General features: G+C 35.4%; 2 protein-coding genes across 2 annotated transcripts; both read right to left on the minus strand.

Annotated features, from left to right (window-relative positions):
- Window positions 1–25,919: 25,919 nt before the first annotated feature.
- On the minus strand, window positions 25,920–40,434 carry LOC141392710 (circadian clock-controlled protein daywake-like). The gene is made up of 5 exons (XM_073965594.1): window positions 40,200–40,434; window positions 27,695–27,787; window positions 27,477–27,630; window positions 26,562–26,695; window positions 25,920–26,387 (listed from the first exon to the last, which is right to left on the minus strand). The coding sequence occupies exons 1-5, from the start codon at window positions 40,294–40,296 to the stop codon at window positions 26,083–26,085; spliced, it is 783 nt and encodes a 260-aa protein (XP_073821695.1). The 5' UTR covers window positions 40,297–40,434; the 3' UTR covers window positions 25,920–26,082.
- Window positions 40,435–50,692: 10,258 nt separating this feature from the next.
- Window positions 50,693–59,472, minus strand: LOC141392711 (protein takeout-like). The gene is made up of 5 exons (XM_073965595.1): window positions 59,286–59,472; window positions 58,764–58,856; window positions 58,546–58,699; window positions 58,347–58,480; window positions 50,693–51,094 (listed from the first exon to the last, which is right to left on the minus strand). Exons 1-5 carry the CDS (start codon window positions 59,365–59,367, stop codon window positions 50,781–50,783), a joined length of 777 nt encoding a protein of 258 aa, XP_073821696.1. The 5' UTR covers window positions 59,368–59,472; the 3' UTR covers window positions 50,693–50,780.
- Window positions 59,473–72,089: the final 12,617 nt, after the last annotated feature.

Raw genomic sequence — 72,089 nt, forward strand, 5'->3', positions numbered from 1 at the left:
TATTGGGTGCTTGAAAAATATTCTAAAAAATTCCACAAATTTTGGGAATGCTCGAAAAAATATTCTAAAAAATTCCACAAATTTTGGGAATGCTCGAAAAAATATTGTTAAAAAATCCACCCCTTATGGGGATGCGTAAAAAAATTGTTTAAAAAAATCAAAGCCTCTGGGGACGCTTGAAAAAAAAATTAAAAAATCTACGCTTCTTGGGGATGCTTAAAAATATATTTTAAAAAATCCACGCTTCTTGGGGGTGCTTAAAAATATGTTTTAAAAAATCCACGACTTTCGTAGTTGCTTGAAAAAATATATTGTTAAAAAAATCCACGACTCTTGGGAATGCTCGAAAAAATATTGTTTAAAATCCACCCCTTATGGGGATGCTTAAAAAAATCCACGCCTCTTTGGGATGCTTAAAAAAAATTTTGTTAAAAAATCTACGCCTCTTGAGGATACTTGAAAAAATATTGTTAAAAAATCCACGCCTCATGGGGATACTTAAAAATATTGCTAAAAATCCACAACTCTTGGGGAGGCTTAAAAAATGTTGTCGCCAAAAATCCACGCATTTGTTAGTTGCTTGAAAAAATGTTGTTGAAAAAATCCACGCCTTTGTTGCTTGCTTGAAAAAATATGTTTTAAAGATCCAAAAAAAATCGTATTTTTAATATTTATAATTATATCTTTTTTTGTAAATTTAAACATCTAAACATTTTTAGACTTCAATGGTGTAACAATGCAAATTAGACTGCCCTTGAAATATTTTCTCAAATTAAACATTTATCATAACAAACAGTTTTTGGGGATTTATTTATATACACAAATATTTCACAACCAAAAAGACCACATTCAACAAAATTGACTAAAATAGATTCGAATTACTAAATATTGTAGCCGCAGAGTCACTTTGACTCTATTTCATGGAACATAAATTTAAATAAACAAACAAAAGAACTAAGCAAAAGAATTTAATTTGTTTTTGTAGAACAAATGGTGTTGCAGTACAATGAGGAGAGTACATTTTACAGCCAGCCATGAAGGCGGACAGACAAATAAACAGAAATAAATAGACCAGCTGACATTTAATTACATGACCCTGGCTACTGAACATAATAATGTACACTTCTTTTCCTTCAATTGTACAAGTGACTAGACTATCCCACTAGTCAGCCGGGTAGCCAGCCATTCAACCGGCCAACCGGCTTTTATGGGGTGCTGTGTTCGTGCCACTGAATGGGATGCTAGAGTATGCTGGGATGCTAGAATACTAGACACCAAATGAAAATTGTATTCAGGGTCAAAAAGAGCAGATTAATGTAAACACTAACAGTCCATCCAGCAGCTAAAATGTATCCGGCAAGTTGTTTATGCGTATGTAAATGCCACTAATGCATGGTGGTGGTGCGGCGGTAAAACTATGAGTTTATTTGTTTAATACAAAATAAAGATCATGAAAATAATTTATTTTCATGTTTTCACATTTTCTTTAGTCTCATGGGGAGTTCTCACTATTTTCTATTCTGTCCTTCTGTTTTCCACATGACGCTGTTTTCTCGAATTAATAAAAATAGAAATTAAAAACATTGACACTGGGAAATAGAAGGGAAATCGTCGTTGTCATAGCCAGGAAAAAGTCACTTTGGAATTAAATGTTGAAGTAAATTACGCAGTGTAGGATGTAAATGACTCTGGTACTGGTTATACGGGGCTTTTTCTTGCGAAGCATTAGTTGTAACAGATGTTGTTGGAAAATGCACAAGAAATTTATGTCCATTACATGGTACAATTGCTGGGAGAATGGAATTATAGTGGTGTTAATGTAAATATTGTTGTCAGGGTTTATGTTAATTTGTTGAATAACGCATTATCTTTATCCACTCTTGGTATTTTATTACTGAAAAAATTATCAAACTGCTAACAGAGACGCGGATTTTTTAAAGAATATTTTTCGAAGATGGCTTGGTTTTTTTTTAAAAATATTTTTTTCAAGCATTTTTTTTTAAGAATATTTTTTCAAACATAACCTAGAGGCGTGGATTTTTTAAAAATATTTTTTCAAACATCCCCAAGAGGCGTGGATTTTTTAACAATATTTTTTCAAACATCCCCAAGAGGCGTGGATTTTTTTAACAATATTTTTTCAAACATCCCCAAGAGGCGTGGATTTTTTACCAATATTTTTTCAAAAATCCCCAAGAGGCGTGGATTTTTTTACCAATATTTTTTCAAACATCCCCAAGAGGCGTGGATTTTTTAACAATATTTTTTCAAACATCCCCAACAGGCTTGGATTTTTTAAGATTTTTTTTTCAAGAATACCAAAGAGGCGTGTATTTTTTTAAAGTATTTTTTCAAAACATCCCCAAGAAGAGTGGATTGTTTAAAAATATTCTTTGCAAACATCCCCAAGAGGCGTGGATTTTTTAAAAGTATTATTTTTATACATCCCCAAGAGGCGTGGATTTTTTATTAATATTTTTCCTACATCCATCAAAGGCGTGGATTTTTTAATAATATTTTTTCCTACCTCCATCAAAGGCGTGGATTTTTTAATAATATTTTTTCCTACATCCATCAAAGGCGTGGATTTTTTAAAAATATTCTTTTCAAACATCCCCAAAAGGCGTGGATTTTTTAATAATATTTTTTCCTACATCCATCAAAGGCGTGGATTTTTTAATAATATTTTTTCCTACATCCATCAAAGGCGTGGATTTTTTAATAATATTTTTTCCTACATCCATCAAAGGCGTGGATTTTTTAATAATATTTTTTCCTACATCCATCAAAGGCGTGGATTTTTTAAAAATATTCTTTTCAAACATCCCCAAAAGGCGTGGATTTTTTAATAATATTTTTTCCTACATCCATCAAAGGCGTGGATTTTTTAATAATATTTTTTCCTACATCCATCAAAGGCGTGGATTTTTTAAAAATATTCTTTTCAAACATCCCCAAAAGGCGTGGATTTTTTAATAATATTTTTTCCTACATCCATCAAAGGCGTAGATTTTTTTTCAAACATCCCCAAAAGGCGTGGATTTTTTAATAATATTTTTTCCTACATCCATCAAAGGCGTGGATTTTTTAATAATATTTTTTCCTACATCCATCAAAGGCGTGGATTTTTTAATAATATTTTTTCCTACATCCATTAAAGGCGTGGATTTTTTAATAATATTTTTTCCTACATCCATCAAAGGCGTGGATTTTTTAATAATATTTTTTCCTACATCCATCAAAGGCGTGGATTTTTTAAAAATATTCTTTTCAAACATCCCCAAAAGGCGTGGATTTTTTAATAATATTTTTTCCTACATCCATCAAAGGCGTGGATTTTTTAAAAATATTCTTTTCAAACATCCCCAAAAGGCGTGGATTTTTTAATAATATTTTTTCCTACATCCATCAAAGGCGTGGATTTTTTAAAAATATTCTTTTCAAACATCCCCAAAAGGCGTGGATTTTTTAATAATATTTTTTCCTACATCCATCAAAGGCGTGGATTTTTTAAAAATATTCTTTTCAAACATCCCCAAAAGGCGTGGATTTTTTAATAATATTTTTTCCTACATCCATCAAAGGCGTGGATTTTTTAATAATATTTTTTCCTACATCCATTAAAGGCGTGGATTTTTTAATAATATTTTTTCCTACATCCATCAAAGGCGTGGATTTTTTAAAAATATTCTTTTCAAACATCCCCAAAAGGCGTGGATTTTTTAATAATATTTTTTCCTACATCCATCAAAGGCGTGGATTTTTTAATAATATTTTTTCCTACATCCATTAAAGGCGTGGATTTTTTAATAATATTTTTTCCTACATCCATCAAAGGCGTGGATTTTTTAAAAATATTCTTTTCAAACATCCCCAAAAGGCGTGGATTTTTTAATAATATTTTTTCCTACATCCATCAAAGGCGTGGATTTTTTAATAATATTTTTTCCTACATCCATCAAAGGCGTGGATTTTTTAATAATATTTTTTCCTACATCCATCAAAGGCGTGGATTTTTTAATAATATTTTTTCCTACATCCATCAAAGGCGTGGATTTTTTAATAATATTTTTTCCTACATCCATCAAAGGCGTGGATTTTTTAATAATATTTTTTCCTACATCCATCAAAGGCGTGGATTTTTTAATAATATTTTTTCCTACATCCATCAAAGGCGTGGATTTTTTAATAATATTTTTTCCTACATCCATCAAAGGCGTGGATTTTTTAATAATATTTTTTCCTACATCCATCAAAGGCGTGGATTTTTTAATAATATTTTTTCCTACATCCATCAAAGGCGTGGATTTTTTAATAATATTTTTTCCTACATCCATCAAAGGCGTGGATTTTTTAATAATATTTTTTCCTACATCCATCAAAGGCGTGGATTTTTTAATAATATTTTTTCCTACATCCATCAAAGGCGTGGATTTTTTAATAATATTTTTTCCTACATCCATTAAAGGCGTGGATTTTTTAATAATATTTTTTCCTACATCCATCAAAGGCGTGGATTTTTTAATAATATTTTTTCCTACATCCATCAAAGGCGTGGATTTTTTAATAATATTTTTTCCTACATCCATCAAAGGCGTAGATTTTTTTTTCAAACATCCCCAAAAGGCGTGGATTTTTTAATAATATTTTTTCCTACATCCATCAAAGGCGTGGATTTTTTAATAATATTTTTTCCTACATCCATCAAAGGCGTGGATTTTTTAATAATATTTTTTCCTACATCCATTAAAGGCGTGGATTTTTATACCCTCCACCATAGGATGGGGGTATATTAAGTTTGTCACTACGTTTGTAACTACTCGAAATAATCATCGTAGACCCCACAAAGTATATATATTCTTGATCAGCGTGCAATTCTACATCGATATAGCCATGTCCGTCCGTCTGTCCGTCTGTCCGTCTGTCCGTCTGTCCGTCTGTCCGTCTGTGGAAATCACTCTAGCGTCCGAACGGATTGACGTAGGTTGATGAAATTTTGGGAAAATATGTTATATTTACGTAGGACTTTTGGTATTGAAAGCGGGCTATGTAGGTCCACGCTTTCGTATAGCCCCCATACAAAATGACGCGTGACGCGTCGTCGTTTTAAGGCATTTTTAAGATATTTGGCCCATTTTACCACCGAATTGGTTGTAATTTGGTACTTTGTGTCTCCAGAGGCCAACAAATATTCCTACCAAAGTTGGGTTATATAGGTCCACGTTTTGGTATAGCCCCCATATAAGGCCCCATATAAAGTACGCGTCATTTTAATATATTTTGAATGTATTAGACCCATTTGACCACAGAATTGGTTGTAATTTGGTATTTTGTGTCTTCAGAGGCCAAAAAACATTCCTACCAAAGTTGGGTTATATAGGTCCACGTTTCGGTATAGCCCCCATATAACGCCCCATATAAAGTACGCGTCATTTTAATATATTTTGAATGTATTAGACCCATTTGACCAAAGAATCGGTTGTAACTTTGTATTTTGTGTTTCCAGAGGCTAAGAAACATTTCTACCATAAAATGTTTATATAGGTCCACGTGTTGATATAGCCCCCATAATACAATATCTCCCGATTTTCGATATTTTGAACGTTTTAGCCTCATTATCACACCGAGATGGCTGAAATTTGGTATTTAGTCTTCTTTAGGCGTATAAAACTTTCCCCCAGAATTTTGTAGATATAGCTCCACGGCATCATATAGCCCCCATAGAACGGTACCTTCCGAATTTCGGTATTTTGAAGGTTGTGGCCACATTAATCCACCGAAATGGCTGACATTTGTGGTGGAGGGTATAAAAAGTTCGGCCCGACCGAACTTAACGCTTTTCTTACTTGTTTAATAATATTTTTTCCTACATCCATCAAAGGCGTGGATTTTTTAATAATATTTTTTCCTACATCCATCAAAGGCGTGGATTTTTTAAAAATATTCTTTTCAAACATCCCCAAAAGGCGTGGATTTTTTAATAATATTTTTTCCTACATCCATCAAAGGCGTGGATTTTTTAAAAATATTCTTTTCAAACATCCCCAAAAGGCGTGGATTTTTTAATAATATTTTTTCCTACATCCATCAAAGGCGTGGATTTTTTAAAAATATTCTTTTCAAACATCCCCAAAAGGCGTGGATTTTTTAATAATATTTTTTCCTACATCCATCAAAGGCGTGGATTTTTTAAAAATATTCTTTTCAAACATCCCCAAAAGGCGTGGATTTTTTAATAATATTTTTTCCTACATCCATCAAAGGCGTGGATTTTTTAATAATATTTTTTCCTACATCCATTAAAGGCGTGGATTTTTTAATAATATTTTTTCCTACATCCATCAAAGGCGTGGATTTTTTAAAAATATTCTTTTCAAACATCCCCAAAAGGCGTGGATTTTTTAATAATATTTTTTCCTACATCCATCAAAGGCGTGGATTTTTTAATAATATTTTTTCCTACATCCATTAAAGGCGTGGATTTTTTAATAATATTTTTTCCTACATCCATCAAAGGCGTGGATTTTTTAAAAATATTCTTTTCAAACATCCCCAAAAGGCGTGGATTTTTTAATAATATTTTTTCCTACATCCATCAAAGGCGTGGATTTTTTAATAATATTTTTTCCTACATCCATCAAAGGCGTGGATTTTTTAATAATATTTTTTCCTACATCCATCAAAGGCGTGGATTTTTTAATAATATTTTTTCCTACATCCATCAAAGGCGTGGATTTTTTAATAATATTTTTTCCTACATCCATCAAAGGCGTGGATTTTTTAATAATATTTTTTCCTACATCCATCAAAGGCGTGGATTTTTTAATAATATTTTTTCCTACATCCATCAAAGGCGTGGATTTTTTAATAATATTTTTTCCTACATCCATCAAAGGCGTGGATTTTTTAATAATATTTTTTCCTACATCCATCAAAGGCGTGGATTTTTTAATAATATTTTTTCCTACATCCATCAAAGGCGTGGATTTTTTAATAATATTTTTTCCTACATCCATCAAAGGCGTGGATTTTTTAATAATATTTTTTCCTACATCCATCAAAGGCGTGGATTTTTTAATAATATTTTTTCCTACATCCATCAAAGGCGTGGATTTTTTAATAATATTTTTTCCTACATCCATCAAAGGCGTGGATTTTTTAATAATATTTTTTCCTACATCCATCAAAGGCGTGGATTTTTTAATAATATTTTTTCCTACATCCATCAAAGGCGTGGATTTTTTAATAATATTTTTTCCTACATCCATCAAAGGCGTGGATTTTTTAATAATATTTTTTCCTACATCCATCAAAGGCGTGGATTTTTTAATAATATTTTTTCCTACATCCATCAAAGGCGTGGATTTTTTAATAATATTTTTTCCTACATCCATCAAAGGCGTGGATTTTTTAATAATATTTTTTCCTACATCCATCAAAGGCGTGGATTTTTTAATAATATTTTTTCCTACATCCATCAAAGGTGTGGATTTTTTAATAATATTTTTTCCTACATCCATCAAAGGCGTGGATTTTTTAATAATATTTTTTCGTACTTCCATCAAAGGCGTGGATTTTTTAAGAATATTTTTTCGTACTTCCATCAAAGGCGTGGATTTTTTAAGAATATTTTTTCGTACTTCCATCAAAGGCGTGGATTTTTTAAGAATATTTTTTCGTACTTCCATCAAAGGCGTGGATTTTTTAATAATATTTTTTCCTACATCCATCAAAGGCGTGGATTTTTTAATAATATTTTTTCCTACACCATCAAAGGCGTGGATTTTTTAATAATATTTTTTCCTACATCCATCAAAGGCGTGGATTTTTTAATAATATTTTTTCCTACATCCATCAAAGGCGTGGATTTTTTAATAATATTTTTTCCTACATCCATCAAAGGCGTGGATTTTTTAATAATATTTTTTCCTACATCCATCAAAGGCGTGGATTTTTTAATAATATTTTTTCCTACATCCATCAAAGGCGTGGATTTTTTAATAATATTTTTTCCTACATCCATCAAAGGTGTGGATTTTTTAATAATATTTTTTCCTACATCCATCAAAGGTGTGGATTTTTTAATAATATTTTTTCCTACATCCATCAAAGGCGTGGATTTTTTAATAATATTTTTTCCTACATCCATCAAAGGCGTGGATTTTTTAATAATATTTTTTCCTACATCCATCAAAGGCGTGGATTTTTTAATAATATTTTTTCCTACATCCATCAAAGGCGTGGATTTTTTAATAATATTTTTTCCTACATCCATCAAAGGCGTGGATTTTTTAATAATATTTTTTCCTACATTCATCAAAGGCGTGGATTTTTTAATAATATTTCTTCCTACATCCATCAAAGGCATGGATTTTTTAATAATATTTTTTCCTACATCCATCAAAGGCGTGGATTTTTTAATAATATTTTTTCCTACATCCATCAAAGGCGTGGATTTTTTAATAATATTTTTTCCTACATCCATCAAAGGCGTGGATTTTTTAATAATTTTTTTTCCTACCTCCATCAAAGGCGTGGATTTTTTAATAATACTTTTTCCTACATCCATCAAAGGCGTGGATTTTTTAAAAATATTCTTTTCAAACATCCCCAAAAGGCGTGGATTTTTTAATAATATTTTTTCCTACATCCATCAAAAGCGTGGATTTTTTAATAATATTTTTTCCTACACCATCAAAGGCGTGGATTTTTTAATAATATTTTTTCCTACATCCATCAAAGGCGTGGATTTTTTAATAATATTTTTTCCTACATCCATCAAAGGCGTGGATTTTTTAATAATATTTTTTCCTACATCCATCAAAGGCGTGAATTTTTTTAAGAATATTTTTTCTTACATCCATCAAAGGCGTGGATTTTTTAAGAATATTTTTTTTACATCCATCAAAGGCGTGGATTTTTTTAAGAATATTGTTATGTACATTCATCAATGGCGTGGATTTTTTTAAGAATATTTTTTCTTACATCCATCAAAGGCGTAGATTTTTTTAAGAATATTTTTTCTTACATCCATCAAAGGCGTGGATTTTTTAAGAATATTTTTTCTTACATCCATCAAAGGCGTGGATTTTTTTAAGAATATTGTTATGTACATTCATCAATGGCGTGGATTTTTTTAAGAATATTTTTTCTTACATCCATCAAAGGCGTAGATTTTTTTGGAAATATTTTTTCTTACATCCATCAAAGGCGTGGATTTTTTTAAGAATATTTTTTTCTTACATCCATCAAAGGCGTGGATTTTTTAAGAATATTTTTTCTTACATCCATCAAAGGCTTGGATTTTTTAAGAATATTGTTATGTACATTCATCAATGGCGTGGATTTTTTTAAGAATATTTTTTCTTACATCCATCAAAGGCGTGGATTTTTTTAAGAATATTGTTATGTACATTCATCAATGGCGTGGATTTTTTTAAGAATATTGTTATGTACATTCATCAATGGCGTGGATTTTTTTAAGATTTTTTTTCGTACTTTCTTCGAAGACGTGGATTTTTTTAAGAATATTTTTTCGTACATCCATCAAAGGCGTGGATTTTTTAATAATAATTTTTCTTACATCCATCAAAGGCGTGGATTTTTTAATAATATTTTTTCCTACATCCATCAAAGGCGTGGATTTTTTAATAATATTTTTTCCTACATCCATCAAAGGCGTGGATTTTTTAATAATATTTTTTCCTACACCATCAAAGGCGTGGATTTTTTAATAATATTTTTTCCTACATCCATCAAAGGCGTGGATTTTTTAAGAATATTTTTTCCTACATCCATCAAAGGCGTGGATTTTTTAATAATATTTTTTCCTACATCCATCAAAGGCGTGGATTTTTTAAGAATATTTTTTCCTACATCCATCAAAGGCGTGGATTTTTTAATAATATTTTTTCCTACATCCATCAAAGGCGTGGATTTTTTAATAATATTTTTTCCTACATCCATCAAAGGCGTGGATTTTTTAATAATATTTTTTCCTACATCCATCAAAGGCGTGGATTTTTTAATAATATTTTTTCCTACATCCATCAAAGGAGTGGATTTTTTAATAATATTTTTTCCTACATCCATCAAAGGCGTGGATTTTTTAATAATATTTTTTCCTACATCCATCAAAGGCGTGGATTTTTTAATAATATTTATTCCTACATCCATCGAAGGCGTGGATTTTTTAATAATATTTTTTCCTACACCATCAAAGGCGTGGATTTTTTAATAATATTTTTTCCTACATCCATCAAAGGCGTGGATTTTTTAATAATATTTTTTCCTACATCCATCAAAGGCGTGGATTTTTTAATAATATTTTTTCCTACATCCATCAAAGGCGTGGATTTTTTAATAATATTTTTTCCTACATCCATCAAAGGCGTGGATTTTTTAATAATATTTTTTCCTACATCCATCAAAGGCGTGGATTTTTTAATAATATTTTTTCCTACATCCATCAAAGGCGTGGATTTTTTAATAATATTTTTTCCTACATCCATCAAAGGCGTGGATTTTTTAATAATATTTTTTCCTACATCCATCAAAGGCGTGGATTTTTTAATAATATTTTTTCCTACATCCATCAAAGGCGTGGATTTTTTAATAATATTTTTTCCTACATCCATCAAAGGCGTGGATTTTTTAATAATATTTTTTCCTACATCCATCAAAGGCGTGGATTTTTTAATAATATTTTTTCCTACATCCATCAAAGGCGTGGATTTTTTAAGAATATTTTTTCCTACATCCATCAAAGGCGTGGATTTTTTAAGAATATTTTTTCCTACATCCATCAAAGGCGTGGATTTTTTAAGAATATTTTTTCCTACATCCATCAAAGGCGTGGATTTTTTAAGAATATTTTTTCCTACATCCATCAAAGGCGTGGATTTTTTAAGAATATTTTTTCTTACATCCATCAAAGGCGTGAATTTTTTTAAGAATATTTTTTCTTACATCCATCAAAGGCGTGGATTTTTTAATAATATTTTTTCCTACATCCATCAAAGGCGTGGATTTTTTAATAATATGTTTTCCTACATCCATCAAAGGCGTGGATTTTTTAATAATATTTTTTCCTACATCCATCAAAGGCGTGGATTTTTTAATAATATTTTTTCCTACATCCATCAAAGGCGTGGATTTTTTAATAATATTTTTTCCTACATCCATCAAAGGCGTGGATTTTTTAATAATATTTTTTCCTACATCCATCAAAGGCGTGGATTTTTTAATAATATTTTTTCCTACATCCATCAAAGGCGTGGATTTTTTAATAATATTTTTTCCTACATCCATCAAAGGCGTGGATTTTTTAATAATATTTTTTCCTACATCCATCAAAGGCGTGGATTTTTTAATAATATTTTTTCCTACATCCATCAAAGGCGTGGATTTTTTAATAATATTTTTTCCTACATCCATCAAAGGCGTGGATTTTTTAATAATATTTTTTCCTACATCCATCAAAGGCGTGGATTTTTTAATAATATTTTTTCCTACATCCATCAAAGGCGTGGATTTTTTAATAATATTTTTTCCTACATCCATCAAAGGCGTGGATTTTTTAATAATATTTTTTCCTACATCCATCAAAGGCGTGGATTTTTTAATAATATTTTTTCCTACATCCATCAAAGGCGTGGATTTTTTAATAATATTTTTTCCTACATCCATCAAAGGCGTGGATTTTTTAATAATATTTTTTCCTACATCCATCAAAGGCGTGGATTTTTTAATAATATTTTTTCCTACATCCATCAAAGGCGTGGATTTTTTAATAATATTTTTTCCTACATCCATCAAACGCGTTTTTCTCGTACTATTTTTAATAAAGTTACCTATATTCGCTCCTAAAATTATTATTAAACTAAAAATATGTAAATATTTTAAATTTACGATTATTTAGGCCATTTATTAATAAACATACATTCACACTTATCCATATGACGATTGTGATGAGACAAATGATGTGTACGTGTCCCTAGTGAACAATTTGTTTAAATGCAGCATATTTATGAGCGGGGAATATAGATTATGGGCAATTTCCAGACCGACAGATAGACAGACAGACGATGACGATAATGCATAAAAATAATAATAATTCAGACTTCCAGAAATTTATTTATGCTAAGTCAAAGGCCTTTTTATTAAATCGAATAAAAAAGAAAAAAACTCAAAGTCAAGTTGAACCAAGAACGGTGTCGGCAGTTTGGGTATTGTGTGCGTCCGTGTGTGTTTAGTTACATGGATTTTCCATTTGCATATGTGGTGTCTTTGGTGGATAGTAGTTATGAATAGTGATACCAGTTTACAGATTTTATTTAAGGTAGGATATTTTAGATTCAAAAGTTATCAAAATAAAACAATAAAATATTACAATGAGGGTCCCAATAGGGTGTGACCTAAAGAAACCCTACAATAATTTTTAGCGTGGAAAAAAATAGAATTGAACAAAAATTCAACATCACTATGAAACCTCCATATAGGTTATTGAAACCCATCATGAATGCTGACCCACCTAAATTAAAAAAAAAAAAAATAATCTCAAATCGGCAACCCTGTTTTTAGTTGTAATTTTCGTGATGAATTTTTCATTATCGCCTGTCAAGTTTATGTATGTGTGTGTTACCTTTTTATTTGTTTTAAATGTCTCGTTTGTTTTTTTTATTAATTTTTGTGAAGTTTTCTTCGCCACTTAGGTATGGGCGTTAAAGTGATTTAGAATTCTTATGAATTGTTAAGAAAATAAATTTATTTAGGCACAATTATACCTACGCGCATGCCTCAACGCTTATGCATTAGCAGCACAAAACACACAAAGGTGGCACACTCTTCATTCTCCGTATCATGGCTTTCAATCAGGCCTGCTAACAGCTTACAACCACTCCACAGTCATTGCTACTGTTTTCTATCTGGTATTAAATAAAGATTTTTGACAGTTTGTTAGATACGCTTGGTTGGCTAGGTCTACATGGCTACATGGGTTATTTGAGGTTGTAATTTACATAAGTTGTAACAAGAGGCAGTAGGAAGATAAATGGGGTATCCATGCCCCCCTTACCTAATAATTCTTTGTGAATCTTTCATCTATTGAAGAACTTATATATAGGGAGAAGATACGGAAATCTTTAGTCTGCAGTACTTGGGATCTATATCTAGATCTCTTGGCATTGGTCCAACTAAAAATAAGACCCATTGAGATATTTATAAATGAAAAACACCATACATTTTCGATGAATCTATAAATAGATGACCTCATAAGTCTTCCTTTAATGGAAGACTCTTGAAGGGATTACAATTTATTGAAGATTGCCTTTAATGAACAGCGCCTAAAATCCTTCCCCTTAGCAACCCTCTTTGATACTATATAACGCTCTTCAATCTATTATCTTAACCAAAAACACTTTACCTTTTCTTTCCAATAGAAAAAAAATAATCTCCAATCATAATAATGAATATTTCTATGGTCTTAACAAATATTTTCATAGTCATTATGGTCTAAAAGAGATTTGTGATTTTACCTAAATTAACTCTTTTTTCGCCACAACGTTTTGGTCATAAAAATTTTTGTTTTTCTTTGATGGAACTATTCATTGCTTTGTTTGTTTAAGGCAGCATCTGTTGGAAATAGACGCTTGGTGTTTACCAAAAAACGAAAGAGAAAAGTAAAGATGAACAACATAAATGTTTCAACAACACGTGCCGTGGTGTTGCTCGTGGCATACACAAAACAAAACATTTTTGTTTTCTTTTAGCAGATTTGCGGACTAATCTTCGAACAGAGAAACGATGTTATTTAATGAATGAACAAATAAGGATAAATCGGGATGGTGGAAAGAAATATTCATTCGCACCAAGCATCCAGATTTTCGATTGGGAATGCTTGAAAAATATTGTTAAAAAATCCACGCCTCTTGGGGATGCTTGAAAAAGTATTGTAAAAAAATCTACGCCTCTTGGGGATGCTTGAAAAAATATTGTTAAAAAATCCACGCCTCTTGGGGATGTTTAAAAAAATATTGTTAAAAAATCCACGCCTCTTGGGGATGCTTGAAAAAATATTGTTAAAAAATCTACGCCTCTTGGGGATGCTTGAAAAAATATTGTTAAAAAATCCACGCCTCTTGGGGATGTTTAAAAAAATATTGTTAAAAAATCCACGCCTCTTGGGGATGCTTGAAAAAATATTGTTAAAAAATCCACGCCTCTTGGGGATGCTTGAAAAAATATTGTTAAAAAATCCACGCCTCTTGGGGATGCTTGAAAAAATATTGTTAAAAAATCCACGCCTCTTGGGGATGCTTGAAAAAATATTGTTAAAAAATCCACGCCTCTTGGGGATGCTTGAAAAAATATTGTTAAAAAATCCACGCCTCTTGGGGATGCTTGAAAAAATATTGTAAAAAAATCTACGCCTCTTGGGGATGCTTGAAAAAATATTGTTAAAAAATCCACGCCTCTTGGGGATGTTTAAAAAAATATTGTTAAAAAATCCACGCCTCTTGGGGATGCTTGAAAAAATATTGTTAAAAAATCCACGCCTCTTGGGGATGCTTGAAAAAATATTGTTAAAAAATCTACGCCTCTTGGGGATGCTTGAAAAAATATTGTTAAAAAATCCACGCCTCTTGGTGATGCTTGAAAAAATATTGTTAAAAAATCCACGCCTCTTGGGGATGCTTGAAAAAATATTGTTAAAAAATCCACGCCTCTTGGGGATGTTTGAAAAAATATTCTTAAAAAATCCACGCCTCTTGGGGATGTTTGAAAAAATATTCTTAAAAAATCCACGCCTCTTGGGGATGCTTGAAAAAATATTGTAAAAAAATCTACGCCTCTTGGGGATGCTTGAAAAAATATTGTTAAAAAATCCACGCCTCTTGGGGATGCTTGAAAAAATATTGTTAAAAAATCCACGCCTCTTGGGGATGCTTGAAAAAATATTGTTAAAAAATCCACGCCTCTTGGGGATGCTTGAAAAAATATTGTTAAAAAATCCACGCCTCTTGGGGATGCTTGAAAAAATATTGTAAAAAAATCTACGCCTCTTGGGGATGCTTGAAAAAATATTGTTAAAAAATCCACGCCTCTTGGGGATGCTTGAAAAAATATTGTTAAAAAATCCACGCCTCTTGGGGATGCTTGAAAAAATATTGTTAAAAAATCCACGCCTCTTGGGGATGTTTGAAAAAATATTCTTAAAAAATCCACGCCTCTTGGGGATGTTTGAAAAAATATTGTTAAAAAATCCACGCCTCTTGGGGATGCTTGAAAAAATATTGTTAAAAAATCCACGCCTCTTGGGGATGCTTGAAAAAATATTGTTAAAAAATCCACGCCTCTTGGGGATGCTTGAAAAAATATTCTTAAAAAATCCACGCCTCTTGGGGATGTTTGAAAAATATTCTTAAAAAATCCACGCCTCTTGGGGATGTTTGAAAAAATATTCTTAAAAAATCCACGCCTCTTGGGGATGTTTGAAAAAATATTCTTAAAAAATCCACGCCTCTTGGGGATGTTTGAAAAAATATTCTTAAAAAATCCACGCCTCTTGGGGATGCTTGAAAAAATATTCTTAAAAAATCCACGCCTCTTGGGGATGTTTGAAAAAATATTCTTAAAAAATCCACGCCTCTTGGGGATGTTTGAAAAAATATTCTTAAAAAATCCACGCCTCTTGGGGATGCTTGAAAAAATATTCTTAAAAAATCCACGCCTCTTGGGGATGTTTGAAAAATTATTCTAAAAAAATCCACGCCTCTTGGGGATGTTTGAAAAAATATTCTTAAAAAATCCACGCCTTTGATGGATGCAGGAAAAAATATTCTTAAAAAATCCACGCCTCTTGGGGATGTTTGAAAAAATATTCTTAAAAAATCCACGCCTTTGATGGATGTAGGAACAAATATTCTTAAAAAATCCACGCCTTTGATGGATGTAGGAAAAAATATTCTTAAAAAATCCACGCCTTTGATGGATGTAGGAAAAAATATTCTTAAAAAAATCCACGCGTTTGATGGATGTGAGAAAAAATATTCTTAAAAAAATCCACGCCTTTAATGAATGTTTGAAAAAATATTCTTAAAAAATCCACGCCTTTAGTGGATGTAGGAAAAAATATTCTTAAAAAATTCACGCCTTTAGTGGATGTAGGAAAAATATTCTTAAAAAATCCACGGCTCATAGGGATGCTTGAAAAAATATTCTTAAAAATCCACGCCTCATGGGGATGCTTGAAAAAATATTCTTAAAAAATCCACGCCTTTGATGGATGTAGGAAAAAATATTCTTAAAAAATCCACGCCTCTTGGGGATGTTTGAAAAAATATTCTTAAAAAATCCACGCCTCTTGGGGATGTTTGAAAAAATATTCTTAAAAAATCCACGCCTCTTGGGGATGCTTGAAAAAATATTCTTAAAAAATCCACGCCTCTTGGGGATGTTTGAAAAAATATTCTTAAAAAATCCACGCCTCTTGGGGATGTTTGAAAAAATATTCTTAAAAAATCCACGCCTTTGATGGATGTAGGAACAAATATTCTTAAAAAATCCACGCCTTTGATGGATGTAGGAAAAAATATTCTTAAAAAATCCACGCCTTTGATGGACGTAGGAAAAAATATTCTTAAAAAAATCCACGCCTTTGATGGATGTAGGAAAAAATATTCTTAAAAAAATCCACGCCTTTAATGAATGTTTGAAAAAATATTCTTAAAAAATCCACGCCTTTAGTGGATGTAGGAAAAAATATTCTTAAAAAATTCACGCCTTTAGTGGATGTAGGATAAATATTCTTAAAAAATCCACGCCTTTAGTGGATGTAGGAAAAAATATTCTTAAAAAATTCACGCCTTTAGTGGATGTAGGAAAAATATTCTTAAAAAATCCACGCCTTTAGTGGATGTGGGAAAAAATATTCTTAAAAAATCCACGCCTTTAATGAATGTGGGAAAAAATATTCTTAAAAAATCCACGCCTTTAATGAATGTAGGAAAAGTTATTCTTAAAAAATCCACGGCTCATAGGGATGCTTGAAAAAATATTCTTAAAAATCCACGCCTCATGGGGATGCTTGAAAAAATATTCTTAAAAAAAATCCACGCCTCATAGGGATGCTTGAAAAAATATTCTTAAAAAAAAATCCACGCCTCATAGGGATGCTTGAAAAAATATTCTTAAAAATCCACGCCTCATGGGGATGCTTGAAAAAATATTCTTAAAAAAAATCCACGCCTCATAGGGATGCTTGAAAAAATATTCTTAAAAATCCACGCCTCATGGGGGGGCTTGAAAAAATATTCTTAAAAAAAATCCACGCCTCATAGGGATGCTTGAAAAAATATTCTTAAAAATCCACGCCTCATGGGGATGCTTGAAAAAATATTCTTAAAAATCCACGCCTCATGGGAATGCTTGAAAAAATATTCTTAAAAAATCCACGCCTCATGGAGATGCTTGAACAATATTCTTATAAAAATCCACGCCTCGTGGGGATGCTTGAAAAATATTCTTATAAAAATCCACGCCTCATGGAGATGCTTGGAAAAAGATTCTTAAAAATCCACGCCTCATGGAGATGCTTGGAAAAATATTCTTATAAAAATCCACGCCTCATGGGGATGCTTGAAAAATATTCTTATAAAAATCCACGCCTCATGGGGATGCTTGAAAAATATTCTTATAAAAATCCACTCATCATGGGGATGCTTGAAAAATATTCTTATAAAAATCCACGCCTCATGGAGATGCTTGGAAAAAGATTCTTAAAAATCCACGCCTCATGGAGATGCTTGGAAAAATATTCTTAAAAAAATCCACGCCTTTGATGGGTGTATGAAAAAATATTCTTAAAAAAATCCACGCCTTTGATGGATGTAGGAAAAAATATTCTTAAAAAAATCCACGCCTTTGATGGGTGTATAAAAAAATATTCTTAAAAAAATCCACGCCTTTGATGGATGTAGGAAAAAATATTCTTAAAAAAATCCACGCCTTTGATGGATGTAAGAAAAAATATTCTTAAAAAATCCACGCCTTTGATGGATGTAGGAAAAAATATTCTTAAAAAATCCAAGCCTTTTATGGATGTAGGAAAAAATATTCTTAAAAAATCCAAGCCTTTTATGGATGTAGGAAAAATATTCTTAAAAAATCCACGCCTTTGATGGATGTAGGAAAAAATATTCTTAAAAAATCCAAGCCTTTTATGGATGTAGGAAAAAAATATTCTTAAAAAAATCCACGCCTTTGATGGATGTAGGAAAAAATATTCTTAAAAAAATCCACGCCGTTGATGGATGTAGGAAAAAATATTCTTAAAAAATCCACGCTTTTGATGGATGTAGGAAAAAATATTCTTAAAAAAATCCACGCCTTTGATGGATGTAGGAAAAAATATTCTTAAAAAATCCACGCCTTTAATGAATGTAGGAAAAATTATTCTTAAAAAATCCACGGCTCATAGGGATGCTTGAAAAAATATTCTTAAAAAATCCACGCCTTTAATGAATGTAGGAAAAATTATTCTTAAAAAATCCACGGCTCATAGGGATGCTTGAAAAAATATTCTTAAAAATCCACGCCTCATGGGGATGCTTGAAAAAATATTCTTAAAAAAAATCCACGCCTCATAGGGATGCTTGAAAAAATATTCTTAAAAAAAAATCCACGCCTCATAGGGATGCTTGAAAAAATATTCTTAAAAATCCACGCCTCATGGGGATGCTTGAAAAAATATTCTTAAAAAAAATCCACGCCTCATAGGGATGCTTGAAAAAATATTCTTAAAAATCCACGCCTCATGGGGGGGCTTGAAAAAATATTCTTAAAAAAAATCCACGCCTCATAGGGATGCTTGAAAAAATATTCTTAAAAATCCACGCCTCATGGGGATGCTTGAAAAAATATTCTTAAAAATCCACGCCTCATGGGAATGCTTGAAAAAATATTCTTAAAAAATCCACGCCTCATGGAGATGCTTGAACAATATTCTTATAAAAATCCACGCCTCATGGGGATGCTTGAAAAATATTCTTATAAAAATCCACGCCTCATGGAGATGCTTGGAAAAAGATTCTTAAAAATCCACGCCTCATGGAGATGCTTGGAAAAATATTCTTATAAAAATCCACGCCTCATGGGGATGCTTGAAAAATATTCTTATAAAAATCCACGCCTCATGGGGATGCTTGAAAAATATTCTTATAAAAATCCACTCATCATGGGGATGCTTGAAAAATATTCTTATAAAAATCCACGCCTCATGGAGATGCTTGGAAAAAGATTCTTAAAAATCCACGCCTCATGGAGATGCTTGGAAAAATATTCTTAAAAAAATCCACGCCTTTGATGGGTGTATGAAAAAATATTCTTAAAAATCCACGCCTCATGGAGATGCTTGGAAAAATATTCTTAAAAAAATCCACGCCTTTGATGGGTGTATGAAAAAATATTCTTAAAAAAATCCACGCCTTTGATGGATGTAGGAAAAAATATTCTTAAAAAAATCCACGCCTTTGATGGGTGTATAAAAAAATATTCTTAAAAAAATCCACGCCTTTGATGGATGTAGGAAAAAATATTCTTAAAAAAATCCACGCCTTTGATGGATGTAAGAAAAAATATTCTTAAAAAATCCACGCCTTTGATGGATGTAGGAAAAAATATTCTTAAAAAATCCAAGCCTTTTATGGATGTAGGAAAAAATATTCTTAAAAAATCCAAGCCTTTTATGGATGTAGGAAAAATATTCTTAAAAAATCCACGCCTTTGATGGATGTAGGAAAAAATATTCTTAAAAAATCCAAGCCTTTTATGGATGTAGGAAAAAAATATTCTTAAAAAAATCCACGCCTTTGATGGATGTAGGAAAAAATATTCTTAAAAAAATCCACGCCGTTGATGGATGTAGGAAAAAATATTCTTAAAAAATCCACGCTTTTGATGGATGTAGGAAAAAATATTCTTAAAAAAATCCACGCCTTTGATGGATGTAGGAAAAAATATTCTTAAAAAATCCACGCCTTTGATGGATGTATAAAAAAATATTCTTAAAAAAATCCACGCCTTTGATGGATGTAGGAAAAAATATTCTTAAAAAAATCCACGCCTTTGATGGATGTAGGAAAAAATATTCTTAAAAAAATCCACGCCGTTGATGGATGTAGGAAAAAATATTCTTAAAAAAATCCACGCTTTTGATGGATGTAGGAAAAAATATTCTTAAAAAAATCCACGCCTTTGATGGATGTAGGAAAAAATATTCTTAAAAAAATCCACGCCTTTGATGGATGTAGGAAAAAATATTCTTAAAAAAATCCACGCCTTTGATGGATGTAGGAAAAAATATTCTTAAAAAAATCCACGCCTTTGATGGATGTAGGAAAAAATATTCTTAAAAAAATCCACGCCTTTGATGGATGTAGGAAAAAATATTCTTAAAAAAATCCACGCCGTTGATGGATGTAGGAAAAAATATTCTTAAAAAAATCCACGCTTTTGATGGATGTAGGAAAAAATATTCTTAAAAAAATCCACGCCTTTGATGGATGTAGGAAAAAATATTCTTAAAAAAATCCACGCCTTTGATGGATGTAGGAAAAAATATTCTTAAAAAAATCCACGCCTTTGATGGATGTTGGAAAAAATATTCTTAAAAAAATCCACGCCTTTGATGGATGTAGGAAAAAATATTCTTAAAAAAATCCACGCCGTTGATGGATGTAGGAAAAAATATTCTTAAAAAAATCCACGCCGTTGATGGATGTAGGAAAAAATATTCTTAAAAAAATCCACGCTTTTGATGGATGTAGGAAAAAATATTCTTAAAAAAATCCACGCTTTTGATGGATGTAGGAAAAAATATTCTTAAAAAAATCCACGCCTTTGATGGATGTAGGAAAAAATATTCTTAAAAAAATCCACGCCTTTGATGGATGTAGGAAAAAATATTCTTAAAAAAATCCACGCCTTTGATGGATGTTGGAAAAAATATTCTTAAAAAAATCCACGCCTTTGATGGATGTAGGAAAAAATAGTCTTAAAAAAATCCTCGCCGTTGATGGATGTAGGAAAAAATATTCTTAAAAAAATCCACGCTTTTGATGGATGTAGGAAAAAATATTCTTAAAAAAATCCACGCCTTTGATGGATGTAGGAAAAAATATTCTTAAAAAAATCCACGCCTTTGATGGATGTAGGAAAAAATATTCTTAAAAAAATCCACGCTTTTGATGGATGTTGGAAAAAATATTCTTAAAAAAATCCACGCCTTTGATGGATGTAGGAAAAAATAGTCTTAAAAAAATCCACGCCTTTGATGGATGTAGGAAAAAATATTCTTAAAAAAATCCACGCCTTTGATGGATGTTGGAAAAAATATTCTTAAAAAAATCCACGCCGTTGATGGATGTAGGAAAAAATATTCTTAAAAAAATCCTCGCCGTTGATGGATGTAGGAAAAAATATTCTTAAAAAAATCCACGCCGTTGATGGATGTAGGAAAAAATATTCTTAAAAAAATCCTCGCCGTTGATGGATGTAGGAAAAAATATTCTTAAAAAAATCCACGCTTTTGATGGATGTAGGAAAAAATATTCTTAAAAAAATCCACGCCTTTGATGGATGTAGGAAAAAATATTCTTAAAAAAATCCACGCCTTTGATGGATGTAGGAAAAAATATTCTTAAAAAAATCCACGCTTTTGATGGATGTTGGAAAAAATATTCTTAAAAAAATCCACGCCTTTGATGGATGTAGGAAAAAATAGTCTTAAAAAAATCCACGCCTTTGATGGATGTAGGAAAAAATATTCTTAAAAAAATCCACGCCTTTGATGGATGTAGGAAAAAATATTCTTAAAAAAATCCACGCCGTTGATGGATGTAGGAAAAAATATTCTTAAAAAAATCCACGCTTTTGATGGATGTAGGAAAAAATATTCTTAAAAAAATCCACGCCTTTGATGGATGTAGGAAAAAATATTCTTAAAAAAATCCACGCCTTTGATGGATGTAGGAAAAATATTCTTAAAAAAATCCACGCCTTTGATGGATGTTGGAAAAAATATTCTTAAAAAAATCCACGCCTTTGATGGATGTAGGAAAAAATAGTCTTAAAAAAATCCACGCCTTTGATGGATGTAGGAAAAAATATTCTTAAAAAAATCCACGCCTTTGATGGATGTAGGAAAAAATATTCTTAAAAAACCCCACGCCTTTGATGGATGTAGGAAAAACTATTCCTAAAAAAATCCACGCCTTTGATGGATGTAGGAAAAAATATTCTTAAAAAAATCCACGCCTTTGATGGATGTAGGAAAAAACATTCTTAAAAAAATTCGCGCCTTTGATGGACGTAGGAAAAAATATTCTTAAAAAAATCCACGCCTTTGATGGATGTAGGAAAAAACATTCTTAAAAAAAATCGCGCCTTTGATGGACGTAGGAAAAAATATTCTTAAAAAAATTCGCGCCTTTGATGGATTTAGGAAAAAATATTCTTTAAAAGTCCACGCCTTACGAAAAATATTCTTTAAAAATCCTTCAATAAATGTTGGAAAAAATATTCTTAAAAAAATCCACGCCTTCAATAAATGTTGGAAAAAATATTCTTAAAAAAATCCACGCCTTCAATAAATGTTGGAAAAAATATTCTTAACAAATCCACGCCTTCAATAAATGTAGGAAAAAATATTCTTAAAAAATCCACGCCTTCAATAAATGTAGGGAAAAACTATTCTTAAAAAATCCACGCCTTCAATAAATGTAGGAAAAAATATTCTTAAAAAATCCACGCCTTCAATAAATGTAGGGAAAAACTATTCTTAAAAAACCCACGCCATCAATAAATGTAGGGAAACACTATTCTTAAAAAATCCACGCCTTCAATAAATGTAGGAAAAACTATTCTTAAAAAATCCACGCCTTCAATAAATGTAGGGAAAAATATTCTTAAAAAATCCACGCCTTCAATAAATGTAGGAAAAAATAATCTTAAAAAATCCACGCCTTCAATAAATGTAGGAAAAAATATTCTTAAAAAATCCACGCCTTCAATAAATGTAGAAAAAAATATTCTTAAAAATCCACGCCTTCAATAAATGTAGGAAAAAATATTCTTAAAAAATCCACGCCTTCAATAAATGTAGGAAAAAAATATTCTTAAAAAATCCACGCCTTCAATAAATGTAGGAAAAAATATTCTTAAAAAATCCACGCCTTCAATAAATGTAGGGAAAAACTATTCTTAAAAAATCCACGCCTTCAATAAATGTAGGGAAAAACTATTCTTAAAAAATCCACGCCTTCAATAAATGTAGGGAAAAACTATTCTTAAAAAATCCACGCCTTCAATAAATGTAGGAAAAAATATTCTTAAAAAATCCACGCCTTCAATAAATGTAGGGAAAAACTATTCTTAAAAAATCCACGCCTTCAATAAATGTTGGGAAAAACTATTCTTAAAAAATCCACGCCTTCAATAAATGTAGGAAAAACTATTCTTAAAAAATCCACGCCTTCAATAAATGTAGGGAAAAATATTCTTAAAAAATCCACGCCTTCAATAAATGTAGGAAAAAATATTCTTAAAAAATCCACGCCTTCAATAAATGTAGGAAAAATATTCTTAAAAAATCCACGCCTTCAATAAATGTAGGAAAAATATTCTTAAAAAATCCACGCCTTTAATAAATGTAGGAAAAAATATTCTTAAAAAATCCACGCCTTCAATAAATGTTGGAAAAAATATTCTTAAAAAAATCCACGCCTTCAATAAATGTTGGAAAAAATATTCTTAACAAATCCACGCCTTCAATAAATGTAGGGAAAAATATTCTTAGAAAATCCACGCCTTCAATAAATGTAGGAAAAAATATTCTTAAAAAATCCACGCCTTCAATAAATGTTGGAAAAAATATTCTTAAAAAAATCCACGCCTTCAATAAATGTTGGAAAAAATATTCCTAACAAATCCACGCCTTCAATAAATGTAGGGAAAAATATTCTTAAAAAATCCACGCCTTCGATAAATGTAAAAAAAATATATTCTTAAAAAATCCACGCCTTTAATGGATATATGAAAAATTATTCTAAAAAAATCCAGGCCTTTAATGGATGTAGGAAAAAATATTCTTAAAAAATCGACGCTTTAATGGATGTAGGAAAAAATATTCTTAAAAAATACACGCCATTAATGGATGTAGGAAAAAAAATTCTTAAAAAATCCACGCCTTTAATGGATGTAGGAAAAAATATTCTTAAAAAATCCACGCCTTCAATAAATGTAGGGAAAAATATTCTGAAAAAATCCACGCCTTCAATAAATGTAGGGAAAAATATTCTTAAAAATCCAAGCCTTCGATAAATGTAGGAAAAAAATTCTTAAAAAATCCACGCCTTTAATAGATATATGAAAAATTATTCTAAAAAAATCCACGCCTTTAATAGATATATGAAAAATTATTCTAAAAAAATCCACGCCTTTGATGGATGTAGGAAAAAATATTCTTAAAAAATCCACGCCTATGATGGATGTAGGAAAAAATATTCTTAAAAAATCCACGCCTTTAATGAATGTAGGAAAAAAAATTCTTAAAAATCCACGCCTTTAATGAATGTAGGAAAAAATATTCTTAAAAAATCCACGCCTTTAATGAATGTAGGAAAAAATATTCTTAAAAAATCCACGCCTTTAATGAATGTAGGAAAAAATATTCTTAAAAAATCCACGCCTTTAATGAATGTAGGAAAAAATATTCTTAAAAAATCCACGCCTTTAATGAATGTAGGAAAAAATATTCTTAAAAAATCCACGCCTTTAATGAATGTAGGCAAAAATATTCTTAAAAAATCCACGACTTTATGAATGTAGGAAAAAATATTCTTAAAAAATCCACGACTTTAATGAATGTAGGAAAAAATATTCTTAAAAAACCCACGCCTTTAATGAATGTAGGAAAAAATATTCTTAAAAAAATCCAAGCCTTTGATGGATGTAGGAAAAAATATTCTTAAAAAAATCCACGCCTTTGATGGATGTAGGAAAAAATATTCTTAAAAAATCCAAGCCTTTGATGGATGTAGGAAAAAATATTCTTAAAAAAATCCACGCCTTTGATGGATGTAGGAAAAAATATTCTTAAAAAAATCCACGCCTTCTTAAAAAATCCAACCTTTGATGGATGTAGGAAAAATATTCTTAAAAAATCCACGCCATTGATGGATGTAGGAAAAAATATTCTTAAAAAATCCACGCCTTTGATGGATGTAGAAAAAATATTCTTAAAAAATCCACGCCTTTGATGGATGTAGGAAAAAATATTCTTAAAAAATCCACGGCTTTGATGGATGTAGGAAAAATATTCTTAAAAAATCCACGCCTTTGATGGATGTAGGAAAAAATATTCTTAAAAAGCCACCCATTTATGAATGTAGGAAAAAATATTCTTAAAAAATCCACGCCTTTGATGGATGTAGGAAAAAATATTCTTAAAAAATCCACCACCTTGATGAATGTAGGAAAAAATATTCTTAACAAATATCCACGCCTTTGATGAATGTAACAAAATAGGTTTTTTTTTTTTTTGTTCAATTGACAATTATCAAATTGTTTTTATTGTTGGTGTTTAAGATAAATGCCCTAAAGTATGCAACACATTTCGGAATTTGTAGTATACTTTTACTACAGTCAACTCTGCAATACAGAAATGCAGAAAACTGTTTAAATTTTTTCCATTTATCCGATTTTTTCGCTTTAGTGAGTTGTTAGGGTGATTCCAAAGAAAAATTTAACTAGGGTGATTTTAAAGGAAAGTTTGATCCCAAAATCCATTCCAGTTTTCATTTATTTGAAGATTCATTTATGCGAATATTGACCTCTAACCTCACACACTGTTTTCCAAACCCTTTTAAATGAGAAATATACATATAGCTTTTATTAAAAAATATTTACAGTCTATATAACAGTTGACTCAGGCACCAATATAATAAAACATATCTCTTAATACAATAAATTCTTAACGATATCTATGTATGTAAAAATATCCGTTTTCGCTCTCTCTCTCTCTTCTTAAGCCTTAACAGGTGGCAAATCCGAAAACACAAAATCAGCTGGAACATAATTGAAAATTTTTGTCCAACGATCTTTGAAAAGTTTACTCAACACCTCATTGAGGGTTGGGCGTAAAATCTCAAATATCGCATCACCATATGAGTTCAATATGGCATTTTCTTGGCTAGCATCAGCACCATCTAGATTCAGATAAACTCCACGAACTTCCTGCAAATCCAAACGTAAATCATCAACCGTGGTGAAAGTATAACCGCTATTCTCACGCAACTTAAAGAGTATGCCAACGCGGGCAATGGCACTGGCTGGAAGACACAAAAGGAAAAAAAATTGAAATCAGGCTTTGATTTTGAACATTTTTAACAGAAACATTACACAAATTTAGTAAAGAGTACTTCAATTCAAATCTTTAGTGGCATCAAGCTTCGCCGATATTATTTATTTGGATTGGATATTCTCTGTTATTTTTCCCTACTTACCAACTGAAATTGTTGCTTTGCCTTTTCCACCTACGGGTAGGGTAAAAATGTGCCCACTTATATCATAGCCACCATTTACAGCTAAATTTGTTAAAGCCATCTTCACCATAACACCCAGTGGTTTGGTTTCGAACCTGGAAAAGAAGAAAAAGTAGATATTTATTACAATTTCACATACAGAGGGCATCATCTGAAAACGAAAAGCTATTCAAATTAGGATCATATCCTAATACAACGGTCCCGTCTTTGGGATCCTACACTAGAAAAATATTAAATTCGGGAAAAATTCATACGGATTCTCCAAGGAAAATCATTAATACCGAGAAGAACATAAAATTACGTTGTTAATGAAGGAACGCCATCTACTTGACAAAGTTACATCGGTAAAGATAGCAAAGACGTCAACCAACGATCATCTTAAAGATAAGGACCCAAAGATGACAATAAATGTGGATTTCTTAAAGGTATTTTGGAGGATCCAGAAACGACAATAAACGTGGATTAATTAAAGATATTTTGGAGGATCCAAAGGTGACAATAAACGTGGATTCCTTAAAGACATTTTGCAAGATCCAAAGATGACAATAAACGTGGATTCCTTAAAGATATTTTGGAGGACCCCAAGATGACAATAAACGAGGATTTCTTAAAGATATTTTGGAGGATATTAAGATGACGATAAACGTGGATTTCTTAAAGATATTTTGGAGGATCCAAAGATGACAATAAACGTGGATTCTTTAAAGATATTTTGGAGGATCCAAAGATGACTATAAACGTGGATTCTTTAAAGATATTTTGGAGGATCCAAAGATGACAATAAACATGGATTTCTTAAAGATATTTTACAGAATCCAAAGATGACAATAAACATGGATATCTTAAAGATACTTTGGAGGATACAAAGCAACTTACCTCGATTCCCTGGCTTTAACATCACTCAAACCGCTCAAGGTCACATTATTTAAGTTCAAATTAATTGAGATGGGATTACTCAAATCCTGATTGATCCCAATGCGCTTCACAAACATGGGATCTATGGAACTAACAGATTTCAAGCCCGGGACACCTAAAAATATATTTGTTTTAAGATTAGCGAAAACAACATAAATATCGGCGATAAATTGCATTACCATTTCGCCATATGGTGTGAATATTTTCCACAGTTTTACCAAAGCAACTGCTAAAACTTCGATCCGTTATACTGCAGGGATTTAAAAAGTCGGCTATAAAGAAAAAGAGGTATTATGAAGAAGTTTTATATAATATTAGAAATAAGTTGGAAGTAAATGTAGGAGTCTTTGAATTGCAAGGGTTAATGAGAGTTCGGGGATTTAGGCACTTTTGGAGCCAGAATGCTCACCACTTCCGCAGGGGAAGCACTGAAATACTCAACGTTATTCTAAAGTTTACGTAAATAATATATGTTACCCAGCAGCTTTCAAGAATAGAATAAGTGGGGCAGTACTAAATATAAACCAGACTGAGAGGGTCACAAGAATGTACTTTTCCAAATTTCTATATAGACAAATGGAGTCCACACAGGAAACCCAAGGGAACAGATTAGGAAAAATTCAAAGCCCACGTGGCTTCAGAACGTTGGTCGTCTATACACAGATGAAGTAGTCGAGAAATATGTGGATATCCTTACCAAAAATCTCTTGACATGTGGGAGCAGCAGCAAAATGTCGCAAGATACTATCTTAGGATCCCAAACCCGCAGATAGCATTAAACAGAGCGGTGCGTGGATTAACCCTGCACTAAAGGCTTTTCGAGTTCAGTGGAACCGATTTTTGTTCGTTTAATCTGGCTTTGGGTCTATCTCCAGTTCTAGGAATGTGGCTGCTTCGATGGGATGTAACCACAGATCTATCGGAGTTAGATTCTGAGTAGATTTGGCTGGGCAGTTGAGAAGAGGCAGTGCATCGTGCGGGCCTGTGTCGCATGCTGGGCAACTGTTTTGCACGGTGTCATCAATACTTGCCGTATAGGAATTCGGATGGTTGCATCATTCCTAATGTATCGCTCCTAAGCTGCGATAGATGGGTTATGTAATCCGAGGACCGCATTCAGACGATAGTTGTTTATGGCATCTGCGACTGCATCCGTGCGAATGATATTTGAACCTGCTGGATAAGCTTGTTGATGTAGGGGTTCTCTCTTGTAACATTGGACCACTCTTTCTACATCATGAAGATCCCTCCTGAAAGAATCTTTACCTCCTCATGTAGATGTTCCACTGACCTTGCACTTTGTTTCAACTCTCAGGTCGGCATTCTGGCTGGTTTGAATATTTTCCACGACGTTGAACTTATATTCGCGGACAATGGTCGCCGTATAGCTTACCAAGGAGCGACCTATCGCGTTATATGTGGTCAACAGGGTTTATTTATTCGTACCCCAAGTGCTGCGGGCTAGGGACTTGATGACCTTGTCCTACATCGCAGCTTGTCGCAGATAGCTGTGGTATGAGCGGACGACATGAACATACTGTTGAGGTTGAAGCCTAGAATTTTGAGGGTATTTTGTGGTCGGAACTCTGCAACCATCGAACATGACATTCAACTTTGTTCTCAGCTCTGAATCCATTTGGTGAACAGAGTGGTCGTAGATTTAGGAGCATATATTTGCATATTCCTCGTGTGGGAAAAGGTGGTAAGATCAGTCAAATAGGTGTTCATCCTTTCACAAATGACATCAGTAGTGGAATTCTGTAACTCATTTTTCGAGTTACCGACAAATATCGGTGAAATTAAAATGATTATAATTTCGGTAATTAACTAAAATTTTCGGTAAGTTAACAACCAAAATAAATCTGTTGCTAAATCCTACCGATAGCGATAGTGCTGTCAATTTTTATTGATACTTTTTATTCATAATTTTGTGTTTTAATGGTACCGATTTTTGTCGGTAACTCAAAAAATGAGTTACAGAATTCAACTACAGGGAAGGTACCTGACACCAAGATCGTATAATCATACCTAACGATTACAATAACGTCTGGAGGGTTCGGAATACAGCAGAGGAAGAGGGAACTCTATGTTCCACTCTACGAAGCTTGGACTTCTTGTTCCCGAATTTCACGTATGACATATAATTAATTAACCAACGTGTCACAGCGCTGTTTTCTTTCTGTGCAGCTTACGAAACCCATCCTTCTTTCCAGTGTTCGAGAGTGAGTTAACTGTTGCCAACAATATTGCAATTCTTCAGATTAATTAACCACTGGTTCCGCTTATGCTCACCGACCAGCGGTGTCAGCGGTTAAATCACTCTCGAACACTGGAAAGAAGGAAGACACGTTTGTTGACGTTACGCTGACTGAGCCAAAGATGTGCGCAATTTAGAAAGGCACAGCATCGCATTAGATCTCCTCCTGCCGAGGAGGAACCACCCCAATTCACATTGAATGATATTGCGAATGTCATAAGGTTGGGCCCTGATGGAAACTTCATGGTAACAGCTGGCTGTGACAAGAATCGAGTATCTCAACAAAGTTCTTAACCTGCCGCTAGCCACCCACATCGTTCCGGATGTCTGGAAAATGAGCCACATGGTCTCGCTCCTGAAGCAAGGCAAGGAGACCGATTCCGTTTTTGTCGCCCGTAGCAAAGACCCTTAAGACTGTCTCTGGGGTCACTGGGGTTGGCACGACGAAGCTCATCTCGCTCATTTTCTAATCCCGTCACCTCTGCTGGGAAATTTGTTTTTACTTTGGGTATTCTTGATAATGTCTCGGAACGTCATTTCTGCTTCCCGAACATCAGAAGGATTAAGCAGATCTCTGAAGCGGTGATTAGTGAACTCTCTGAAACTAGGTCAATTAGCTTTCCCATAATTAATGAAAGTGCGGTTTACAGAGGTGATGAAATCGAGCGGTCTGCTGATGGAGACGTTTTTGGGGGGATCGTCTGTTCCAAGAGAAACGGCGGGAGTGCCGTCATTTGTCACACCAAGTGACACGATGGTTATGTCTGGGGAAGTGTGAAATTTAGTGGTCGTGTTTTATCATGTGGTGCCATGTCAATTAGCCGTCTACATTAGAAAATCGGGCTGAACTCTTCAATTTAAAAGAAGTGTCCCCTTGTGCCCCCTCCGAGATGTACGTGAGAAATAGTGCGTCTATCAAGAGAAACTACTTGCGTATGCATTAGGGTTATGTTTTTTTGATATTTTTTCTCAAAAATGAATTCCTGTAGTGAGAATGAATGAACTTTGCCCTATTAATGCCTAAAATAACATTCATTCCATTTTATGAAATGAAAAAAGGTTCCGCACAAACCACTTTGAAATTTTTATACCCTACACCACCTTGTGGTAAGGGGTATTATGTCTTTGTGCATTAGTTTGTAACATGCAAAAGGAAACGAGATAGACCCACAGTTCCTTTTAGGGATATACATAGAATCACATTCTGAGTCGATTTACGCACGTCCGTCTGTCTGTCCATGTATTTTTGTAAACAAAGTACAGGTCGCATTAATTGTCCGATTCGCATGAAAATTGGGGAAGATAGTTTTTTTGACCAAAGGACGGACGAATGCTATTTATTTTGGTAAAAATCGGTTCAGATTTGGATATAGCCCCCATATATATTTTCGCCAGATTTAAGGCATTTGGTGCACGAAACACGCTATATATGTCCGATTTCAATTAAATTTGGAATGTGCGACGATATTTAGTCTAGAAATAAGTGTGCCAAATTATATAGAAATCGGTTTAAATTTGGATATAGCTCCCATATATATTCTCGGCCGATTTTAGGTATTTGATGCACGAAACGCGCTATATATCTCCGATTTCAATAAAATTTGGAATGTTTGCCGGGATTTCACCTAGAAATAAGTGTGCCAAATTATATCGAAATCGGTTCAGATTTGGATATAGCTCTCATATATATTTTAGGCAGTTTTGAGGTATTTGATGCACGAAACACGCGGTGGTTAGTCTAGAAATAACTGTGCCAAATCATATCGAAATCGGTTCTGATTTGGATATAGCTCCCATATATATTTTCGACCGATTTGAGGTATTTGATGCACGAAACACGCTATATATGTCCAATTTTGATGAAATTTGGACTATGTGACAGAATTTGGCCTACAAATAAATGTGAAAAAGATATCGAAATCTGTTCTGCTTTGGATTTCGCTCCCATATATATTTTACATATTCACAGTGTTGTAGGGTATTATATAGTCGGCGCCGCCCGACTTTGATCCTTTCCTTACTGGTTATACCCTCAGCATTTATGCTAATGAGGGTATATAAACTTTCATATGGGCAAAATGTGCCTCATCGAAAATGGTTTTAGATCCCAAGTATGTTTGGACGAAATGTGTTTCAGACAATTTGGAGACGATTGAGCAATGTCCGTCCGTCTGTCTGTCTGTCTGCTGGCTGGAGCGCACGATAACTCTCGAACGGATGAAGCGATTCGGTTCAAATTTTGGCTTTCGTAATATTTTGCCCAAACTTAGTTTAAGCTCGAAGATGGGCTATATCGGTCCAATCCCTCCGGTACCTCCCCCACAAAAGTTCGATAATGTTCGGAAAATTTGTGCGCACGATAACTCTTGAAGGGAGTAACCGATTTGGTCCATACTTTGCACATCGTGAAATGTGTACCAGACTTAGATAAGGTTTCAATATGGACTCAATCGGTAGACTCCTTCGGGTACCTCCCACACAAAATTTCGGAAAAGTTAAGTTTCGGGCCATCTCTCCAATCGCTTTAATTTTTATACCCTCAGCCTTTAGGCTAAGGAGGGTATATACACTTTGATACGATGAAAATGTGCCTCATCGAAATAATGGTTTTAGACCCCAAGTATGTTTGGACGAAATGTGTTTCAGACAATTTGGAGTCGATCTAGCCATGTCCGTCCGTCTGTCTGTCTGTCTGTCCCGCTGGCTGGAGCGCACGATAACTCTCGAACGGATGAACCGATTCGGTTCAAATTTTGGCTTTCGTAATATTTTGCCCAAACTTAGTTTAAGTTCGAAGATGAGCTACATCGGTCCACTCCTTCCTGTACCTCCCCCACAAAAGTTCAAAAATGTTCGGAAAGCTTGTGCGCACGATAACTCTTGAAGGGAGTTACTGATTTGGTCCATACTTTGTCTAGCGTAAATTTTCTACCAGAGTAATATGAGGTTCCAATATGGTCTCAATCGGTCAACTCCTTCGGGTACCTCCCACACAAAATTTCGGAAAAGTTCAGTTTAGGGCCATCTCTCGAATCGCTTTGATTTTTGTTTTAGGAAGTTGTATTCACTGCCCTCCATACGAAGGTACAAGTTTCATCAGGGGCAAGTCCATACTTCCTGAGAAAATAGCATGAAAGTTGCAAAAAAACCCCTATGACACCCTGTGAGGTGGTTGGAGCGCAAGATAACTCTCGAACGGATCTGCCGATTCGGTCCAAAATATGGCCTTAGTAATAGTTTGTTCAAACATAGTTTAAGTTTGAAGATATGCAATATCGGTCCACTCCTTCAGGTACCTCCACCACAAAAGTTCCAAAATGTTCGGAAAAATTGTTCGTACGGTAACTCTTGAAGGGAGTGGCCGAAGGGTTCAAATATGGACTATGCTTGTCCACTCTATCCGGTACCTCCCACACAAAATTTCGGATAAGTTCACTGTAAGACCTAATATCGACTAACTTTAATTTTTGTTGAAGCAACTTGCATTCGCTGCCTCAATTACGATATTAAAAGTTTTTTAGGGGCAAGTCCATACTTCTTGAGCAAACAGCCCGAAGAGTGTAAAAACCCCCTATGACACCATATGTTGTGGATGGAGATCCACTTCCATAACGGTCAATGTCGATCCATTCCTTTTAGTATCTCCTCCGCAAAACTTTTGATCTTTAATCCTAATCAACATTTTTGTCGGTTCAAACGCCCAAATTTTTTAAAACCCCCTAAGCACATACGTATTTTGGGAAAAAATTGTTTCAATATACACATGCTGAGGGTATACCTCTGTCGGCAAAGCCGACTGATACTTTTTTACTTGTTACTTTAGCAACTTGTATTCACTGCCCACCATACGACGGCATAAGTTTCATCAGGGGCAAGTCCATACTTCCGGAGAAAATAGCCTGAAAGTTGCAAAAACCCCCTATGACACCGTGTGAGGTGGTTGGAGCGCAAGATAACTCTCGAACGGGTCTGCCTATTCTGTCCAAAATTTGGACTTAGTAATATTTTGTCCAAACACTCCTTCAGGTGCCTTCCCCGCAGAAGTTCAAAATGTTCGGTAAATTGTTCGTACGGTAACTCTTTAAGGGAGTGGCCGAATTGGTCCATACTTTACACATTCTAATATATCTTCCAGATATAGATCAGGTTCAAATATGGACTATATTTTTCCACTCCATCCGGTACCTCCCAAACACAATTTCGGATAAGATCACTTTAAGACCTGATAAGGAATCACTTTGATTTTTGTTGAAGCAACTTGCATTCGCTGCCTCAATTGCGATGGTAAAAGTTTTTCCAGGGACAAGTCCATACTTCTTGAGCAAACAGCCCGAAGGGTGTTAAAACCCCCTATGGTACCATATGTAGTGGCTGGAGATCCATTCTTTTTAGTATCTCCTCCGCAAAACTTTTGATCTTTAATCCTAATCAACATTTTTGTCGGTTCAAACGCCCAAAATGTTTAAAACCCCCTAAATACATGCGTTTTTTGGAAAAAATGTTTCAATATACACAGGCTGAGGGTATATCTCTGTCTGCAAAGCCGACTGATACTTTTTTACTTGTTTTTTTGTTGAAAAAATTCTATGAAATGAAAAAAAACTCTCAACAAATTATTTCGGGTTGAACGAATGAATGGCCTTTTGCCTATTAATGACTAAAATAAACTTTATTCCATTTAAATTTTAAAAAAGGTTTCGCACAAACCACTTTTAGTTTTTATGATATATGAGTATTTTTTATCGAATCACTTTATAATTAAGATTTTATGCAATCTTAGGTAAGAACTCATCAAAATATCAAACAGGGATACGAGAATACGTAACCCTAGTATGAATGCTAAGCTCCACCCAAAAATGAAAACTCTCTAATGTACGTAATTAAGTTTAAACAGGTAAAAAAATAACAGCTTTGCCGACAGAGATATACCCTCAGCCTGTGTGGATTGAAATACTTTTTCCCAAAAAAACGTATGTATTTAGTGGGTTTTCAAAATGTTGGGCGTATGAACCGACAAAAGTAGGGATAGGATAAAGCTCAAAAATTTGCGGGGATAACGATAGATAGGGCTTTTTTATCACACTAGGCTACGAATAACATAATATCGCTGTAAACAGGGCCACTAGGAAAACATTCGGTAAAAATGGTCAAATGTGTGGTTAACCACACAAAAATGTTGAACATTTGTGTGTGTGGTACCACAAGGATTGGAAAGATAGGGCCCAAAATTTGAACATAAACTAAGTTTCGACAATATTTAGAGATCCAAAGTTTGGACCAAATCGGTTGCCACGTCTATTGGAAATCGCGCGTACCATTTTAGCGAATATTTTCGAACTTTTGTGGGTGCGGTACCGGATGGAGTGAATCTATAAGCACCACCTTTGAATTTCATATAATATTCGAAGAAATATTACAATATCCAAAGTGTGGACGAACGCAGTATTTGGTTCGAGCTCTCCGGTCAATACATATGGTGCCATAGGGGTTTTTAACAACTTTCGGGCTGGTTTCTCAAGAAGTATGGACTTGCCCCTGAAAAAACTTTTACTGTCGTAATTGAGACAGCGAATGCAAGTACCTTCAACAAAAATCAAAGTGATTCGACAGCAGGTCTTAAAATGAATTTATCCTAAATTTTGTATTGGAGGTACCCGAAGGAGTAGACAAATATAGTCCATATTCGAACCTGATCTTTATCTGGTAGATATATTAGGATGTGTAAAGTATGGATCAAATCGGTCACTCCCTTCAAGAGTTATCGTGCGCACAAATTTTTCGAACATTTTCGAACTTTTGTGGGGGAGGTACCTGAAAGAGTGGGCCGACATGGCTTATCGTCGATCTTAAACGTAGTTTGGACAAAACATTACGAAGGCCACATTTTGGACCCAATCGGCAGATCCGTTCGAGAGTTATCTTGCGCTCCAACCACTACACACTGTGTCAGAGGGGTTTTTTTTTGTACATTTCAGGCTATTTTCTCCGGAAGTATGGACTTGCGCCTGATGAAACTTATAGCGTTGTATGGGGGCAGTGAATACAAGTTCTTACAACAAAAATCAAAGCGATTCGAGAGCAGGTCCTAAACTGAACTTTTCTGAAATTTTTTGTGGGAGGTACCCGAAAGGGTGGGCCGATTGAATCAATATTTGAACCTCATCTAAGTCTGTTAGAAATTTTATGATGTGCAAAGTATGGACCAAATCGGTTAATTCCTTCAAGAGTTATCGTGCGCACAAATTTTCTGAACATTTCCGAACTTTTGTGGGGGAGGTACCGGAAGGAGTGGACTCATATAAGCCATTTTCGAACTTAAACTAAGTTTGGACAAAATATTACGAAGGCCACATTTTGGACCGAATCGGTTCATCCGTTCAAGAGTTATAAAATATATTTATATATATTTTTATACCCTCAGCATTAATGTTAACGAGGATTAACCGATTTGGTCCAAAATTTGGCTTTCGTAATATTTTGTCCAAACTTAGTTTAAGTTCAAAGTTTTAAAATGTTCGGAAAATTGTGCGCACGATAACTCTTGAAGGGAGTAAACGATTTGGTCCATACATTGCACATCGTGAAATTTCTACCAGACTTATATGAGGTTCCAATATGGACGCATTCGCTCTACTCTTTCGGGTACCTCCCACACAAAATTTGGAAAAAGTTCAGTTTAGGACCTGCTCTCGAATCGCTTTGACTTTTTTTGCAAAAACTTGTATTCACTTCCCCCCATACGACGGTACAAGTTTCATCAGGGGCAAGTCCATACTTTCGGAGAAAATGGCCGGAAAGGTGCAAAAAGCCCCTATGACACCTTGTGTAGTGGTTGAAGCGCAAGATAGCCCTCGAACGGATCTGTCGATTCGGTCCAAAATTTGGCCTTCGCAATATTTTATCAAAACATAGCTTAAGTTCGAAGATAAGCCATATCGGCCCACTCCTTCAGGTGACTTCCCCACAGAAGTTCAAAATATTCGGAAAAATTTTGCACACGATAACTCTTAAAGGGAGTGACCGATGTAATCTATACTTTGCCCATCCTAATATATCTACCAGATATAGATCACGTTCGAATATGGACTATATTTGTCTACTCCTTCTGGTACCTCTCACACAAAATTTCGGATAAGTTCAGTTTAGGACCTGCTCTCGAATCACTTTGATTTTTGTTAAAGCGATTTGCATTCGCTACCTCCATTACGACGGTAAAAGTTTTTTCCAGGGGCAAGTCCATATTTCTTGGAAAAACAGCCCGAAAGGTGTAAAAACCCCTATGTCACCATATGTGGCGGTCTGAGAGGACGATAACTCTCGAACTGTTCAACCGATTTGGTCCAACATTTGGTCTTCGTCATATTATATCCAAACTTAGTTTCATGGTCAATACCGGTCCACAACTTTCGGTACTTATCCCCAATATTTAAAAAATGTCACTAAAATGCTAGGACGAGGGAAGTTTTTAGACTCAAAGAAGACTAAATACAAAATTTCCGATATTTCGGTACGATAATGTGGCTAAAACCTAAAAAATACCGAAATTCAATCGGTACACCTCAATGGAGGATATAGGAACACGCGGACCTATACTGATAATTCTTTTCTGGAACGTTTTATGATCCAATGAAAGACTTAATAACAAACTTCAGTCATTTCGGTGGGATATTGACGTCACAACCTTCAGAATTACGAAAATCGCGAGGTACCGTTCTATGGGGCTATATCGAAAAGTGGACCTATACCAACGAATTTCAGTAGGTAAGGCTTTTACATCCAACGTAGACTAAATACCAAATTTTAGCTATATCGATGGGTTATTGTGGCCACAACCTTTAAAATACCGTAAATCGGTAGGTACCGTTCTATGGGGGCTATATGAAGACGTGAACCTGAACGGACAAATTTCTGGGGGGAAAGTTGTATACACCAAAGAACACTAAATACCAAATTACAGCCATATTGAAGTCACTAATTTCAAAATACCGAAAATCTAGAGGAACCGTTCTATGGGGGGCTATATGAAGGCGTGGACGTGTACCGACAAAATTCTAGGGGAAAGTTTTATACCCCCAACTATAACTTAGTCCCAAATTTCAGCCATTTCGGTTTGAACATGAACCTAAAACCTTCAAAATACTGAAAATCGGGTGGTACCGTTCTATGGGGCTATATGAAGGCGTGGACCCATACCGACAAAAACCTAGGAGAATGTTTTGTAGCCCCAACAATGACTAAGACCCAAATTTCATCCATTTTGGTGTGATAATGAAGCTATATGAAGGCGTAAACCTATATTGACAAAATTCTGGGGGAAAGATTATACCCCAAGCGATGACTAAGTACCAAATTTCAGCCATTTCAGTGTGATAATGAAGCTAAAACCTTCAAAATATATAAAATGGGGTGGTACCGTTATATGGGGGCTATATGAAGGCGTAAATCTATACCGACAAAATTCTGGGGGAAAGTTTATACCCCAAACGATGACTAAGTACAAAATTTCAGCCATTTCAGTGTGATAATGAACCTAAAAACTTCAAAATACCGAAAATCGGCAGGTATCGTTCAATTGAGGCTATATGAAGGCGTGGAACTACATACATATATCCACTAATTTCTGGGGGAAAGTTGTAGGCACCCAACGAAGACTAAGTACCAAGTTCCAGCCGTTTCGGTGTGACAATGTGGCCGAAACCTTCAAAATACCAAAAATCGGGTGGTACCGTTCTATGGGGGCTGTATAAAAACGTGAACCGATGTAACCCATTTGCAATACCAAACATCCTAGGAGTAATAGAAACTTCTATACCAAATTTCAAAGCTCTATCTTAAAAATGGCGAGCTATATTTTGGTTTCAACCGACGGACGGACAGACGGATATGCTTATATCGACCTAGAATTTTACCCTGATCAAGAATATATACTTTATAGGGTATCTGATGAATATTTCGATGTGTTACAAATGGAATGACAAATATAGTTATATTATGGTGGAGGGTATAAAAATATATATTTTTATCTTATAACTTATTTCTCAACTTCTAGTGGCCATAGAATAACTAGTTATTCTAGTGGTTACAGCATAACTAGTTAATCAGTGCGACATGCTCTTGTTAAAAAAAGGGGTTAGTGGAGGGGGGGGGGGGGGGGGTTGTAAGTAGTTACGGCTGCCAAAAATCCCTTACAAAACCCATTATTGTGGGAGGATTATTTTTGCTGGGTATATATTGAAAAACGTTAATAGTTGACTTTTTCAAACTCAATCAGCTCGCCTCTTACATTGTTCACTTTACAAATGTCAAATTATAAAGGAATGCCAGAGCCTCTTTGCATTACCGCCGCCGATCTCCTTTATAATTTAGCTTCAAAAAGCTAAAGATTGTTGAGTTTTGATCTTTAGAGTTCTCTGTGGACAGGAAATCTTCTTCAAAATATTGTTGGTATGGTTTAATGTACCATAGTTGCTTCCAAAATGTGGATCATCGGAGATGTGGTATTGCGCGAAGGCACAATATTAAACAGGTCCCATATAAAACAGGACTGTACTCATCGATTTGAGAGAAGTGTCCCTTTGTGTCTCTTCAGACATTTTCGCGGGAAATATTGGATCTATCAATAGAAACTACACGGTGCTCTTGAAACAAATTTAAATGGAAGGAGCTTACACCTGGGAAGTTTTTGCGGATTCTGAAACTACAATGTTCATAGATGAGAAAAATCAAAAAATTAAAAAAATTGACATTTTTTAGATTTTCATGATTTTGCTTAGAAACCGCAAGTCCTATCGAAATGGGACTAAAGAAAATGTTGCAGCTATGAAAATTCTCTACAAGATTGACTTTTTCGATATCTTCGTAGTTCTTACCGTATTTTGAGATATAGAAGTTCAAATTAGGACAATGGATTGACTGAATGGCCTCCTTATAAAACAATGTCATGACTGCAATTTCCCAACTTAAACTTATATATCTAAAAAATGGTACAACATAGGAAAAAATTCTAAGCAAAATCCTAAAAACCTAAAAACCCTTAAAAATGTCAATTTGAATCGCGATTTATTTAAAAAGCGCTCTAAAAAACGACATCGAATATTTTATTGCGTTTTTGTATGATGCAATTGGCAATATTTGCACTCATTTGACACCAATTCATAAAAAAGGGTAGAGATTACAGGCAAACGCGGCTATAACGAATTCGAACACAAATAAAAGTTATATTCCATATAGATGTCATAAACATTTGTATGAAAGTTAGTTACAAACTCAAATCATATTGAAACTGATCACTTTTGATCTCTCTTAATTTCTTATAACCAAAGTCCACTTTAACAAAATCCAATTATATTTCGTTTTTATTGTGTTAATTAAATGCACATTTATAATCACTTCGATATCGAATGTGTAAACAAAAAGATTACACATACGTTTCTCGGTAAGAATTTTTCGACCCCTTGCCAATACAATCATCGACAAGGTTAGTAAACTGTAAATCTGCATTCGTTGATGACGGTGGTGATTCATGGCGATTTCTTGGTCAACTCCCGTATTTTTAGCACATTCAAAGCCAGAAAAAAACTAACAACTTTTGGACAACAAACAACTTAACAACCGTCAACTTTGAAAATTAACAAAACACTAAACGTATGTTTATAAATATGCCGAGCAGCAGCAATAGCAGCGGATGCATGTTTAAAGCGTTTATATTATGAAAATCACAAAACTGGTTTTCAGTTTTATGCCGGCAATGTTGTTGTCAAATAGTTAGCCAGCCAGTCAAGCGACCCGCCAGCCCCCCCACTATTGAGAAATATTTACTATGGCCAATAGCGTTAACAATAACAATAATACTATAACAAAATCAGGTTGACAACAAAAAAGTAGGGGGTTTTCGACGATTTTCGAATACCCTAAATTTTGGACATGTTTTTTTTTTTTTTTGTAAAGCCATACCAAGCCAATTAAAAAACAAAACAAACAAGTGAACTTTTATAACCTTCACCAATATGACTGTCACTGACAAATTTCTGGGTGAAAGTTTTGTAGCCCCAGTGACGACCATATACGAAATTTCAGCCATTTCGATGGGATAATGATGATAACATTTTTAAAATACCAAAAATCGGGTGGTACCATTCTATGGGGGCTATATGAAGGCGTGGACCTATACCGACAAAATTGTCGGAGAAAGTTTTATATCCCCTACGAAGACTAAGTACCAAATTTCAGCCATTTTGGTGTAATAATGAAGCTAAAACCTTCAAAATACCGAAAATCGGGTGGTGCCGTTCTGTGGGGGCTATATCAAAACGTGAACCGATATAGCCAATTTGCAATACGAAACATCCTAAGATTAATGGAAACTTCTATACCAAATTACGAAGCTCTATCTTAAAAATTGCGAGCTGTATCTTGATTTCAACAGACGGACGGAAGGATGGACAGGCGAACATGGTTATATCGACTTAGAATTTTACCCTGATCAAGAATATACATACTTCATAGGGTCTCCTAAGAATATTTCGATATGTTACAAACGGAATGACAAATTTAATTATACCCTCCATACTATGTAAGGTGGATCTGTCTCCTACGGACAGATCGAATGTATTTAAGGTCTCCTCAGAATTTGTTGGCCCTTTTTGGACATTTGAACTTGCCGACAAAAATGTGGATTAGGAATTAACTGCACTATGACATAAATGTTGAACTCTTGTGTGGGAGTTACCCTTAGGGAGGATCAATAGGAGCCATTTTAAATTTTGACAAAATATTAGGAGATCCAAAGTTTGGACCAAATTGGTTGCGCCATTCAAGTGATATCGTCCTAGCATTTTAGTGATATCTTTTAAATATTGGGGAGAAGTACCAGAAGCTGTGAACCGTTATTGCCCCATGAAACTAAGTTTGGATATAATATGACGAAGACCAAATGTTTGACCAAATCGGTTGAACAGTTCGAGAGTTATCGTGCTCTCCGACCGCCACGTATGGTGACATAGGGGGTTTTTACATATTTCGGGCTGTTTTCCAAAGAAATATGGACTTGCCCCTGAAAAAACATTTACCGTCGTAATGGAGGTAGCGAATGCAAATCGAACCGAAATTTTGTGTGAGAGGTACCAGAAGTAGTACACAAATATAGTCCATATTAAAACCTGATCTATATCTGGTAGATATATTACCATGTGCAAAGTATGAATTACATCGGTCACTGCCTTCAAGAGTTATCGCGCGCACAATTTTTCCTTATATTTTTGAACTTTTGTGGGGGAGGTACCTGAAGGTGTGGACCTATATGGCTTATCTTCCAATGTGAACTATGTTTGGGCAAAATATTATATTATATATATTATATATATATATATATATATATATATATATATATATATATATATATATATATATATATATATACTAGAGTTATCTTGCGCTCCAACCACAACACACGGTGTCATAGGGGTTTTTTTGCACCTTTCAGGCTATTTTCTCAGGAAGTATGGACTTGCCCCTGATGAAACTTGTTTCGTAGTATGGGGGACAGTGAATACAAGTTGTTACAACAAAAATCAAAGCGATTCGAGAGCTGGTCCTAATCTGAACTTATCCGAAATTTTGTGTGGGAGGTACCCGAAGGAGTGAACCGATTGAGTCCATGTTGAAACCTCATCTAAGTCTAATAGAAATTTCACGATGTTCAAAGTATGGATCAAATCGGTTACTTCCTTCAAAAGTTATCGTGCGCACAAATTTTCCGAACATTTTCGAACATTTGTGGGGGAGGTACCGGGAGGATTGGACCGATATAACCCATCTTCGAACTTAAGCTAAGTTTGGGCAAAATATTACGAAAGCCAAATTTTGGACCGAATCGGTTAATCCATTCGAGAGTTATCGTGCGCACCAGCCAGACAGACAGACGGACGGACATTGCTCAATCGACTCCAAATTGTCTGAAACACATTTCGTCCAAACATACTTGGGGTCTAAAACCATTATTTCGATGAGGCACATTTTGCCCGTATGAAAGTGTATATAATCCCCTTGTTAGCATAAATGCTGAGGGTATAATAAAAGGTAGTTTTAAGGGACAAAAAGTTTGGGTGGTGATGGTTGGAAGAAAATTGGAAATGCGGTTCACGTGTTCAGGTTGCGCTGTCCCAACCACTTCAGATTTCTGATGATGTTGTAGATTATAGCAGGCTCTATAGTTAAATAGAAGGTTAAACATGGTGAAAAGTGAACACCAACTAATCTATGCCGCCTGCGAGCCAGAGCTGGACATCGACACAGTAGGTGCTCGATCGTCGCCGTCTCCTCCTCATCCTCACAGAGTCTGCAATAGTCAGTAACGTCATCGTCCCATTTGATTGTAAAGGCCCTGATATAGCAGTTTCTAGTGATAACTCCCGTCATTACTCTAACTTCAGGTTCAACAGAGAATTTTCTTTTGACTGACAGAGTTGGCCTGATGGATCTTGACACAATGCACCTAGGTTCATTATGCTCTTTTGTCAGAGAGCGTCTCAATACTTTGGAGAAAATGACAAATGGGTGGCTGGATGGAATCAGCGATTGCTAGATATGTAGACTACGATCCTCGTCTAGTTAATTCGTCTGCTTTTTTATACCCTCAGCCTTTAGGCTAAAGAGGGTATTTACACATTGATACGACCAAAAATGTGCCTCATCGAAATAATGGTTTTAGACCCCAAGTATGTTTGTACGATATCCGCTTCAGACAATTTTGAGTAGATCTAGCAATGTCCGTCCGTCTGTCTGGCAGGCTGGTGCGCACGATAACTCTCGAACGGATCAATCGATTCGGTTCAAATTTTGGGTATCGAAATATTTTGTCCAGATTCGATTTAAGTTCGAAGATGGGTACCACTCCTTGAGGTACCTCCCCCACAAATGTTCAAAAATTGTCGCAAAACTTGTGCGCACGATAACTCTTGTAGGGAATAACGGATTTGGTCCATACTTTGCACATCGTGTAATTTCTACCAAACTTAGATGAGGTTCCAATATGGACTCAATCGGTCCACTCCTTCGGGTACCTCCCACACAAAATTTCGGAAAAGTTCAGTTTAGGACCTGGTCTCGAATCGCTTTGATTTTTATTTACGCAAGTTGTATTCGCTGTCCTCTATACGACGCTGTAAGTTTCATTAGGGGCAAGTCCATACTTCCTGAGAAAATAGCCTGAAAGTTACAAAAAACCCTATGACACCGTGTGTAGTGGTTGGAGAGCAAGATAACTCTCGAACGGATGTGCCAATTCGGTCCAAAATTTGGCTTTCGTAATATTTTATCCAAACTTAGTTCAAGTTCAAAGATGGATTATATCGGTCCACTCCTTCCGGTCCTCCCCCACAAAAGTTCGAAAATGTTCGGAAAATTTGTGCGTACGATAACTCTTGAAGGGAGTAACCGATTTGGTCCATACTTTGCACATTATGAAATTTCTACCAGACTTAGATGATGTTCCAATATGGACTTAAACGGCCCACTCCTTCGGGTACCTTCCACACAAAATTTCGGAAAAGTTCAGTTTAGGACCTGCTTTCAGATGGCTTTGATTTTTGTTGTAGCAGCTTGTATTCACTTCCCTCCATACGACGGTACCAGTTTCATCAGGGGCAAGTCCATACTTCCTGAGAAAATAGCCTGAAAGGTACAAAAAAAAGCCCTATGACACCGTGTGTTGTGGTTGGAGCGCAAGATAACTCTCGAACGAATCTGCCGATTCAGTCCAAAATGTGACCTTCGTAATATTTTGTGCAAACTTAGTTTAAGTTTGAAGATAAGCCCTACCGGTCCACGCCTTCAGGTACCTCCCCCACAAAAGTTCAAAAATGTTCGGAAAAATTGTTCGCACTATAACTCATGAGGTGAGTGACCGATTTGGCCCATACTTTACACATCCTAATATATCTACCAGATATAGATCAGGTTCGAATATGGACTATATTTGTTCACTCTTTCGGGTACCACCCACACAAAATGTTGGATAAATTCACTTTAAGACCAGTTCTACTTTGATTTTTGTTGAAGCAACTTGCATTCACTGCCTCACTTACGACAGTAAATGTTTTTTTCAGTGACAAGTCTATACTTCTTGAGAAAACAGCCTGAAAGTTGTAAAAAACCTCTATGGCACAATAGGTAGTGGCTGGAGAGCTCGAATACTACGTTCGCCTACACTTTGGATATCGTAATATTTCTGGAATATTATATGGAATTCGAAGGTGGTGCTTGTAGGTTGATATCCCCGCAAATTTTTTTAGCTTTAAACCCATCCATATTTTTGTCGGTTCATACGCCCAAAATTTTGGAAACCCCCCAAAATACATAAGTTTTTTTTCGGCAAAAACGCTATTTCAATCCACACAGGCTGAGGGTATATCTCTGTCTGCAAAGCCGACTTACTTGTTATTACCCATAATGTCGCAGTGTCCTGGTACGCAGCATAGTCGATATCTGTCAATTAGCGTTCCCAAGGCTGTTCTACACTTAAGGACGACATCAGACTTGATGCTATAGGAATCGATGGCTTTAAGAGCCGCTTGACTATCCACAAAGATAGTCACCGGTTCAAAGATTTCTGCATCCAGACTTTTCTTATCAATTCCGCTGCCTTCCAAATCGCTAAGTTTTCAGCCTGGAAAACACTACAGTTGCTATCTAACCTGTAAGTGTACTCAAGACCTAGCCTTTCACAGTAGACGCCAGCCCCAGTACATTTTTCCATATTGAAAACGTCTGTATAAAAAGCCAGACCGTTCAAAAGGGGGTTACTGCCGTTCCAGTCGTCTCTACTAGGGATAACGACATCTATATCTTCAAATCTCAGGACTGTTTATATATAGTCGCTTAGTTTTCCACGTTGGTTCACATTGATTCCTGATTTATTCAGGATACATCCATGCCCATAGGCACAATCGCGCCAGAGATTCTGTTCATGCAGCCTTAGGGCACTACGAATTCCTGATACTTTATTCTGAGGCTTAGAAGCCGTAAGTTCAGCATTGGGTTTAGAGCAGCTTGGGGTGTGCTCCTGGTGGCTCCAGTTATAAGAATCGAAGTAGTTCTTTGCACCTTGTCTATTTTGCTGGATGTCGATTTTTGGAGCAGGGAGTGCCACCAAACAAGTGATCCATAGGATAAGATGGGTCTCACCACAGTGTTATTCAACCAGTGTGTAATCGATGGGTTTAGACCCCAACTTTTCCCAATAGAATTCTTGAATGAATAATGTGCAATTAATCCTTTCTTAGCACGCTCCTCAGCATTCCTATTACATTGTAATTGACAGTCCAGGATTGTACCAAGGTATTTTGCTTCGGGCGAAAGCTGAAGCTGCACTCCATCCACACTACAGTTGCTATCTAACCTGTAAGTGTACTCAAGACCTAGCCTTTCACAGTAGATGCAAGACCCAGTACCTTCTTCCATCTTGGAACCGTCTGCATAAAAAGCCAGACCGTTCAGAGGGGGTTACTGCGGTTCCAGTCGTCTCTACTAGGGGTAACGACATCTATATCGTCAAATCACAGGACTGGTGATGTATTGTCGCTTAGTTTTCCACGTTGGTTCACATTGATACCTGATTTATTTAGGATACATCCATGCCCATTGGCACAATCGCACCAGAGATTCTGTTCATGCAGCCTTAGGGCACTACGAGTTGCCTGACACTTAATGCTGAGGCTCAGAGGCCTTAAGTTCAGCATTGCGTTTAGAGCAGTTTGGGGTGTGCTCCTGGTGGCTCCAGTTATAAGAATCGAGGCAGCTCTTTGCACCTTGTCTATTTTGCTGGATGTGGATTTTTGGCTCAGGCAGTGCCACCAAACAAGTGATCCATTGGATAAGATGGGCCTCACCACAGTGTTATACAACCAGTGTATAATCGATGGGTTTAGACCCCAACTTTTCCCAATAGAATTCTTGCACGAATAAAGTGCAATTAATCCATTCATCGCACGCTCCTCAGCATTCCTATTTCATCGTAATTGACAGTAGAGGATTGTACCAAAGTATTTTGCTTCGGGCGATAGCTAAAGCTGCACTCCATCTAGTGTTGGTTGATCAAAGACGCCGAGTTTACGCTTCCTAGTGAACATTGCCAGTTCTGTCTTAGTTGGATTTACTCCAAGATAAGGCTCCTTGCATAAACTCCGAAATGGTGGACAGGAACTTACCGGAAATCAATAGCACTACCTCGTCCGCATAAGCAACAAATTTGATACCTTGATTATCCAGCTCCATCAAAAGATTATGTATTATGTGGTGAAAGATGCTGCGTTTTGTTTTTTTGATTGTGGGGGTACCTCTTATTTTGACGACGACGAAGTTGGAGACACGCTGGGAGATGTTCTGGTGTAGCAAGCATCAACATCTCAGTAGTCCTGGAGGTGGTTAAGGCTAGGACAGTTTCGAAAGTGCACCCATTCCCTACTGATCAAAAAAGCTCGGGATATATTGACGCGCCCAAGGTTTAAAATATACGAACACAAGTACATAATTCTTGAGGCGCCGGCTCCTGGTCGAATATTCCCCTAAGTCAGATCGGTGCATAGAATCCGCGGCGGGGTTTTTGGTTTACATAATAGTTATCTTCGTCATGTTTCCTGTTCCACCGGCTTTGTAAGTCTGGGATTAACTTTCATCATATGTACGATGAGGGTCCTGTGCTTTAGCACTTTCCTTTCCTCCATAGTACTAGTTTTTGTGTATATCGAATGTAGCACATCAGCGCTGTTTTTTGCTATTGCTTAATAACATCGGTTGAGATAATGCCGGGAACGGTTGTTTTTTAGTTTTAAGGCTGATTGATGATATGCTTTCGAAATAATGTATTTACAATATTATCCATTACGCCCTCATCCATATGGCCAGCCATGTTTTTGATCAACGTTTTCGCATGACGACCTTGTAGCCAAGTCCCCATTGTTCTTCGTTAATGACTACTCTCACTTCTTCCAACTAATTATTCTTGCTTCTCTCGATGGAGTTTTGCAGCTGTTTTATAGCATTTTTGTGTGCAGCATATTGCAGCATATTGCAGCGTCAAAACGGAATAGGCCCAGAAATAGCCCAGAAAAACGAAGTTAAAATAAAATACGTTTTTAAATTATTTTTAATAATCGTAAGTAAGTATTGGTTATAATATTTCTTTTATGTCAAATCGGTATGTAAGATCGGTTTATATATTGGGAGACATTATAATAATTCTTATTATACCCTACACCACACAGTGGTAAGGGGTATTATGTCTTTGTGCATTTGTATGTAACATACAAAAGGAAACGAAATAGACCCACAGTTCCTTTTGGGGATATACATATAATCACTTTCTGAGTCGATTTATGCGTGTCCGTCCGTCTGTCTGTCTGTCCGTCTGTCCATTTATTTTTGTTCGCAACATACAGGTCGCATTTTTTGTCCGATTCAGCTGAAAATTTGGGACTACAACTTTTTTTAGCCATAGGAAGAACGCTATTGCTTTTGGTGAAAATCGGTTCAGATTTGGATATAGCTCCCATATATATTTTCGCCCGATTTCACGTATTTGCTGCACCAAACACGATATATACGTCCAATTTTGATGAAATTTTGAATGTGTGACTGAATTTTGTATACAAATAAGTGTGCAAAATTATATTGAAATCGGTCCGAATTTGGATATAGCTCCCATATATATTTTCGGCCGATTTCACGTATTTCCTGTACCACACACGTTATATATATTCGATTTCGATGAAATTTGGAATGTGTGACTGAATTCAGTCTAGAAATAAATGTGCCAAATTATATCGAAATCGGTTCAGATTTGGATATAGCACCCATATATATTTTCGGCCTATTTCACGTATTTTCTGTACCAAACACGCTATATATATTCGATTTCGATGAAATTTGGAATGTGCCACTGAATTCAGTCTAGAAATAAATGTGCCAAATTATATCTAAATCGGTTCAGATTTGGATATAGCACCCATATATATTTTCGGCCGATTTCGTGTATTTTCTGCTCCAAACACGCTATATACGTCCGATTTCGATGAAATTTGGAATGTGTGACTGAATTCAGTCTAGAAATAAATGAACCAAATTATATCGAAATCGGTTCAGATTTGGATATAGCTCCCATATATATGTTCGCCCGATTTCACGTATTTGCTGCACCAAACACGCTATATACGTCCGATTTTAATGAAATTTGAAATGTTTGACTGAATTCCGTCTAGAAATAAGTGTGCCAAATTATATCGAAATCGGTTCCGATTTGGATATAGCTCCCATATATATTTTCGGCCGATTTCACGTATCAAACACGCTATATATTTCCGATTTCGATGAAATTTGGAATGTGTGACCGAATTCAGTCTAGAAATAAATGTGCCAAACTATATAGAAATCGGTTCAGATTTGGATATAGCTCCCATATATATTTTCGGCCGATTTCACGTATTTTCTGTACCAAACACGCTATATATATTCGATTTCGATGAAATTTGGAATGTGTGACTGAATTCAGTCTAGAAATAAATGTGTCAAATTATATCGAAATCGGTTCAGATTTGGATATAGCACCCATATATATTTTCGGCCGATTTCGTGTATTTTCTGCTCCAAACACGATATATAAGTCCGATTTCAATGATATTTGGAATGTGTGACTGAATTCGGTGTGGAAATAAATGTGCCAAATTATATCAAAATCGGTTAAGATCTGGATATAGCTCCGATTTATATTTTACATATTCACAGTGGTGTAGGGTATCATATAGTCGGCCCCGCCCGACTTTGATCCTTTCCTTACTGTTTTTTTTTTTTTTAATTATTATAGTTATTATAAATATTATTATATAATTTATTATTATAATTTTTTTATTACTATTAATTATTTTATTACTATTATTTGCTTGCCTTTCGTTTCATTCAATCCAATATCTTTGTGTAGGGTACCCAAAACAATGATCGTAAGCCTCATTGCACTATAAACAATACAACGTCTTTCATAAATGTTGTAAACAAATACATAAATATGTTTATATGTGTGTACTTGAAAATGAAAGTAGCTCACACATTTACTATATGAACATTTGTACATACATATCGCTCATTTACTCAAAGAGTGACATAACTCAAAAAAATGGGTTTTCTGAGTTAGCAATTTCTATTTTTTCTACAACTTCTACTTTATCTTGTGTCAAATTTTCATGCCGATATCTCTAAAACTCGACAAGTTACAGCTCATTTACTACGAGTTTCGCATAATTCAACACAAAAGTTTTTTGAGTTTATGAAGCACTAAAACACTTCAAATCATGCTTGATCATGCACTGAAATGTATCACTGATATCTGGCTATCTGGTTGCAAAATATAGTCCAAGTAGTTATTTTAGTTTTAGTGTAAAAATCTTTTTATGTTGGAAAGTCAAATTTCAATCGCCAACTTAAAACGCGTTTTTCTCGGAACTTGATTTTTCGAGATGTGTCACTCTTTGAGTAAATGAGCGATATGTAGTATGTGATTTTTGAACCGTCATATTACCAAACAATGAAGTGAGCCAAATATTAAATAATTCAATTGTGAAGAGGTTAACAACTGAGGGACTTTCTTTTATTTGTTAATCGTTAAGGTGGTCGCTTACAATGACTTATCTTCTACACTTTACTACACGGTTTGTTGTATTTTCTATTCTATTTCTATTTTCTCTGCTGGGCATTGTCAGACGAATTGAAATCACCTGTTATTTCAAGCACTATTAGATTGGGGCATTGTGGCCAGCATTCGAATCAAACGATAACACTATCAAAAGAAATATTGTAAAAAACGTTACTACAAAGCGTTGTTCTTATTTTTTCCAAAAATATTTTCTTTATTTTTTATAGAAATAAAATCACTATATCTAAATTTGTATACATATTTACAACATAAAAATAAAAATAATAAATTAAATTTTTTTCGCATATGGCAAAATTTACAAAACTTATCCTCAATATCTTCTGCTTGCAACTGGTATACCTTCAAAAATATAATTTGCCGGTACATAGGCAAATATTTTCGATAAGTGATCTTTTATTATCCTACCAAAGGCACCATTCAAACTTGGTCGCAAAATTTCAAATATACCCGGTTCATTCTGATTTAATATTTCGTTGGCTTTGCTCTCAGCGGCTTTATTGTCCAAACGTAAGTGGAGACCATTAATATCGCGCACATTCAAGTGCAAACGTTCGATATCGGTAAAAATCACATTCCGTTCTTCACGCACCAAAAAACGTTTATTCATGTCGACCAATATTTGTTCTGCAAGGTAAGAAGGAAAAATGTATTATTATTTTTTTTTAATTAATTATGCTACAAATTAATTAATTAATTTAAAGAAGAAATTATTTCAATTTAAAGTCTTTTTAACACAATTGCTTTTTCGCATATAGCGAAGACCACGCAGAACATTATCGTAAATAAACTAGGTAGCGCACCCTTCCTATCACCTTTTAAACAATGTATTAGCAAAAACATCCACCTGCATCTGGGCTTAATTTTAAAGGGATTAATAGGCATTGGGTATTTCATCCATTAAAAACATCTCTACCTGTGGTAGACCCGCCGTTCGGACTCCGCTATAAACTTCATGTGAAATTCTTCTCGCCATTTCTCTGATGAATAACTTATCCAAATTTTTACAGACAGCAGGATTCGAAAAGAAAACAAACAACTAAGAAAGGCGTTAAGTTCGGCTAGGCCGAACTTGTTATACCCTCCACCACGAGTTGTAGTGAAGTAAAATGGACCAATTATTTTAATTTCGCTTATGAAGAAGACTAAATACCAAATTTCAGCACGTTCGGTAAAAAAAATGTGGCTAACCTTCAAAATACCGAAATTCGGGAGGCACTGATCCATGGGGGCTATATCAAAACTAGGGATAGGTAATGGAAAGCAATAATCGATTTTTTCATTTGTCGATTTTGGTCTAAAACTAAAACTACGACTTTTTTGTTTAGCTATTATTTTAGTTGTCTTAAAACAAGACTTTCGACCGCAGAAAATCGATTTTAATCGACTATTCGTCGATTTCCGAGTTTTCTTTTGAAACTGTAAAACCGCCATGTCAACAATCTATGGGCAAACTTGAAAATCGATCACAAGATAATCGATTATGCGATTGTCCCTCCAGACAAAAATCGACTACGATTTTTAGACTTTTGACTGCAAAAAGTCGATTAATCGAAAGTCGACTTACCTATCCCTAATCAAAACGTCGATCTATACCTAGAAATTTCTGGCGGAAAGTTTTTAGACTCAGAAAAGACTGAATACCAAAATTTTGATATTTCGGTAAAACCTTCAAAATACCGAAAATCAAGAGATACGCTTCTGTGGGGGATATAGAATATTTTATAACTCCATGGAAGACTAAATAACAGTCTTTTGGGTGGGATATTGACGTCACAAGCTTCAGAATTACGAAAATCGGGAGGTACCGTTCTATGGGGACTATACGGAAAACGTGGACCTATACCGGCAAATTTCCGTCAGAAAGGCTTTAACCTCCAACAAAGGTTGTGCGGAAAACGTGGACCTATACCGATGAATTTCCGTCAGAAAGGCTTTTACCTCCAACAAAGACTAAATACCAAATTATAGTCATTTCGGTGGGTTGCTGTGGCCACAACCTTCAAAATACCGAAAATCGGGAGGTACCGTTTTATGGGGGCTATACGAAGGCGTATACCTATACCAACAAATTTCTGAGAGAAAGTTTCATACCCCCATCAAAGACTAAGTACCAAATTTCAGCCATTTCGGTGTGATAATGAGGCTAAAACCTTCAAACTACCGAAAATCGGGAGGTACCGTTCAATAGGGGCTATATATGAAGGCGTGGACCTATACCGACAAATTTCATATGGAACGTTTAATACCCCAAATGAAGATTAAATACCAAATTTCAGCCATTTCGGTGGAATAGTGAGGCCACAACGTTCAAAATACCGAAAATCGGAAAGTACCGTTCTATGGGGGCTACATGAAGGCGTGGACCTATACCGACAAATATCATATGGAACGTTAAATACGCCAAATTAAGATCAAATACCAAATTTCAGCCATTTCGGTGGAAAAATGAGGCCACAACTTTCAAAATACCGGAAATAGGGAAGTACCGTTCTATGGGGGCTGTACTAAGGCGTGGAACTGTACCGACAAGTTTCTGGGTTTTATACCCCCAACGAAGACTATATACCAAACTTCAGCCATTTCTGAGGAATATTGTGGCCACAACCTTCAAAATACCGAAAATCGGGAGGTGCCGTTCAATGGGGGGCTATATGAAGGCGTGGACCTTTACCGACGAATATCATATGGAACGTTTAATACCCCAAATGAATATCAAATACCAAATTTCAGCCATTTCGGTGGATAATTGTGGCCACAACCTTCAAAATACCGAAAATCGGAAAGTACCGTTCTATGGGGGCTACATGAAGGCGTGGACCTATACCGACAAATTTCAGTTGGAAAGTTTTATACCCCCAACGAAGACTAAATACTAAAGTTCAGCCATTTCGGTGGAAAAGTGAGGCCTTCAAAATACTGGAAATAGGGAGGTACCGTTCTATGGGGGCTGTACTAAGGCTTGGAACTGTACCGACAAGTTTCTGGGGGAAAGTTTTATACCCCCGACGAAGACTAAATATCAAACTTCAGCCATTTCTGAAGAATATTGTGGCCAAAACCTTCAAAATACCGAAAATCGGGAGGTACCGTTCTATGGGGGCTATATGAAGGCGTAGACCTATGCCGTCAAATTTCTGGGGGAATGTTTTATACCCCTAACGAAGACTAATTACCACATTTTAACCTTAAAGAAGTTCAAACTGCTGATCAAATTAACAGCAAAGTGCTAGCAAAGACCCCCACCACAATAGACCTAACTCTATATGTGAAAATTATAGGCACAATTTCTCTGATAAATAACCTATGCAAACATTGACAGATATCATCATTCATCCATCAATAATGCAACGCAAACCTCAATGAATTTGTGTTTAATGAACTTTAAAAGCCTTTCTAATGTCTTTGATTTTGGGCAAAAATAGTATATTACGAGCAGCGTACGGAAAAAAACTTTACGAAACGTTTGCAAACGTTTAGTTTTGTATTTTCCATAAGAACAAAACAAAACGAAACACAACCCAAGTTGACCGAACTCAATGTTTAGAAAACGAAACCGTACAATACACCCTGCAAACGTTTGCAAACGATTGGTTGTTAATTCAAACATCCACCGCAGTATATTCCAAGTATGTGATGTTACCTTATTGGGTTGTTAAGCAATCAAATAAATGTGTGTGTGTGTGTGTCTGAATGTGTCATTGATAATTTCGCACAGCAAACGTTTGCAAACGATTCATTTTGTTTCGTTCGTGAATGAAACGACTCGGAACAGCATAGCCGAAGTACGTTTCAGCATTCGTACAGTTTTCTTCTTCAGTTGAAAAGTTTGTGGTTTTGTTTTGAGAACGAAACGATTCAGAAAAAATGAAAAGTTTGTGACTTTGTGTGAATGGTACGGGAATTGTTTCGTTTGTTGCGTTTATTGATTACGAGAGTAGAATGGAAGCGCCACCTATTGGTCAAATTGAAAAAGTGTTAGTAGCAAAGACAGCCACCACATATGCAACTACATCTAGGCTTCATTTGAAATATTTACTATAAGGGAAAATTTACACAACCCTAGCTCAGATTTATCCATTTTAGTCATGAAATCATGGTTATGCATCAATATCCCACCTAAAGACTGACATTTGTTATTTAGTCTTCCATGGGGTTATAAAATATTCCAGAAAAGAATTATCAGTATACCTCTTGATTTTCGGTATTTTGAAGGTTTTACCGAAATAGCGGAAATTTGGTATTTAGAAATTTTTAGGTATTGATCGACGTTTTTATATAGCCCCCATGAGAGTTTACCTCCCGAATTTCGGTAGTTTGTTCCATTTTACTTCAATACAATACGATTGTGATTGTTATAACAAGTTCGGCCTGGCCGAACTTAACGCCGTTCTTACTTGTTGATTTTAATATTATTGTAGGGTATTAAAAGTAAATGCGTAAAAATAGCAGTTGAATATCAAGGTTGTTGGGGCAGAGTTATAAGTATAAGTATGTCTAATAGCAACAACAACAGAAATATAATATCATGATATTTCCATTGTTGTTGTTCGAAATATCATTGAGATTCTAACCAAGCATAACTAGAACGAACTTAAGGCTTGGCTACTTAAGTCGAGCAGAATTTATTCTAAATAAATTATTTTAATTAAACATATTGCTGGATTTTAAACAAATCGAAATGAATCACTGCTATTGATACTGTTGCTTGATGTTGAGAACAACAAAACTGTTAAATGGGTTAGCAGATGTTCTAAATATAAACAAAAGCAACCACTGCGAAGTTATCCAACAGACCTAATATTTTTAAATAATCCATCAAAAACGTAACGAAAGTAAAGCACAACAACAAGTACTCTGTGGTGGGAAACTAAACAGGAACCGGTTAGCCTAGAAAGAACGAGATGAAAGTGGAAATGGATAGGTCATACCCTACGAAAGAATGGAGATGACATTGCCAGACAAGCGATTAAGTTGAATCTGCATGGTAGCAGCTGGACAGGTAGAGGTCTACCAACATTTGGAGAAGGTCTATTGGGGTAGAATCAGCGAGTATGGGACGAAGTTGGAGTGTAATCAAATATTAAATAGATTAGAGTGAAATAATTTTGTTGTGGCCCTATTATTGGAGTAAAAAGGAATAAATATAAAAAATATATACAAATACACTGAAAAAGAACAACTGGATAACGGACGAAAGACAAGGACTTCGCGAAGAACGTAGACAATTTAAGAAAATTAAATATCAAAAAATATTTGAAATTAATTAAAAAAATAAACATTAAAAAAAACAAACATAATTTGTTTGCGTCCAAATAAATATATGTTTGCAACTTTTTGTAACATATCTCAATTTTATTTGTTTGGGTGCCAACATATTTTTTATGTTAGAACATATTTTTATGGGAAGAGAGAGGATTTTTATCAAAGAGAGTAACAACAACACTCTCGCGGCAGCGGAATGTTGTTTTATAACTAAATTCGGCACACAACAACAACAATTTGAGCAAACACTGTTGTCAGTGCATGGTTTTTCAATTAGTGAGTGGAGAGAGAAGCACTCTTTGCTTGCTCGCGAGTAAAGAGGTGGCGAATTCTGTTTTATAATAATGAGCTGTGTGTATAGTGTAATAAAAGACGCAGAAGCGCAGACAGGAGGGTAAAAAGGTTTGGTTTGTGTGCTTTGTTGTTGTTAACCAACGTAGCAAGCGAAGAGGAAAAAAAACAAGTAAAAAGTATGAGTCGGCTTTGCCGACAGAGATATACCCTCAGCCTGTGTGGATTGAAATATTTTTTCCCAAACAAAAAAAACGTATGTATTTAGGGGGGTTTTCAAAATTTTGAGCGTATGAACCGACAAAAGTATGGATAGGATTAAAGCTCAAAAATTTGTGGGGATAACGATAGATAGGGCTTTTTTATCACACTAGCCTACGAAACAGGGCCACTAGGAAAACCTTAGGTAAAAATGTCCAAAGGATCCTCGAACAGACCCTTAACCACACAAAAATTTTGAACATTTGTGTGGGTGGTACCACAAGGATTGGACAGATAGGGCCCAAATTTCAACATAAACTAAGTTTCGACAATATTTAGAGATCCAAAGTTTGGACCAAATCAGTTGCTACGTCTATGAGAAATCGCGCGTACCATTTTAGCGAATATTTTCGAACTATTATGGGGGAGGTACCGGAAGGAGTGGACCTATAAGCCCTACCTTCGAATTTCATCTAATATTCGAAGAAATAGTATAATATCCAAAGTGTGGACGAACGCAGTATTCGTTTCGAGCTCTCCAGCCACTACATATGGTACCATAGGGAGCTTTTACAACCTTTGGGCTTTTTTCTCAAGAAGTATGGGCTTGTCCCCGAAAAAACTTTTACTGTCGTAATTGAGGCAGCGAATGCAAGTTGCTTTAACAAAAATCAAAATGATCCGAGAGCCGGTCTTAAAGTGAATTTATCCAATGTGTGTGGGAGGTACCCGACGGAGTGGACAAATATAGTCCATATTCGAACCTGGCCTATACCTGGTAGATATATTAGGATGTGTAAAGTATGGACCAAATCTGTAGCTCCCATGAAGAGTTATCGTGCGCACAATTTTTCAGAACATTTTTGGTACCTGAAGGAGTGGATCGATATGCCTTACCTTCGAACTTATTCTAAGTTTAAACAAAATATGTCGAAGGCCAAATTTTGGGCCGAATCGGCACGTCCGTTCCCGAGTTATCTTGCGCTCCAACCACTACACACGGTACCATAGGGGTTTTTTGCAACTTTCAGGCTATTTTCTCAGGAAGTATGCCCCTGATGAAACTTTTACCGTCGTATGGAGGGCAGTGAATACAAGCTGTTACAACAAAAAGCAGAGTAATTCGAGAACGGGTCCTAAACTGAACTTTTATAAAATTTTGTGTGGGAGGTACCCGAAGGAGTGAACCGATTGAGTCCAGCTAGCCAGATATCGGTGTTAACTTTCTGTGCAAGATCAAGCATGATTTAAAGTGCTTTAGTACTTCATAAACTCAAAAAACTTTATTGTTGAATTATGCCACACCCGTAGTAAATAGGCTGTAACTCGTTAAGTTTTAGAGATATCAGCATGAAAATTTGGCACAAGATAAAGGTGAAGTCGTAAAAAATATAAAAATTGCTAACTCAGAAAACGCATTTTTTGAGTTATGTCACTCTTTGAGTAAATGAGCGATATGTTCCAGTAATAAAGTTATGGTCATTATACTAAAAATTTTACCAATTTTCACACAAAACTTTAAGGTCCGTTTGACCCGCAAAATATTGTCTGACCATCAAGTACAATTGCAAATTTCTTCTTCGTCATAAACTCGAACCTTACTTAAAATTTCGCGCTGATCAGTTTTTGGTCCATTTCACCCCCTAAATATTTCTTGATTATCGCCAAAAACTAATCGTTTCTGTTCTGGTCAAAACCCGACCTGGACAGACGGATGGACACACATCTCAAAATCGCTTTATCTCGTCGAGATATAAATTTTGGTATACCACATGTGGGTTCTACGATGAATATTTCGCGGTGTTACATGCATTTTCCGAGAAACAAACTTATAATACCCTTTCTACATTGTGGTGTAGGGTATAAATATACTCTGATTAGGTCGGTGCTGTCACCTTTATAAAACTGGACATTTCGTGCGGCAACAAGGGCATGTTCAAATAATGGCATAGAAGGTTGGTTAAATGGTATTATATAGGCCCATTATTTGGTAAGATTTTGTGCTAATGCGTATTTTGGATTTCCGACTTTGATCCTTTCAATTGCATGTGCTTCTTCCATGTGAATAGATCCATAGATATACCACGCATACACTTGTATTTTTATTCTTTAATTTACTTACCAATTGTTAGAGATGCCTTTCCAGTGCCATCCAATGGATATTCCAATAAATGTCCGGTAATATTATAATCACCACTTATGACAATTTTTGGCACTACAAATGTGGATTGTATGCTTAAAGGTTTGGCCTTGTAACTGAAATAAAAAAATTATTAATATACAAATATTCTGCGCGATATAATTGCATTATAATATCTTACCTAGCTTCAGTTAATTGGGCATCACTGATACCCTCAACGACAACATTTTCCAATTCCAAGTGTATGCCAATTGGACTCAATGGATCACCATCGACAACGATACGTTGAATTTCTAAAGGATCAATGGCGGTGACTGTTGGTAGTTCGGGAATACCTAAAAGGAAATTGAGTGCAAATTTTAGATCTTTCAATTTTTAATAAATCAAAGATCAACTCACCATCTTTCCATTCTTTTAGAATATTTTCAATATTACTAGCAAGACAATTTGTAAAGCTGGACGCTGTAACACTGCAGGGTTGCAAAAAATCAGCTGAAATGAAAAAAGGTAAACTTATTTTTATATCAAACACGAAAGTTGGAACTCTATAACAATACAATTCAAGACATTAGAATCCTTCCTTCCCTAAATATTGACATTTTATACAAATAAGTACAAAAAAATCAGTCAGCTTTGTCGTCAGTTAAATACCCTCAGCCTGTTACTGTAGAAAGACGGCGCCAGGACAACCTGCTACAAAATAATTTTGTTACGTTCCAATGGATGGTCGTGGACTTAAAATTTTAAGCACCTGAAGGAGTGAATCAAAATGGTTCAGGAACCACTTTTGAAGCGATCTATTTGAATTTTTAATTGAAGGACAAATTAAGATGTTTTGGCTCGAAACGTCTTTTATATAAAATCTTCAGGAACTATACAAACATATTTTTAGGTGATAATTTTTTTCAAAAATTTACATACGTTTTTCTGTCAGATATTTTTCTCCACTCGCTAAAAATACGCACAACAACAACATTAAGGCCATAGATATTATTCGCAACATTTTATTTTATTATTATCTTTTTTATTTTATTTTATTTTTTTTCTATATTTCACTTTTTAGTTTTGTTTAAAAACCACAAATTAATTTTGAATATGTATTCCAAAAGCAACTGTTTTGCTTCAAGCTTCTGTATAAACTGTTTATTTAAATCGCGTTCTTATTTTGACTAGCAAAGAAATTAATTTGTAAAGATGACAAAGCCAATCAAAATAGAATACAAATTAAATGATAAACAAAAAAACGAAAACTAGTTTTATAGGCGGCTGGCTATAGTCAAAAACATTTATGGACCGCGAATAATATCTGTGGCGCCAGTCAGAAAAAAAAAACCAGATTTTATTTCTCAAAATTCCAATGTTTTGGTAGAATTCCGAATGACTTAACGGGAAATTGCATTTTGCTACTGCAAATGAAATTTAGGTAAGTGAATATTTATCATTAAATGCGGTAGAAAAAGGAGAGCCTAGAATAGGTATAGCTGTAACCACAAGGTTTCTGGGATTAGTTGAGTAAATTAGACTGGGCAGTAGAAAAGATGCAGTGTGGCGTGGATTTATTAAAGAACATTTTACTTGGCCCTTTAAGGCGTGGATTTATTAAAGAATATTTTTACTTGGCCCTTCACGACGTGGATGTATTAAAGAATATTTTTATTTGGCTCTTTAAGGCGTGGATTTATTAAAGAATATTTTTACTTGGCCCATCACATTTGGATTTATTAAAGAATATTTTTACTTGGCCTTTTAAGGCTTGGATTTATTAACGAATATTTTTACTTGGCCCTTCAAGGTTTGGATTTATTAAAGAATATTTTTACTTGGCTCTTCAAGGCTTGGATTTATTAAAGAATATTTTTACTTGGCCATTCAGGGCGTGGATTTATTAAAGAATACTTTTACTTGGCCCTTCAGGGATTGGATTTATTAAAGAATATTTTTACTTGGCCCTTCACGAAGTGGATTTATTAAAGAATATTTTTACTTTGCCCTTCAGGGCGTGGATTTATTAAAGAATACTTTTACTTGGCCCTTTAGGGATTGTATTTATTAAAGAATATTTTTACTTGGCCCTTCAGGGCGTGGATTTATTAAAGAATATTTTTACTTGGCCCTTCAGGGCGTGGATTTATTAAAGAATACTTTTACTTGGCCCTTCAGGGATTGGATTTATTAAAGAATATTTTTACTTGGCCCTTCACGAAGTGGATTTATTAAAGAATATTTTTACTTTGCCCTTCAGGGCGTGGATTTATTAAAGAATACTTTTACTTGGCCCTTTAGGGATTGTATTTATTAAAGAATATTTTTACTTGGCCCTTCACGACGTGGATTTATTAAAGAATATTTTTACTTGGCCCTTCAGGGCGTGGATTTATTAAAGAATATTTTTACTTGGCCCTTCAGGGCGTGGATTTATTAAAGAATATTTTTACTTGGCCCTTCAGGGCGTGGATTTATTAAAGAATATTTTTACTTGGCCCTTCAGGGCGTGGATTTATTAAAGAATATTTTTACTTGGCCCTTCAGGGCGTGGATTTATTAAAGAATATTTTTACTTGGCCCTTCAAGACGTGGATTTATTAAAGAATATTTTTACTTGGCCCTTCAAGACGTGGATTTATTAAAGAATATTTTTACTTGGCCCTTCAAGACGTGGATTTATTAAAGAATATTTTTACTTGGCCCTTCAAGACGTGGATTTATTAAAGAATATTTTTACTTGGCCCTTCAAGACGTGGATTTATTAAAGAATATTTTTACTTGGCCCTTCAAGACGTGGATTTATTAAAGAATATTTTTACTTGGCCCTTCAAGACGTGGATTTATTAAAGAATACTTTTACTTGGCCCTTCAGGGATTGTATTTATTAAAGAATATTTTTACTTGGCCCTTCACGACGTGGATTTATTAAAGAATATTTTTACTTGGCCCTTCAGGGCGTGGATTTATTAAAGAATATTTTTACTTGGCCCTTCAGGGCGTGGATTTATTAAAGAATATTTTTACTTGGCCCTTCAAGACGTGGATTTATTAAAGAATATTTTTACTTGGCCCTTCAAGACGTGGATTTATTAAAGAATATTTTTACTTGGCCCTTCAAGACGTGGATTTATTAAAGAATACTTTTACTTGGCCCTTCAGGGATTGTATTTATTAAAGAATATTTTTACTTGGCCCTTCAGACGTGGATTTATTAAAGAATATTTTTACTTGGCCCTTCAAGACGTGGATTTATTAAAGAATATTTTTACTTGGCCCTTCAGACGTAGATTTATTAAAGAATATTTTTACTTGGCCCTTCAGACGTGGATTTATTAAAGAATATTTTTACTTGGCCCTTCAAGACGTGGATTTATTAAAGAATATTTTTACTTGGCCCTTCAGGGCGTGGATTTATTAAAGAATATTTTTACTTGGCCCTTCAAGACGTGGATTTATTAAAGACTATTTTTACTTGGCCCTTCAAGACGTGGATTTATTAAAGAATATTTTTACTTGGCCCTTCAGGGCGTGGATTTATTAAAGAATATTTTTACTTGGCCCTTCAAGACGTGGATTTATTAAAGAATATTTTTACTTGGCCCTTCAGACGTGGATTTATTAAAGAATATTTTTACTTGGCCCTTCAAGACGCGGATTTATTAAAGAATATTTTTACTTGGCCCTTCAAGACGTGGATTTATTAAAGAATATTTTTACTTGGCCCTTCAAGACGTGGATTTATTAAAGAATATTTTTACTTGGCCCTTCAGACGTGGATTTATTAAAGAATATTTTTACTTGGCCCTTCAGACGTGGATTTATTAAAGAATATTTTTACTTGGCCCTTCAAGACGTGGAGTTATTAAAGAATATTTTTACTTGGCCCTTCAGACGTGGATTTATTAAAGAATATTTTTACTTGGCCCTTCAAGACGTGGATTTATTAAAGAATATTTTTACTTGGCCCTTCAAGACGTGGATTTATTAAAGAATATTTTTACTTGGCCCTTCAAGACGTGGAGTTATTAAAGAATATTTTTACTTGGCCCTTCAGACGTGGATTTATTAAAGAATATTTTTACTTGGCCCTTCAAGACGTGGATTTATTAAAGAATATTTTTACTTGGCCCTTCAAGACGTGGATTTATTAAAGAATATTTTTACTTGGCCCTTCAGACGTGGATTTATTAAAGAATATTTTTACTTGGCCCTTCAAGGTTTGGATTTATTAAAGAATATTTTTACTTGGCTCTTCAAGGCTTGGATTTATTAAAGAATATTTTTACTTGGCCATTCAGGGCGTGGATTTATTAAAGAATACTTTTACTTGGCCCTTCAGGGATTGGATTTATTAAAGAATATTTTTACTTGGCCCTTCACGAAGTGGATTTATTAAAGAATATTTTTACTTTGCCCTTCAGGGCGTGGATTTATTAAAGAATACTTTTACTTGGCCCTTTAGGGATTGTATTTATTAAAGAATATTTTTACTTGGCCCTTCAGGGCGTGGATTTATTAAAGAATATTTTTACTTGGCCCTTCAGGGCGTGGATTTATTAAAGAATACTTTTACTTGGCCCTTCAGGGATTGGATTTATTAAAGAATATTTTTACTTGGCCCTTCACGAAGTGGATTTATTAAAGAATATTTTTACTTTGCCCTTCAGGGCGTGGATTTATTAAAGAATACTTTTACTTGGCCCTTTAGGGATTGTATTTATTAAAGAATATTTTTACTTGGCCCTTCACGACGTGGATTTATTAAAGAATATTTTTACTTGGCCCTTCAGGGCGTGGATTTATTAAAGAATATTTTTACTTGGCCCTTCAGGGCGTGGATTTATTAAAGAATATTTTTACTTGGCCCTTCAGGGCGTGGATTTATTAAAGAATATTTTTACTTGGCCCTTCAGGGCGTGGATTTATTAAAGAATATTTTTACTTGGCCCTTCAGGGCGTGGATTTATTAAAGAATATTTTTACTTGGCCCTTCAGGGCGTGGATTTATTAAAGAATATTTTTACTTGGCCCTTCAAGACGTGGATTTATTAAAGAATATTTTTACTTGGCCCTTCAAGACGTGGATTTATTAAAGAATATTTTTACTTGGCCCTTCAAGACGTGGATTTATTAAAGAATATTTTTACTTGGCCCTTCAAGACGTGGATTTATTAAAGAATACTTTTACTTGGCCCTTCAGGGATTGTATTTATTAAAGAATATTTTTACTTGGCCCTTCACGACGTGGATTTATTAAAGAATATTTTTACTTGGCCCTTCAGGGCGTGGATTTATTAAAGAATATTTTTACTTGGCCCTTCAGGGCGTGGATTTATTAAAGAATATTTTTACTTGGCCCTTCAAGACGTGGATTTATTAAAGAATATTTTTACTTGGCCCTTCAAGACGTGGATTTATTAAAGAATACTTTTACTTGGCCCTTCAGGGATTGTATTTATTAAAGAATATTTTTACTTGGCCCTTCAGACGTGGATTTATTAAAGAATATTTTTACTTGGCCCTTCAAGACGTGGATTTATTAAAGAATATTTTTACTTGGCCCTTCAGACGTGGATTTATTAAAGAATATTTTTACTTGGCCCTTCAGACGTGGATTTATTAAAGAATATTTTTACTTGGCCCTTCAAGACGTGGATTTATTAAAGAATATTTTTACTTGGCCCTTCAGGGCGTGGATTTATTAAAGAATATTTTTACTTGGCCCTTCAAGACGTGGATTTATTAAAGACTATTTTTACTTGGCCCTTCAAGACGTGGATTTATTCAAGAATATTTTTACTTGGCCCTTCAGGGCGTGGATTTATTAAAGAATATTTTTACTTGGCCCTTCAAGACGTGGATTTATTAAAGAATATTTTTACTTGGCCCTTCAAGACGTGGATTTATTAAAGAATATTTTTACTTGGCCCTTCAGACGTGGATTTATTAAAGAATATTTTTACTTGGCCCTTCAAGACGCGGATTTATTAAAGAATATTTTTACTTGGCCCTTCAAGACGTGGATTTATTAAAGAATATTTTTACTTGGCCCTTCAAGACGTGGATTTATTAAAGAATATTTTTACTTGGCCCTTCAGACGTGGATTTATTAAAGAATATTTTTACTTGGCCCTTCAAGACGTGGAGTTATTAAAGAATATTTTTACTTGGCCCTTCAGACGTGGATTTATTAAAGAATATTTTTACTTGGCCCTTCAAGACGTGGATTTATTAAAGAATATTTTTACTTGGCCCTTCAAGACGTGGATTTATTAAAGAATATTTTTACTTGGCCCTTCAAGACGTGGAGTTATTAAAGAATATTTTTACTTGGCCCTTCAGACGTGGATTTATTAAAGAATATTTTTACTTGGCCCTTCAAGACGTGGATTTATTAAAGAATATTTTTACTTGGCCCTTCAAGACGTGGATTTATTAAAGAATATTTTTACTTGGCCCTTCAGACGTGGATTTATTAAAGAATATTTTTACTTGGCCCTTCAGACGTGGATTTATTAAAGAATATTTTTACTTGGCCCTTCAGACGTGGATTTATTAAAGAATATTTTTACTTGGCCCTTCAGACGTGGATTTATTAAAGAATATTTTTACTTGGCCCTTCAGACGTGGATTTATTAAAGAATATTTTTACTTGGCCCTTCAGACGTGGATTTATTAAAGAATATTTTTACTTGGCCCTTCAGACGTGGATTTATTAAAGAATATTTTTACTTGGCCCTTCAGACGTGGATTTATTAAAAATTATTTTACTTGGCCCTTCAAGACGTGGATTTATTAAAGAATATTTTTACTTGGCCCTTCAGGCCGTGGATTTATTAAAGAATATTTTTACTTGTTTGAGCCAGCCTGAGGAAGATCAAAGTTTAACGTATATTATACAGAACCTTTCTGCAATCAAAGATAGCTCGAGAGTTTATGGTCCATGAGGGCCGCCTGACTATCGACATATACAGTCACGTAAGTCCTGTGAGACTGGTTTCAATTCCCTTAACCAATTCTTCGGGTTTCCTACTAGAAAGAATTTCCGCTTAAGATAAACTGTGCGCTTGGTAGAAACTCTACGGCACTGCTGAATTCCTCCACCTTGGATACCAAACCAAACCAACCAGAGGAGAGTTATCGTCAGCCAAAGTGTCCCTGCTTGGAATAATTACTGGGATGAGTCTGAATGATGTGCGATTCCTGTACCAGATTCAAACTATTAATTAAGTCTATGCCCTAATGAACCCGCCGAGTTCCTGACACCCGGAGTCTAAGAGACGAACTCGAAGCTGAAGCAAAAAATCCTGTGTTTGAAAAAATCAAGCTCACGCTCAAAACAGCCTTAGGTGTGCTTTGCATCATTGATAGTTTGGACAGTAGTGCTTTACTTCCAAGTGCTCGCCACCAAATAAAGACAAGTCCACCATAGGTTAAGATGAGCAGAAACACTGTTACATACGGCCCGTGTACGACTTGTGGTATTTTCCCAATGGAGTTATTCGCTCCTAGGTATTGCTTTCCCTGTCCAGGATTGTACCAAAGTGAACCAATGTCATTATCTGCCGCATAAGAAAATCTGCCCTTTTTTATTCTCGCTGCGAATACCGCTCCAGAACCACCGCTATAGGAGTTATGATGATACCTTCTGTAACAGAACATCTCCCAGCGTGTCCCCAAATTTGTCGTCGGATTCATCGTCTTACTGTCGTACTTTTCTGAACCATGGAAAAAGTAATTGGAAACTGTTCAGAGGATTCACAAGTAACAACTTCAGAAAGCTGCACATTCCCTCTGATCCTGGGGCAGCTGAGAGTTTTCAGGAACATTATCACAACTGCAGCTGCCCGTTACACACCTGCTGATCGAATACACAAAATTAGACCAAACATCAAAGCAGAGGCGAATGGACTAGTAAATGAGCGTGATGAGATTCGTCGTACGAAGCCTGAAGATCCAAGTGTAAGAGATTTTTAAGTTTAGAGACTAGGTGGCGAGCATAAGCGGATAATAGTGTGCGCGTGTTATTTTTACCAGCATCGTTGGCCACCCAAATTTCATCAGAATAATAGAAGATTTCCGTAGAAGGCTTCAATAGAATAGAAGACCTCCATAGGAGGCTTCTATAGAAAGAAGACCTCCGTAAGAGGCTTCTTTAGAATAGAAGACCTCCGTTGGAGGCTTCTATAGAATAACAGGCTTCCGCTAGAGACTTCTGTAGAGGAGAAGACCGCCGTTGGAGGCTTCTATAGAATAGAACACCTCCGTAGGAGGCTTCTATAGAATAGAACACCTCCGTAGGAGGCTTCTATAGAATAGAACACCTCCGTAGGAGGCTTCTATAGAATAAAAGACCTCCGTAGGAGGCTTCTATAGAATAGAAGACCTCCGTTGGAGGCTTCTATAGAATAGAAGACCTCCATAGGAGGCTTCTATAGAACAGAAGACCTCCATAGGAGGCTTCTATATAATAGAAGACATCCATAGGAGGCTTCTATAGAATAGTAGACCTCAGTAGGAAGCTTCTATAGAATAGAAGACCTCCGTAGGAGGCCTCTATAGAATAGAAGACCTCCGTTGGAGGCTTCTATAGAATAGAAGACCTCCATTGGAGGCTTCTATAGAATAGAAGACCTCCGTTGGAGGCTGCTATAGAATAGAAGACCTCCGTTGGAGGCTTCTGTAGAATAGAAGACTTCCATGGGAGGCTTCTATAGAATAGAAGACCTCCGTTGGAGGCTTCTATAGAATAGAAGACCTCCATGGGAGGTTTCTATATAATGGAAGACATCTGTTGGAGGCTTCAATAGAATAGTAGACCTCAGTAGGAGGCTTCTATAGAATAGAAGACCTCCGTTGGAGGCTTCTATAGAATAGAAGACCTCCATTGGAGGCTTCTATAGAATAGAAGACCTCCGTTGGAGGCTTCTATAGATTAAAAGACCTCCGTTGGAGGCTTCTATAGAATAAAAGACCTCCGTTGGAGGCTTCTATAGAATAGAAGACCTCCGTTGGAGCCTTCTATAGAATAGAAGACCTCCGTTGGAGCCTTCTATAAAATAGAAGACCTCCGTTGGAGCCTTCTATAGAATAGAAGACCTCCGTTGGAGCCTTCTATAGAATAGAAGACCTCCGTTGGAGCCTTCTATAGAATAGAAGACCTCCGTTGGAGCCTTCTATAGAATAGAAGACCTCCGTTGGAGACTTCTATAGAATAGAAGACCTCCGTTGGAGGCATCTATAGAATAGAAGACCTCCGTTGGAGGCTTCTATAGAATAGAAGACCTCCGTTGGAGGCTTCTATAGAATAGAAGACCTCCGTTGGAGGCTTCTATAGAATAGAAGACCCCCGTTGGAGGCTTCTATAGAATAGAAGACCTCCGTTGGAGGCTTCTATAGAATAGAAGACCTCCGTTGGAGGCTTCTATAGAATAGAAGAGGAGGCTTCTATAACATAGAAGACATTTCTTTAAACAAAACAAAAACAATATGTGCAATAAAACTCGTAAAAATTGTTTGCTTGTTCGAAAAATTTATTTACTTTTATTTAATTCTACATTTTTTCTATTTAACGGAGCGTTGGCCATGTGTTGTGGCAATAAATTAATTCATTCTCCTGCAATCTCATACCAAATGGGACCCCCAATTATTTCTCCAGCGATTATAATCCCTTGGGGAACGATCAAATATTTCCCATGTTTCTGCGGACTCATAAGATTCAGGTGAACCCCAATGATACCATGGCCGCCGGTATGCTAAAATGAAGGGTATAACCAAAAGAAGGACGAAGAAAATTTTCAGATGTAACATGATTGACTGAGTGACAGGTGACTGGCGGTTGGTTAGACGGATGGTAACTCAGAAGTAAATTTTGTTGGCTGCTGTTGGTACTGCTGTTGAACGAAAACTGTTGTTAGTTTTCCGAAGTCTGTAAACTTTTATACCCTAATGTAAGAATGTTGATCACAGTGTCTTCATGGATTTTGTGAGGCCATTGTGTTGGTTTTCCTTGTGGTTTCCTTTATTTTATTTTTTTCTTTGGACAAAAAACGTCATTTCTTTGTATATTACAATTAACAAATGATTATTGCAATTAATGCCATTTCATTATGAATCATGAATCTGAACTTAACTTCAAGTTGAATGACAAGTTTTAGCTGCCTGAAGTCAGTATCGGAAAACAGTTGGTTTGGTGATCCTATATTAAAATGAGTTATTGTTGTTAAAAGAAGCTGTAATAATGACAGTCATTTATCACCTTTTAAGGAAATGACTAATGTAAGTACAATTTGTTTGAATCTTTAGGGTGGTGCTCCCGCTTTTCTCTTTCAGTGCCAATCGCTGTAGAATGGTATTGCGTCAGCATTTCTTGTGTTGCATTGTAAGCAGAACCAAGAGGATTGCTTTTGGCGAAATTTTCAAAAAGAACTGCTTCGAACAACCCCATATACTTCTTTTAATTTTAATAGTGCCATGAGGATTCTATAGAATAAAAGGCCAAGGGTGCCTTCTATAGAAAAATGGCCTCCGTAGGAGGCTTTTATTGAGTAAAAGTCCTCCGTAGGAGGCTTCTATAGAATAGAAAGCATAGAAAGCCTCCGTAAGAGGCTTTTTTATAATAGAAGACCTCCATAGGGAGCTTCTATAGAATAGAAGCCTCAGTAGGAGATTTCTCAATAATATAAGCCCTTCATATGATGCTTCTATAGAAAAGGAGGACTCCGTAGGAAGCTTCTGTAGAATAGAAGTCATCTGTAGAAAGCTTTTGTTGCATGGAAGGTCGCCGTAGGATGCTTCTATTGAATAGAATGACTCCGTATAAGGCTTCTAAACAAATGTAGGCTTCCGTAGAATGCTTCTAAAGGAATGAAGGCTTCTGTAGAAGGCTTCTATAGAATGGATTGGGGGTTATTATAGAAGAGTGACAGGCATCCGTAGGAGGCTTATTTCAGAGGCTACTATAGAATATAAGGACTCCATAGTGAAGGCTTATTTCAAATAGAAAGCCTCCATAGGAGGCCTATATAAATCAGAAGGGCCCATAGGAGAAGAAGGACTCCGTGGGAAGCTTCTGTAGAATAGAAGGCATCCGTAGGAAACTTTTGTTTCATGGAAGGTCCCCGTAGGATGCTCCTATTTAATAGAATGAGGCTTCCATTAAATAGAAGGCTCCGTAGGAGACTTCTACTAAATTAAAGGGCTCCGTAGTAAGCCTCCAACGTTGCCTTTCTAATGTATAGAAACCTAGGAGGCTCTTCCTTCAATCAAATAGAAGAGGCTTATACAGAATAAAAGCGCTCCGTAGGATGCTTCTATACAATAGATGGCCTCTGTAGGAGCATTCTTTAGAATAGAAAGCTTCCGTTTGTTTTTCGGAATAGAATGCATTCGTATAAAATAGAAAACACCTATGGAAAACTTCTATAAGAAGTAGCCATAAGATTCTGCAGAAATGAAAGCCTCCGTAGAAGGCTTCCTCCGTAGGAGGTTTCTAGAGAAGAGAAGGCATCCACAGGAGGCTTGCATAAAGAAGAAGGCCTAATTGGAAGGCTTTTGTACATTAGAATGCTTCCAAAGGAGTTTTCTATTGAATATATGACCTCCGCAGCAAGGTTCTATAGTATAGTAGATTTAAAATAGGGGGCTTCTTTTGAGTAAAATCATTCCGCAGCAGTCTTAGATGCGATTTAAAGACTCTGCAGAAGACTTCTATAAAATATATGGACTCCGTAGCGGACTTCATTAGGATAGATGACCTCTGTGGAAGGTTTCTATATATAGAAAGCCGTCGTAGGAGCCTTCCCTAGAATAGAAAGCCTCCGTAAGAGGCTTCTATACAGTCGAAATCTTCCTTAGGATACTTTTAAAGAAAGAAAGCTTACCTAGGAGTCTTCTATATTGTAGGCGCCCTTCGTAGAAGACTTCTATAGAAAAGATGACCTAGTTGTGGGGTTGCTGTACAATAGACATTCTCAGAAGGGAGCTTGTTTAGAATTGAAGGCCTCCGCAGGAGGCTTCATTGGTAGAGATGGCTTTCGCAGGAGACTTCATTGGTAGAGATGGCCTCCGCATGAGGCTTTGAAAGAAAGCATACCTAGTAGGTTTTTATATTGTAGATGCCGTTCGTGGAAGATTTCTATAAAAAAGATAACCTATGTAGAAGGTTTCTATGCCTCCCATACTCCCTTGTTTAGAATTGAAGGCCTTCGTTGGCTGAGAAGGCCTTCGCAGGAGACTTCGTTGGAGGCTGGTATAGGATAGGAAGAACCCGTAGGATGCTTCTATAAAATAAGAGCCCTTTGTAGGAGGCTAATATAGAATAGAAACCCTCCGAAAGAGGCTACAATTGCATAGAATTAGAAAATAAGGCCTCCTCAGGAGGCCTCCATAGGGCAGAAGGCCCCTAAAAGTGGCTTCTAGAGAATATCCATACGAAGTTTCTATAGATTAGAAGGCCTACGTAGAAGGCTTCTATAGAATAGAAGACTTCCGTAGGAGGCTTCCATAGAATAGAAGCCCACCGCAGGAGGCGTCTATAGAATAGAAGACCACCGCAGGAGGGAAACACTACACCAATGTGATAAAAATGATGAAAATAAATTATAATTATCCTTAAAGTTAAATTCTTTCCAACTTATAGGGCAAAGTAGGCTCACGAAAGATGTACATAAATGTACACATGTTAATTCATATATATTTTGTAAAACTAGTTGCCTAGAAGATAGTGTCAGGGATATTATGCGAACGACTAAAGCTTACGATCAATAATAAAAACAACAATAATAAATAATGCGGCTTTAGACCTGGCAAGTACACCATTGCCAAGATATTTACCCTGCGGCAAATCCTAGGCAAGCCCCAAGAGATGCAGATCGACATCTACCAGTTTTTTGTCGATTATAAGGCAGTTTTCGTGAACCCCCTAGGCCCAAAGGTATTTCAAGCCATGTCTGAATATGGTATCCCCGCAAAGCTCATTCGGCTTTGTAAGATGACTTTAACTGATACTAGGTCCTCAGTCAAAATAGGAAAGAACCTCTCTGAGCAATTCAGTACCAGGAAATGTTTCAGACAAGGATCCAGCCTTTCGTGTGACCTGTTCAACATCTTGCTGGAAAAGGTTATAAGAGAGGCAAATGTCAACAGCCACATGTTACTTGATTATGCTGATTGCATTGACATTATAGGACGTTACTGATCGTCCTATGATGTCAATGTAATGACTGATATCTTTAAGAAGGTCGTTGGAGAATCAGCAAAAGTAGGTCTGGCAGTAAACGGCGAGAAGACAAAGTTGATGGTATCGATGGCGCAATGCGTCCATAGAGATAGGACCAACAATGGAAGTTGGTTCCTATAATTTTAAGGTAGTAAAAGACTTTGTCTACCTCGGCAACGCCATAAACACAAAAAACAACATCAATTGTGAAATAAAGAGAAGAATTGTGTTGACCAACAGATGCTACAGTAAGCACTTTAAAAACAAAGCCACAACTCGTCAAACAAAAACAACGCTTTACAAAACGCTGATACTACCTGTGCTAATGTATGGTTCCGAAGCCTGGGTACTTGCTCAAGTAGATAAGGCAGTGTTTTTGCGAGAAAAATTCTTCGAAAAATCTACGGGGTAATCTGCGTTGACAGTGAATATCGACGTCGTATGAACCATGAGCTGTATCTGCTATACAACGACATCAGTATAGATAAACGTATCGAGTTGCAATGATTGCGTTGGCTAGG

The sequence above is a fragment of the Musca autumnalis genome, unplaced genomic scaffold, assembly GCF_047663935.1.
Source record: "Musca autumnalis isolate F117 unplaced genomic scaffold, ASM4766393v1 scaffold_2, whole genome shotgun sequence".
Taxonomy (NCBI): domain Eukaryota; kingdom Metazoa; phylum Arthropoda; class Insecta; order Diptera; family Muscidae; genus Musca; species Musca autumnalis.

Excerpts from the sequence above, each read along its gene's own strand:
- LOC141392711 (XM_073965595.1), bottom strand. The coding sequence starts at position 59,367 with ATGTTGCGAATAATATCTATGGCCTTAATGTTGTTGTTGTGCGTATTT. Across the intron at positions 58,700-58,763 it reads TCTAAAAGAATGGAAAGATG|GTATTCCCGAACTACCAACA; the intron begins GTGAGTTGATCT and ends ATTTCCTTTTAG. Across the intron at positions 58,481-58,545 it reads GCCCAATTAACTGAAGCTAG|TTACAAGGCCAAACCTTTAA; the intron begins GTAAGATATTAT and ends TTTTTATTTCAG.
- LOC141392710 (XM_073965594.1), bottom strand. The coding sequence starts at position 40,296 with ATGAATCACCACCGTCATCAACGAATGCAGATTTACAGTTTACTAACC. Across the intron at positions 26,696-27,476 it reads GTTAAAGCCAGGGAATCGAG|GTTCGAAACCAAACCACTGG; the intron begins GTAAGTTGCTTT and ends CTTCTTTTCCAG. Across the intron at positions 26,388-26,561 it reads CAAAGCAACAATTTCAGTTG|CCAGTGCCATTGCCCGCGTT; the intron begins GTAAGTAGGGAA and ends TGTGTCTTCCAG.